Source organism: Gobio gobio (assembly GCF_949357685.1).
Source record: "Gobio gobio genome assembly, chromosome: 6".
Taxonomy (NCBI): Eukaryota; Metazoa; Chordata; class Actinopteri; order Cypriniformes; family Gobionidae; genus Gobio; species Gobio gobio.
In genome coordinates, this window is record NC_137102.1 from 51,194,618 (window position 1) to 51,254,722 (window position 60,105).

Sequence of the window (60,105 nt, forward strand, 5' to 3'; positions counted from 1 at the left end):
ATTAGTTTTATGGGAATTACATGTGTTTTTGTTTAAATTGAGATCAAATAAATTGATTGCGACCACTTACGATAACATTTTTTAGTAAATTCAACAAATTATTTTTTTTCAGTGTATATAAATCCTTTTATTATTTACCATGCTGTTAATTTCCTATAAGGTATTTGATTGGCTTAGAATTATAAACATTGTTCCACTCTTTTTCCAATTACACTGATTGCTGGCATGTCTATTTAATTGGTGGTTTGAAAGTTGGATTTAATGCAACAAACATGATCCCTGCACGATCTAATCTATAGTGTCTTATTAAGTCACTTTCATCCATTGTCTGCAACACATTTCTTCTCCCTCTTCGTCTTTCTGCCATTTTCTCCGCTGCTAAAGAAACTCTTAAGCCTCTTAAAAGTCCTCGCCCGTGCTCCTAACAAATTTGACCTTAAGACCTCTTTTAAGGGTTAAGATGCTTTCTGAATTACTTTTTTCTTTACTAAGATTTTTTAGTTAATTTTAAGAGTAAACGCCCACATTTCTAAGAATTTTCTCAGAATTTTGTCACTAGGAGCTACTCTTTGCATTAAGATTCTTTATGAATACGGGCCCAGGGGCCTGTACCATGATGATAGTTTAACAAACTCAGGGTTACAGGATTATTTTCGAGTTGACAAAACCAATCTATTCAGGCTTTGTTGGTCCCATGATGCTGATCATCAGCTTTCTCTGTCAACTCAGGCTTTGATCCTGAGTTTAGCTGTGACATCAGTAGTGAACAGCCAATCACATGCTGTGGATCAGTGAAACTGAGATTCATTTCTCTCTTCTGCAGAATATTACATGATTGAAAAATATTAAGAATTTAAACAAATAGACAGGAAGAAAAGAGCTGTCTATGAAAGAGGACAACTTAAAGAAATATCTTATAACTTAGGTGTCAGTCTGACGCTGAAGCCAGGAATGGTTGATGTACTACATTCAGCAGACAAACATTTTAACCCAAAGCGATTTGAAATTTGAATGCAAGTTAGTCTATATCAATTACATGAACTCTTTTTTAGGAACTCAGTAGTTCAACTGTAATATCCACCTGAGATTAAATCAGGAATATGAAGCTTGTATATTAATGTAATGTAATAAGTATTTACTTTACAGTCACAGGTGAATCGAATAGATCATCTCCTAACAAGGCCACATATAAAGTCTGGATAGACTAAATGGTAAGCAAACAACCAGTTCTCATAATCAATGTGTTGGTAGCAGAAGAAATGGGAAGATCTGAGTGACTTTGACAAGGGCTTTGACTGGGTCAGAGTAGGCCATCTCTGAAACGTCAAGGCTTGTGTGTTGCTCCCGTTCAGAAGTGGTGAATTTACCAACAGTGGTCCAAAGAGGGACAAACCACAAATATATAGGCTATATACAGCTCTGAAAAAACAACAACAGAGATTTCTCAATGTTATGTGGTCCCTTAATTTTTTCCAGAGCTGTTTACACACCGATCAGGCATAACATTATGAACACAGACAGGTGAAGTGAATAACATCTCTTCATCACAGCCCCTGTTAGTGGTTGGGATATATTAGACAACGAGTGAACATTTTGTCCTCAAAGTTGATGCGTTTGTGTAAGAAAAACATTTAAAACTTTATAAAGTACATACTTTACTTACAAAAAAGTATAACTGGCGCGACGTATGATTTCGGATGTAGTAGTAAGCGTTTTGAACTGCAAGAGGTGTTAGACTTTCTTCATAAGTTGAATACGGAAGGCGGTCTGCTAGATATTTTACTTTATAAAGTTTTAAATATGGATATTTTTTCTCACAAAACCCCACACTCAAAAAAAATGTTGCTATATATAGCACTAAAAGTGGTTCTTTGGCTCCTAATCATAAACCTTTAATAAGAAGGATCTAAATCTAGAAAAATAATAAGATGATGTATATCAGCATATTACACATACACAACACTAATCAAAGAAATGGATTAGCTACATTTAAATAAGTCTGAGAAATACTCACCAGTTGCATGTGGCATCAAAACGAAGAAGTTGAGAATAGCTGATTTCTTGCTCCAACATGTATAAAGCATTTGTGGTTTAGGGGCGTGAGAGTGGGAGAGTTTTCTATGCAAATAAAGTTGACTGGTAAAGTTGGATTTGTCTGAGCAGGTCTGGGTACGCTATCAGGAATCAGTCATCTTTATTTGAAACAGAAAACAAATCGTTTTTTTTTACTTGTAGCATTTTTTTTTTTTTTTTTACCAAAATACTGACAGTCATCGCCGGAAAACAGTGTGTGAGGGCCATCTGCTGGCAGATGCTTGGATCTACATTTACACAAACTGATAATAACAGCTTTCGCTTTCTCAACCCAGAACAAGGAAACGCTTCGGTATCAGATGAAGTGCAACTTAAGGACTTGTCCATTTGCGTACATGCAGTGTAAAGTTGAAAGTAGATACAGCTGTCTTTGTTATGCTTTGTCAGCTATCATGTTGTAGGCTAATAGTTGTTATGCTTATTGCAACACAGATGTTTTGGTTCTTATCAAAAGGTGAGTCGCACCTTACAAACACACCTGTTGTGCACACGTCTCAAGAGTGAAAACACCTCTCAGTTGAGAGAAACTGAAACTTAAGTGTTGTTCAGTATCTCTGTGTATGTGGAGTAAAATGGCAGAAGCCAGTATTTTGTGGGCTCAGGATCAGTTCAGCTGTTCGATCTGTCTGGATCTCCTGAAGGATCCAGTGACCATCCCCTGTGGACACAGTTACTGTATGAGCTGCATTACAGACTACTGGAATAAAGATGACCAGAAGAGAGTTTACAGCTGCCCTCAGTGCAGACAGACCTTCACTCCAAGACCTGCTTTAAACAAGAATGTGGTGTTTGCTGAAATGGTGGAGAAACTAAAGGAGACAAAAATCCAAACTGCTCGTCCTGCTCTCAGTTACGCTGGACCTGGAGATGTGGAGTGTGACGTCTGTATGGAAAAGAAACAGAAAGCTGTCAAGTCCTGTCTGGTGTGTTTAAACTCTTACTGTCAAAGTCACCTTGAACAACATGACAGTTTCTTTAAAGATAAGAGACATAATTTGATTAATGCCACTGGACAAATCCAGGAGATGATCTGCTCTCAACATGACAGACTTCTGGAGGTTTACTGCCACACTGACCAGAAGTGTATTTGTTGGATGTGTATGATGGACGAACACAAAAATCATCACACTATTTCAGCTAAAGCAGAGAGGGCCGAGAAACAGGTAAGAGAAGCACATAAACGAATGTTCATGATGCAGTACAAGTAAGAGCTTACAGAAAAATGCACGTCATATGAAGAGGAACAGTTCGGCAGAAAAAGCAGCAAAAACTTCAACGTACAGATTAAAGATGATCTGAAAATCTCTGGTAGAGCTGTAAAAGCATTAGTTTACACAAAAATGTGTTTATAACCTAATTCTATTAATCCTTAACTTCAAAAAGTATCAAAACGGTGGTCAATACAATCAATATATGTGCTGTGCCACAATCTTCTTGAGTCAGATGGTTTGTGTGTACAAAAAAAGGAGAAAAAGATTATAAGTAATTCATAACTTAATATCACACAGTTATTGTATGACATCAGGAGATTTTGTGTAATTTTGGGCAGAGAAATCACCATGGATTTCGTCCCTTTCACTTTATTATACGAAAAATAATTTCTAGGACATTTTTCAAAACATTTTGTGAAATAAAGTCATATAGGTTTGAAAGTAAATAATGACCAAATTTTCATTTTGGGTGAACTATTCCTCCAAGGAGGATTGCTGATGTTTACTGTTATCTGTTACAGAAACTCTTGGGTGACATTCAAAGAAAGTTCCAGAAGAGAATCCGGAAAAGAAAGAAGGAGCTTCAGGAGCTGAAAGAGGCTGTGAAGACACATACAGTAAGTTATAAGTTTTAATGAGACATGTTTCCAGTTCTGTCAGGACTTCAGTTATCATTACATCATTGAGGCCCAGTGCTGGGACACTTTCCAGTCCCACTGAAGCCCATGAGTGAACGTTTGATTGTGTGTGTGTCCTAACAGCGCTCTGCACAGGCGGCAGTGGAGGACAGTGAGAGGATCTTTACTGAACTGATCCGCTCTATTGAGAAAAGCCGATCTGAGGTGACACAGATGATCAGAGATCGAGAAAAGGTTGTAGTGAGTCGAGCTGAAGAACTGTTGAAGCAACTGGAGCAGGAGATTCATGATCTGAGGAGGAGAGACGCTGAGATGAAGAAGCTTTCACACACAGACAATCACATACATTTCCTACAGGTAACCACACCAGCACCTGCTCTTTTTCTTCCTTGAGAGAAATTGTAAATTATTTTTTACAATAAATGATAAATAATTTATTGTAAAAAAAAGAAATGTTGATATATATATATATATATATATATATATACCGATCAGGCATAACATTATGACAGGTGAAGTGAACAACACTGATTATCTCTTCATCACGGCACCTGTTAGTGGGTGGGATATATTAAGCAGCAAGTGAACAGTTTATCCTCAAAGTCGGTGTGTTAGAAGCAGGAAAAAGTGTAAGGATTTGACTGAGCTTGACAAGGGCTAAATTACGATGGCTAGACGACTGGGTCAGAGCAACTCCAAACTGCACAGTGCATTGCAGTTTGTTGCGTATGGGGCTGCGTAGCCGCAGACCAGTAAGAGTGCCCATGCTGACCCCTGTCCACCGCCGAAATAAAGTGGCAACAGTGGGCACGTAAGCATGAGAACTTGACCACGACGCAATGGAATAAGGTGGCTTGGTCTGATGAATCACGTTTTCTTTTACATCACGTGGATGGTCGGGTGCGTGTGCGTCGGTTACATGTGCCATCCATCTTAATTTGACACGTTTCAACTACCTAAGCGGACCATGTACACCCTTTCATGGAAACGGTATTCCCTGGTGGCTGTGGTGTCTTTTAGTAGGATAATGTGCCTCGCCACAAAGCAAACCGGTTCAGGAATGGTTTGAGGAGCACAACAACGAGTTTGAGGTGTTGACTTGGCCTCCAAATTCCCCAGGTCTCAATCCAATCAAGCATCTGTGGGATATATAAAGGCCCCACCTCACAACTTGCAGGACTTAAAGGATTTGCTGCTAACATCTTGGTGCCAGATACCACAGCACACCTTCAGGGGTCTAGTGGAGTCCATGCCTCGACGGGTCAGGGCTTGTTTTTGCAGCAAAATGGGGACCAACACAATATTAGGAAGGTGGTCATAATATTATGCCTGATCGGTGTATCATGGCCATACAGGCTAATGTACTGTACTTAATGGAGACACTACAGGTGAATACAGTAAAATTTGTTTCTAATAACATCATCACAATCGCCATACTGTTATGCAAATAAGGCGTCGCAGGCACTACGCTATTTTCAGCCCGACGTAGTTATTATTTTCACGTCCTGTGCAACGTTGTTTAAATAGCAAATGTATTTGCGCCCATTTGTGCGCCTATGGGCGTGCTTGTCTGAAACGAGTTGTGTTCAGGCACATTGTTGGCGTGTTGCTATTTGGAGGCAACTGAAAACGATTGAAAACTGAAACCTGGTCTAAAGTCAATGGGCCCTATTTTAACGATCTAAGTGCATAGTCTAAAGCGCATGGCGCAAGTGCACTTAGGGCACTTAGTACTGTGTCCGAATTCACTTTTGCTAGTTTAACGACAGGGAAAAATGGTCGCCGTGTCCGCTGCATGGTCTAAAAGAGTTGTCCCTACTCTCTTAATGAGTCATGGGTGTGTTTTGGCCGTAACATGCAATAAACCAAACAGAGTCTCATCTCCCATTCCCTTTAAAAGCCATTTGCGCTTGGACTACGGTGGATTCGCTATTTACATGGCGGAATTTGTTAAAACGTGAACTTGATGATATTATTGCAGGGAGGTCATTAGGTTTCAACCAACTAAAACATAACCTTTAAGACCCTAAACTGAAGCATAATTAGCTTTGACAGGAGGTGTGTTGTGTAGCCTATGTAATGAACTTTCTGAACAGAACAACCGTCAGCCTCTCATCTAAACAATTTGAATAAGTTCCTGAACACTGGAACGCTTTACTTACTAATTTCTGTTTTGATTTGTCCCTTTGTAGAGTTTCCAGTCTCTCTCTGTTCTTCCTGCATCCACAGACAGCATCAATGTCAGTTCTCTTCTCTCTTATGAAGATATAGGAAAATCTGTGTCTCTGCTAAGAGGGAAACTTGAGGACCTCTGCAATGAGGAGACACAAAATATGTCTGGTAGAGGTAAAGTACTAGGAATTTGTTCACTTGATGTGTCATATAATAATTACAAAACCAATACAGAGAGAGGATTACTGATTTAATATTGTGTTTACATGTGAATTACACTGTATATGTCTTTTGGTTTCATTAGTGACATACATTGAGATTGTTACCACCACTGAACCCAGGTCCAGAGATGAGTTCTTGCAATGTAAGTGCTACTAACAAAAAGCAAACACAAACTGTTAGACATTTATGAATTCTCAAGAAGTATAAATCAGTTGTTAGTCTGAATTCTAACATGTTTTTGTATTTGTTATTATCTGCACCTAATTTTCTAGCTTTACAATAGACTATTTAAAGGCCACACAACACCCCATTTTTTTTTGCCCCATTAGATTCAAACACTGCCCATAAATACCTCCGTCTGTCTGAAGACAACAGAGTGGCTACTTTTATTGGGGCTGACCAACAGTACCCTGTTCATCCGGACAGATTTCATGATTTTTCTCAGGTGTTGTGTAGAGAGAGTGTGTGTGGACGCTGTTACTGGGAGGTCGAGTGGAGTGGGACAGCTGGGGTGGGTATATCATTGTCACATAAGAGCATCAGCAGGAAAGGAAATGGTGATAATTCTGTCTTTGGATTTAATGATCACTCCTGGAGATTGTCCTGCTCTGACTCTAGGTATGCATTCAGACACAATAAGAAAGAAACTAAACTCCCTATACCATCCTGCTCCTCTAGAATAGGAGTGTATGTGGATCACAGTGCAGGGATTCTGTCCTTCTACAGCGTCTCTGACACAATGACCCTCATCCACAGTGTCCATACCACATTCACAAAGCCGCTCTATCCAGGGTTTGGGATCAATTTAGGATCAACACTGAAACTGTCATCTTAAGAGATTCTGTCATATTACTGGTTTAATCATGATAAAAGGGATGGGTATATGTTGTGAGCAGTGTCCTCTCTCCCATCATTCAAGGTATCGATCCCAAGTACGGTTGAATCCGGACACTGATTTACCACAAACTAAATCTGCATGTGTCTGAAATAAATAAATAAATAAACTGCTCTATAAAGCTCTATGGATCTATTGAAGGGTTCAGTTAACATCCCATGTGAACACGCCCATTATAGACTACTGTAGACCCTCAATTTTACATTATTATTATTATTAATAATGTATTATAAATGGATTGCTTTGCTGCTAGTATTCACACCTATATGTACTTCAAATCACTGAACTCTTAATTTTTAAATATCTGCAATTAACTCAACTGTCTTATGAATTTGTTAAATAAAATTTAAATGACTGCTTACAATAGACCTTGAAAATATTACTGTATTTTACAGAAGGCTTTGATGAGATTTGCAGACTTGCAAAATTACTTTGATACTAAGTTTTCATTAAAACGTTATTTTATAAATGCAGAGGTGGACAGTAACTAAGTACATTTACTTGAGTACTGTACTTAAGTACACTTTTTGAGTATCTGTACTTTACTGGAGTATTATTTTTTAGGGATACTTTTACTTTAACTTCACTACATTTGAAAGACAAATATCGTACTTTTTACTCCACTACATTTCTGTCAAGGTCCTCAAACTCGAAAGTCATTTTTGTAGCAGCTTTAAAGGGTTAGTTCACCCAAAAATGAAAATTCTGTCATTAATTACTTACCCTCATGTCGTTCGACACCCGTAAGACCTCCGTTCATCTTCGGAACAGAAATGAAGATATTTTAGTTGAAATCTGATGGCTCTGAAAGGCCTCCATTGGCACAATGGCACTTTACACTCTCAAGACCCTTAAAAGGTACTAAAGACGTCGTTACAAAGTCCATCTCACTACAGTGGTTCTAAAATAACTTTATGAATCGGCGAGAATAGTTTTTGTGCGCAAAAAAACCCCTAAATAACGAATTTATCATGATGACCGATTTCAAAACAAGGCATCATGAAGCTTCGAAGCGTTATGAATCAGTGAGCCGAATGATGATTCGGATCGCGTGTCAAACCGCCAAACTGCTGAAATTTGGCGATTCAAACTGCTGAATCGACTCTTTGATTCATAACGCTTCGAAGCTTCATGATGCCTTGTTTTGAAATCGTCATCACTATGTAAGTCGTTATTTAGGGTTTTTTTGCACACAAAAACTATTCTCACCGATTCATAGTTATTTTAGAACCACGTAGTGAGATGGACTTTGTAACGACGTCTTTAGTACCTTTTAAGGAGGCCTTTCAGAGACATCAGATTTCAACTAAAATATCTTAATTTCTGTTCCGAAGATGAACGGAGGTCTTACGGGTGTCGAACGACATGAGGGTAAGTTATTAATGACAGAATTTTCATTTTTGGGTGAACTAATCCTTTAAAAGTCAGTGGATTAATTTTTTCTTCTTTAAAAGTTTTTTTTTTTTTGCAGACAGCCTATCAGTAATAACTCTTGTATAGGGTCATGTGAAGTTTCCCAACATTTTTTTTAACACTGATCAGTTTACAGCAAAATGGAAGGAGACGGTTCCTTAGCACAGTGTGTGCACCCATGGCTAAAAAGTATGCTTCAGTTTTCTCAAAAGATTAAAGATTAGTTTAGTTGGCATACACTTTGATGCATGTCTCATAAAATGTTAAAAAATTTAAATGTCTGGGAGAAAGAGAAGAGTAAACAGTTGGGAGAATATTGGATGTGTATCAGTGTATAGGGTCCATGCATTCAGCCTTAAAGTGACAGCAGTTTTGTAAAGAGCTTTGTAACTTTTATACAAGAAATTGAACATTTCAATACTTGTATAAAAGTTACAACGCTCTATACAAATGTAAAGAAATGAGTTTAAGGTAGTCGTATGCTAGCATGTCGGATGGAGCATCACTGACTGGCTTAAACCACCTTGACATTGTGCATTTATACAACAATGCAACAATAATAAAATAATGCATTGACATAAAAAAGGAAATGTACTTTTGATACTTAAGTACTTTTAAAAACAAATACTTCTGTACTTTTACTTAAGTAAAAATCTGTTTTTAGAACTAACGGAGTAATATTTGACCAGTAGCTTTTACTTTTACTCAATAGAGTTGTGTACTTTGTCCACCTCTGTTAAATGTAGCACCAAAACGTTGCACAATGACGCAATAAAGTTTGCATGGTGATACAATAAAGCTAAAAAAAAATAAGCCTGATGTAGGCTACATAACTAATGATAAAAATAAGAATAAACACTTAAGGCCTAATAAAAATGTCAACACATTTGATGAATGTTGTAGGCTGTTTTTTTTGTTTGTTTAAAAAAAGAAAGATAAGATCATGAAGTTAGCCACAGTTAAATGGATCACAATTAACAATTTAGTTGTTTTAATGTATGGTTTTATATTCTATTACTACAATACTGACATTTCTTGAATACTGGCTTAACTACAGGCATTGAAAAACACTGCGTTTGAGCGCCATCTATTGTTCCATTCTGGCTATGTATTTTCACAAACTGGTGATACTTTTAATTTCTCAAACGCAGAACCAGGGTACGCTTCGGTATCAGATTGTTAGAAACCCACGGATTTATTGTGGGCTTTATATAATTTTGTATGCAGAGGAAAATTGGAAGTGAATATTCAAGGGGCTCGGGGTTCAGTTGTTTATGGATCAGCAAAATCTCGTAGGCTACTGTATTAAGTAGTTGCTACATAATTAGCCCTTAATAGTTATGCTAATTGAAACGCAATTGTATAATCTCAGAGAAGCCTAAAACTCCCGTGTATGTTCTTTATTATGATCTAAACACACCTGTTTTGCACACGTCTCGATAACACTTCTCAGTTGAGAGAAATCGAAACTCATGCTGTTCAGCTGTTGACTAGCTGTAGCCTTTGTTTGTGTTCGTGCAGTGAAATGGCAGAAGATCAGTTCTGCTGTTCGATCTGTCTGGATCTACTGAAGGATCCAGTGACCATCCCCTGTGGACACAGCTACTGTATGAGCTGCATTACAGACTACTGGAATAAAGAAGATCAGGAGAGAGATTACAGCTGCCCTCAGTGCAGACAGACCTTCACCCCAAGACCTGCTTTAAACAAGAATGTGATGCTGGCTGAAATGGTGGAAAATCAGAAGCAGACAAAAGTACGAAGAGCTCGCCCTGCTCTCGGTTACGCTGGACCTGGAGATGTGGAGTGCGACTTCTGTACTGGAAAGAAACGCAAAGCTGTGAAGTCTTGTCGGACGTGTCTGGAGTCTTACTGTCAAAATCACTTTAAGTGTCATGAACAATCACCTTTAAGGAAACGACACAAAGTGACCGACGCCACTGGACGAATCCATGAGATTATCTGCTCTAAACATGACAGACCGCTGGAGGTTTTTTGTCGCACTGACCAGCGATGTATTTGTTTGATGTGTATGATGGATGAACACAAAAATCACGATACTGCTCCAGCTGAAGCAGAGAGGACAGAGAAACAGGTATGAGCTGAACATCTATAAAACGTGTGTTTGCTGTTACATAAACCCAATAGCCTACATCTCACTTGCTGTCATTAAATTGCAGTATATCAGTATTTGTATCATGGGGTCATTCCATGTCAACTCAACCAGATGTTCCCAGCTCAAATTTTTTATTTTGTTAATATTTTTGTTTTCTGACATACATAAATAGTAATGAAAGCCAAATATTAAATGCCACAGATGTATTGCCTATATTTACTGAGTAATCCACTGTGTTGTAGAGGGACAATTTTCACCTGTGATTTGGAGCCAAATTAGAGGGGTGTAAAAATGACTTTAGAAAGATGGCAGCATCATTATTTTATTGGTAGGTCTATTAGTTAAATCTGTTGACTTTAGCAGTCTTTGTTGCATTATATGCCAATGGTGACGGTTTAACAATGGCAAAAAGCACTTGTGTTTACATGCACAAGTGCAAGTTTACATGCCTGCCTTGGCTCCAAATCTCAGGTGAAAATTGTAATTTTTACCACCCTCTACAAAACAGTGGATTACTCAGTAAATATACATCTGTGACATTTAATATTTTGGCTTTTATTTATGTTTGTCTTTGTACAGCACAAAACCACAAAACCAGGCAAAAAAACATGACACAGGAAACCAGACAGAGAGCGCTCAGAAATGCAGTGTGACACAGGGCTTACAGTTTATCATGAGTCTCTGTCTTCAAGTCCAAGACTAGTCAGTTGTTCACAAGTCCAAATCAAGTAATTTTTTTTTGTCACAGACTTGAGTTTCAATCTCTGTTAGTAGCCTATAGTATTTTATTAGCACTTTAGTTCCTTATAGAAACTGAAGTCTTCAAACGTTAACAATTACTTGTTCATCCTCTCAGAAACGGGTTGGAGAAACTGTAATAATATTACAGAAGAGAATTCTAGAGAGGCAAACAAAGCTCCAGGAGCTCAGAGAATCTGTGCAGACTCACAAGGTGAGCTTTGAAAAGAGGAGAAAAATAACTGTCAGATTGAACGGACTGATTCTAGTAATTCTCTGTGTGTGTGTCCTAACAGCGCTCTGCACAGGCGACAGTGGAGGACAGTGAGAAGATCTTTACTAAACTGATCCGCTCCATTAAGAGAAGCCGATCTGAGGTGACACAGATGATCAGAGATCAGGAAAAGGCTGAAGTGAGTCGAGTTGAAGAACGACTTGAGCGACTGGAACAGGAGATTGAAGATCTGAGGAGGAGAGAAGCTGAGCTGGAGCAGCTTTCACACCTAGAGGATCACATCCATTTCCTACAGGTTTAGAATGATTTTATTATTACGGCTTATTTACTGACATTTGATTTGAGACCCAAATGAAGTTGACTGTTAAATGAAATTCTGATCAGTGTGAATGATGTCAAGGTTGTATTAGATCAGGTATTCCCAAACTTTTCTGTCAGCTGAACTTGTAACCTAAAATATTGGCTTGAATATTGAAGTTAGTATTTCAATAATTAAACATCATAATCACATGTTCATGGATGGTCACATGACATGCAGGTAAGCAAAAAAAAAGTTTCATCTTTACACTGTGATTCATATTTACCATATGTCTGTTTGTTTTTTGTATATGTAGAGTTTCCAGTCGGTTTCTGTCCCTCCTGCATCTACAGACAACACCACTGTCCATTCTGTCTTGACTTATGATGATGTGAGAAGATCTGTAGCTGAGTTAAGAAGTACATTTGAGAATTTCTGCAAAGAGGAGATGGGAAAGTTATCTGGTAAAGTACCAACTCATCTTATTAAAACACACTACTACAAAATGTACTTATAAACATTGTGTGGATGTCAATACAAATAATAATTATTAACAATGAATTATTGTTACCATAATAATAATTCATAAATACATATTATGGATACTTTTATCAGCACAAATCACACTTTAAATATCTTGTTTGTTTCTGTAGCGAAAAACATTGAAATCAGCATCACTGAACCCAGAACAAGGGAGGACTTCTTACACTGTAAGTGTAAAAGATAATAATACAAATAAAGCAAACACAGACCAATATACATACTTATAGGTGTAGTGTTTAATTCCTGTGTCACTATCAGCATCGAACAGAATTGCAGTGATCTGACATAGCAGCTTGAGTTTGAGGTTTGGATTATAGCTTCTCCAAAGAACGGCAGACGGGGAGTGTTTGACATTTTTTATGAAAACAGTCATTATTTTGCCATTCTGTCTCACTAGTGGCCAAAAAATACAATGTACATAGGCTTATAACTAAACTTCTAATCAAATAATTTAACTTGAAAACTTGTGGAATAGATCAGTGATATTGTTGCTACCTTTATATCTTTCATTGTTGCCTCACTTAATGTGTTTAATCTCCATCAGTTTCCCAGCAGTTTACTCTGGATTCAGAGTCAGCCCATAAAAACCTCCGTCTGTCTGAGGGGAACAGAGTGGCTACTTGCACTGCCACTATCCAAATGTATCCTGATCATCCGGACAGATTTGATGTGTGGCCTCAGGTGTTGTGTAAAGAGAGTGTGTGTGGACGCTGTTACTGGGAGGTGGAGTTAAGCGGGACTCGTGGTGTGGGAATGTCAGTGTCATATAAGACTATCAGCAAGAATGGCAGGGGTAATGAGTGTAAATTTGGAAGTAATGATCAGTCCTGGAGATTGTTTTGCTCTCCCTCTGGATACTTATTTAGTCACAATAACAAAAAATCTGATGAACTCCCTGTCGTCTCCAGCTCCTGTAGAATAGGAGTGTATGTGGATCACGGTGCAGGAATTCTGTCCTTCTACAGCGTCTCTGACACAATGACCCTCATCCACAGTGTCCAGACCATATTCACTCAGCCGCTCTATCCGGGGTTTGGCATAAATCAGGACTCATCAGTGAAACTGTGTCATCTAGAAGTATAGATGATACAGAACTTCTACAAATCATTACAATCATATCACTGTTAAGGCCCTATTTAAACAATCTGATCGCATGGTCTAAAGCACACGGCGCAGGTGCACTTAGAGCGTGTCCGAATCCACTTTTGCTAGTTTAATGACTGGAAAACCGGTCAGCGCGGCAGGCGCATGGTCTAAAAGGGTTGTCCCTCGTCTTTTAATGAGTCATGGGGCATTTTGGTAGTTACGTGCAATAAACCAGTCTCATCTCCCATTCCCTTTAAAAGCCAGTTGAGCTTGCACCATGGCGGATTCGTTATTTACATAGCGGAGCGGAATTTGCAAGCGGAAAGACTGAGCGCTTTTCCAGGGAGGAATCCTTTTATTTGTAATATTTCAAAATGTTTGTGTGTTGCTGCGCGTCCCTGTGTGTGTAATAAGCAGAGTGTACGCACATTGTGCACCCGCCTATAGGCACATATTACCGACACACTTTTTAAAAAACAATAAAAAATATTGTGCCCTTGACTTTAGACTAGTTTTCAGTTGGTCAATGGCGCAGTCGTTTTCAGTTGCCTCGAAAAAAACAAAAATGCGGCAACAACGCGCCTGAGCACACCCATGGGCGAACAGATGGGCGCGAGTGCATTGGATGTGAAAATGATAACTGCATCGGGCAGAAACTGGCAAAAAAAACACTTGTGACATTTCTCTGCCTTGATTTACAATTATTGTTTGTGTATCACATGTTGTTACGTTACCTGTGGATTCTCTGAGTTTTTTTTATTAAACACCTTTAGTTTTTAATTCATCTTTGTCTGATGTTCTCCTGTGGACCTTATTCCCTTCCTTCATGACAATATCCGTACCTGCTGTATCATTTTGCATTTTTATTTTAACATTAAATATCACAAGTAACTTAAGTCTCCATTTCACCTCAGCCTTATGAAAGATTTTACTTTCTGATATTACAATATTAAATATTACATGAACCGTTTTGATTTAGGGTATTTTTAACCTCTCAGTTTGAGTTTACACATTAATTCATAGTGATTTCAAGTATGACAATCTACAGTTCAGACCTCTTTGATATGATTGTGGTTTGTAAATTAAATAGAATGTGTCGTACTTTGATATTGTTGAAATGGTTGATATATTTATCAACCATATTTCATATATTTTAACCATATCAACCATTTTATCAACCATATTTAATATATTTTATTCAATTTTAATACTGATTCTTCTTACCGAAGAAGGGTACTGTGAGCGCCCTTGAGCAGCCAATGTTGACTTTGCAGTTTCACAAAATACGTTTCAGTTTCTTAAATGCAGAACCAGGAAAGTCAGGTAAAGAGTTGTTTTATTTCTATCTTTATGATGGAAAATCTGTTTGACTGTCTGTCTATCTCTCTTTCTAATCTTTTTAATTCTAAAGATTTTAAAGGGTTAGTTCACCCAAAAATGAAAATAAAGTAATTTATTACTCACCCTCATGCCGTTCCACACCCGTAGACCTCCATTCATCTTCGGAACACAAATTAAGATATTTTTGTTGAAATCTGAAGGCTCAGTGAGGCCTGCATAGCCAGCAATGTATTAGGCTACACTCTCAAGATCCATTATTGTACTAAAAACATATTTTAATCAGTTCTTATGAGTACAGTGGTATAATATTAATATTATAAAGCAAAGAGAATAATTTTTGTGCGGCAAAAAAATGAAATAACGACATATATAGTGATAACTGATTTCAAAACAATGCTTCATGAAGCTTTGGAGCGGAAATTAATCAGCGAGTCGAATCCTGATTTGGATCGCGTGTCAAACCGCCAAACTGCTGAAAGCGCGTGACTTTGGCGCTCCGAACCACTGAAGCTCTGAAGCTTCGTGAAGCAGTGTTTTGAAATCGGTTATCACTACATAAGTCGTTATTTAGTTTTCGGTTCGGAGCGCCAAAGTCACGTGATTTCAGCAGATTTCAACACAAATATCTTCATTTGTGTTCCGAAGATGAACGTGGGATTACGGGTGTGGAATGGCATGAGGGTGAGTAATAAATTACATTATTTGAATTTTTGGGTGAACTAACCCTTTAAGCACGGCCAAACAAGGCTGGGCTGTGTCCCTATTTACAAATCGCCCCTTATTCCATCATTCCATATTACTCGACCGCTAATATAGTTCACTTGAGGAAGTGAATGAATACGAGTAAGTGAATTCGGACACTGAGTGCGCCGGAAGGGATGCAGCTTTTGCTAGGCTTGCTGTTTAATAATCATTTAAAACTTAGCAAACTGGCAGCTCCTGTAGTAGACTAATGAAAGGATTTATCTTGAACTCTGTCATGGAATCTAGAATGTAAACCTTTAGGCCTACTAAATAATTTAATATATCAATTAAAAAGGAATTTGTGCCAGCACTGACAGGCTATCGTGGATGAATTTAAACAATAACGTTTTACATTGAGAGAGCATGCTACTCCCCCTGTAAAATATTGAATGTCCAATAAAATAAGAGAGGTAGGCCTACACTTTATATAGATGTGCCGAACGAAGCTTCTGAAGCAGTGAGGCTTTTACAACAAGCTGCGTTAATGCTTCGAAGCTTTTGACACAGTGCTCAACTTTGCCATATGGTGGTCAATAAAAATTCCTACACCAACTGTGTGAGCTTTAGAAAATATTCGTTCACACAGAACAGATGTGACTGTAATGACTATTGGCTTGATATTTACTGGCCAAAGCATAGATAGGGGTAGGCCTACACTTTATGGTCCTCACCAGTGTTGCCAACTCTCGCAAGACAAATAAGCAACCGCAGCTTCAAAAACAAGCCCGATATTATTATATTTTATATTATCATCAATATTATTTATAATAAATATTTTTTTTATCAATAAATGAGCCTGCACCATATTAAACTGAAACCTCTCAGAGTTTAAAAAACAAAAACAGATGTGATTTTACAAAAATCATCAAATTGCAATAAAGCACATGCAATATCCTCCGATCAGCTGTGAACAGAAGAGGTATGGAGAAAAAAAAGAAAAGAAAAAAGTGACATGAAGGCCAATTATGGTAACAGTCGAAATTAGTGCACACATATTAGGGGCAGTGAGTAGTGAACACACACACAACAAACCTTGAAAAAGATAAGCCCTACATCTCAATGTGCTCACTATCTGCACTAAATAGTATTGAAAATGACTGTCATATACTATTTAGGATGGATAGTATGCACATTGGGACACAGGCAAGCACTAAGGGAGCGCTGCAATAGAGCCACATATTTATAATAAAATAAATTCGAACCATACCTACTGTTAGGCTATTAATTAGTAGGCCTACTTGTTTTTTATAATAGCCTGTCATTTTAAATACATTACAAAAATATTTTTAAAATGAAATTAGGTGCCTCTCCTCCCTGTTTCTTCTCCATCTCTGTACATCTCTGCTGGTGGCATTGTTTGTAAAAATGTATACGTCTATTTAAGTCTTCTATCATTACGTGCATTTATAATGTCACATACCTGCACGTGGAACGTCTCGGTTACGGATGTTACCCTCAGGGAACGGAGACGTAACGTTAGTGACTAACAAATGGGGGTTTCGCTTAACCTATCATCTTCGAGAATTCAACAGCGCCCAATGGCAGTACTAATGCCATGGGTATGCGAAATTTGCATACGTAACTCCGCCCCACCGTGTGGGAATATAAGGAAGTACCTGGCAATATCGCATTACGTTGTCCTGCTGAGGAGCCAAGACTGAACTCCCGGTCGTTCCAGCAGCACAGCGGAGTATGCCCCGGTAGCCACCACCTGAGGTGGTAGGGTACTCAAACCTGCCACGTCCCGTCCAGGAGCCACACGTGGAGGTTCCAAAGAGCGGGACGCGGGTGCCAGAAGGTGCCCCGTCTCTGAGTAAGGAGGTCCTTCCTCAGAGGGATAGGCCAGGGAGGGGCTGTTGCAAGGAGTAAGAGTTCTGAAAACCAGGTCTGGCCGTGCCAGTATGGGGTGACCAACATGACCTGCTCCTTGTCCTCCCTGATCTTGCATAAAACTCGTGCGAGAAGGCTCACTGGGGGGAACGCATATTTGCGTAGGCCCTGCGGCCAGCTGTGCGCCAGTGCATCCCTCGGACAGGGAATAGAACAGGCTGCAGTGGGAAGAGTCGCGGGAGGCAAACAGATCTATCTGTGCGTCGCCAAACTGTTCCCAAATCAGCTGGACCATCTGGGGATGGAGTCGCCATTCTCCCGGAAGAAGCTGAAACCGTGAGTGCTCGTCGGCTGCACGTTCAGTTCTCCCGGAATATGGACCGCACGAAGGGACCTCAGATGCTTCTGACTCCATAGAACGAGATGGCGGGCGAGTTGAGACATACGGCGGGAGCGTAGAGCGTAGCTGCTTGTCCATTGCACATGGCACCCCAGCCCGTGGTAGAGGCATCTGTCAATACGACAACATGCCTGGAAACTCGTTCTAAGGGCACACCGGCCCGTAGAAAACTGTGGTTCGACCACGGGCTGAGCGTCTGCAAGCAGGCCTGAGTCACTTGGATCCGGAGCGTGCCAGACTGCCATGCCCATCTCGGGACTCGATCGTGAAGCCAGTGCTGAAGCGGTCTCATATGAAGCAATCTGAGCGGCGTTACCGTGGCTGCAGATGCCATATGCCCCAGGAGCCTCTGAAATAACTTCAGTGGAACCGCACTCTTGCTCTCGATTTGACGGAGGTAAGTCAGCAGTGACTGTGCGCGCTCGCTCGAAAGCTGCGCGTACATGGCGACCGAGTCGATGTCCATACCGAGAAAAGAGATCCTCTGCGCTGCGCAGAGTTTGCTCTTCTCCCAGTTGACCCGAAGGCCCAGACGGGCTAAGTGTTGGAGCACTAAATCTCTGTGTTCGCACACCTGAGCTTGAGAGTGGCCCAGTTTGAGCCAGTCATCGAGGTAATTCAGGATGCGAACCCCGTGCTGCCTGAGTGGTGCAAGGGCTGCCTCGACAATCTTGGTAAAGACGCGAGGGGACAGAGATAGCCCGAATGGGAGGACTGCGTACTGATATGCCCGCCCCTCGAAAGCAAACCGTAGGAACGGCCTGTGTCGAGGAAGGATGGAGACATGGAAGTAGGCGTCCTTCAGGTCGATCACTGCAAACCAATCGGCTGGACGAACGCATTCGAAAAGGCGTTTCGCTGTCAACATCCTGAACGGAAGCCTGTGAAGGGATCGGTTCAGGACGCGCAGGTCCAGGATCGGTCGTAACCCACCGGTTATCTTGGGTACAATGAAGTAGGGGCTGTAGAAGCCGGACTTCATCTCGGCCGGAGGGACAGGCTCGATCGCACCCTTCCCCAGCAGGTTGGCAACCTCCGCACGCATGACGGGGGCGTTGGCCCCCGTCCATGGTATGGCGGACTCCCCTGAAGCGGGGAGGAGCCTGTGCGAACTGAATCGTGTAGCCTAGCCTGATGGTCTTCGCGGCCCAGCGGGACAGTCCCGGAAGCTGAAGCCAGGCTCCCAGGAACTGCACCAGCGGGGTCATTCGGACCACAGACATACCCAGGGTGGGGCAGCGAGGTAGCGTTACTGGCCCGGACGTGGGAGGCGTAGCGTCCCGGTGTGGGGGCGCGGTTAACTGCTGCGTCCTGACAGAGCTCCAGGGAAGGACGTGCGTTCCACTGGGGTCTGCTCTGAGAGGAGGCTGGCAACAGAGAGGGATGCGAGTGGCGGGACCCGGGGGTGGCGCACACTGTCATCGCCGGTCTCTGGCTGTCAGTTCTTTCTTTAACCCTCTCGAGTCGGCAATCACGCCGGCGTGATTGGCTTGCTATTTTTCTTATCAGTGCCAAAGAGACTCAAATAACTCTGTCGTTTTTTATCATTCAGGCAAGTGTTATACATCATTATAATCTGTTAAGTTTCTATTTTTTTTAGTACAGTCACAATAAAAAACAATTGTTGTGCTTTTTGCAAAATAAACATGATGCGCGATCTGCAGCCTCTCTGTCAAAGACGTTCATTCAGATAGTCTTCCGAAAATGACCTCTAGCTTATTAAAAACTAGTCTCACAAACATGAGCCATATGTCTAAAGAAACGCTGAAATGTCAGGTTTTAAACACTGTAAACCAAATCAAAAACACATAGTCTGTGTTTATGTAATCCGTTTGAAAGCAGAGCGATGCTAGTCATTCCTGAGCAGCTCATTATAGACTAATGTGACCACGCCCACTAAGCACGCGCTCTATTGAGATTCAAATACTGAGGTGACGCCCACAAACACATCAGCTCAAACAAACACATCGTGCAACAAGGTTGCTTTCTTTGTTTAAATAGCTCAAAATTACTGTCAGATGTAAGTAATTACCTTGACAAACTATACATCATTTAAAAGACCTAAGACTCAAGCTTCTATTTTTGACCTCTGATTTATTCTCAAAGACATATAGTGACCGTAATTTGTTAATATGTGTCAGGAGTTATAAATATGAAAACCGTGTCTGTACCTTCTAAAGATTGTAATACGAGCGCCAGCTGCTCTCATTCATAAAAAACTCTTCATATTTCATACTGGCAGCCAGAGGGCGCTCCGTGCACATGTAGTCCATATATAGCACGCATGAAAAAGATACCATGTGACATTGACATAAACAGCTTCCAGAAATCGCTCTAACATTCAGGCAGACAGGTTTGAAGATAATAAACACACAATCGCGACAATATATGGCTTATCTGTGGTATTTATACCATGTTGGGTGTTTTCACAATAGATTATATTTATAATGCAATGCTACTCGAGCTTTTATAATTATGCAGAATATTGTAAAATATATTTTCTGTCAGATTTTTTGATCCAAAGCCAAATGAGATAACATAAGGTTATTTAAAACATTTGACTTGTGATATAAAGTAAGTTTGGAGTAAAAACATGGTTTTAATCTCATTAGCTAATTGTTGTGTTTTAATAAATTGGTGTAATAAATCATAAATTATAGTTTAACCCTTTGACTGTCACCCCCCTTTTTGAGAATACACATGAAAATGCACTATCCAAACTTAAAGGGCTGTAATTCAAGAATGCTTTGGAATATAGACCAAAGTTTGGTCTCGTTTTAAAGACGACATTCTGCAGATTATTGCTGAAGTGAAAGCAATTCAAAATATGAAAGTATGAAATAGTTATGGAAGTTTAAATGTACTGTAAATGAAAAATACTGTACTAAATATTTTTTATTTCATATAAAATATATATTTTACAAAAAAGAATTTACTCTAAAATTACTATAAAATCAAAGCCATATGTCTAACCAATTTGTGTTCCAAATTTGAAGTTGATATCACAAAAATTGAAGTCCCCATGAGATTTTGTTTAGGGTGCTGTACCAAAAATAGCCACCGGGTGTCATTCAAATTCCATTTATTGTTGTTTTGATGCATTTTCCTGTAAATTTCTGTCCAAATATTACTTCCATCACAAAACAGTCACCAAATATGGACCCTTGAGACTCAGACCTTTCCGACAATATGCGTTTTGTCAAGATTGGAAAAGATTTTGAATATAAAGTAGTTAAAATAATTGTTGTAATATGAAACATGACGGCGCCCACTAGGGGAGGAGCCCACTAGAATAATTTAGAGTAACGTTTCCATGGCAACACAATGTCCGATTTCAAAACGGTTTTCACAGGATGAATTTTGAGTTTGTAAGCTTTCAAATGATACCTAATTTGTGATAATTACTTAAATATATGATATGAAAAAAGGCGATCAAAAAAAAGAGCACCAGGCGTCCCACCTGTGGGAACCACAGTGAACCGGGTCCACTCACCGTCACGCATATCGGCCAGGGTGAGCCATAGATGTCTCTCCTGGACCACAGCTGTGGACATCACCTGGCTCAGGGAGCGCGCGGTCACCTTCAGCGCCCGGAGAGCGAGGTCGGTGGCGGCACGCAACTCATCTCTGAGTCCTGGGTCAGCTCCACCCTTGTGCATGTCGCACAGCAACTTGGCCTGGTAGGCCTGAAGAGTTGCCATGGCATGCAAAGAAGCGGCGGCCTGCCCCGCAGATCTATAGGTCTTCGCCACCAGAGACGACGAAAACCTACAGGCTTTGGAGGGGTGCTTTGGGTCACCGTGCCAGGTGACCCCAAGAACCCCTGGTGAACCCCAGTGTACCCTTTAACCGCCGCCCCATCGAGGGCGGAGAAGGCGGAGGAGGTCGCGGGAAGACAACGGGTTCTTCCAGGACCGCGCAACCTCCTCATGCACTTCCGGGAAGAAAGGAATTGGAGGGGTGGCCGGACCGCGAGCGCTCAGGTCGGGGCGGAGGTTTTTCCTCTCCAACCCAAGCGTCGCGGCTGCCCGGGAGAGCATGGCTGTCAATTCTGGGTCCGACTCGGGCAATGCTGGCACACCCGAAGGTGGCAGCACAGCCGAATCATCATCCTCAGATGACTCCAGCCCACCTTGAGATGCGGCGATCGACATCTCTTCGTCTTCCGCGGCGCCAAACGAGACGGTCGGGACAGCAGGAGCCGGCCCTGATGTACTCGCCTGAACGCACGGCGGGTTCGGTGCATGAGAGGGGGGTGTGGGCCGAGGCATGAGCGTCGGAGCTTGATTCCACACCATCACCCTCAGATCACCCTGGCCACCAGCCAAAGTGCCGCCTCTCGTGGAGACCGCAGATTGGGGTGTGGCAGAGGGTACTCTCGCTCCGGCATCCGCACGAAGTTCACGGAGTCTCGATCGTAACACCGAGATGGCCATGTTCCCGCAGTGGGAACACGAGTCATCCACGAGCGCTGCCTGAGCGTGCTGAAAGCCCAAACACGTCAAACAGCGCTTGTGCCCATCAGAAGGCGGAAGAGACCGACCGCAGAAGTACCCAGAAGTACACGGGCGAGACATCCTGAAAAGGACGCGCCACGTGTAAGCTCTTTTATGAGAGGAAACCTCGCAGTCGATGCCAAAGCGCCCAGGGAAACACACACCAGCTGGATACAGATCACTGCACAGATCAGTAGGCAGGAAGTATGCGATCACTGGAACGTGCCGTCACACCAACACCGACTGGAAGGCTGCTCGTCTCGAAGAAGCTGACAGAGTCTCAGAAGGCTTGTGAGGAGTGAAGAGGTAGGTACTCTTGGCTCTGAAGCAGAAACGTAATGCGATATTGCCACGTATTTCCTTATATTCCCACGCGGTGGGGCGGAGTTACGAATGCAAATTCGGCATGCCCATGGCATTGGCACTGCCATTGGGCGCTGTTGAATTCTCGAAGATGATAGGCTTCTAAACGAAACCCCCATTCGTTAGTCACTAACGTTACATCGTAGTGACTGAACGAAAGGGAACGCGATTTTTCTTCAGTGAGGGGGAGAAGGAGGCGGGAAATATGAGGACGGATTACTACAGCGCTTGTATTGTTGCACTGAATGGCTATTAGCTGCGAGAAAACAGTGTCAGTCAATGTATTGGACAAAACAGTGACCATAAATGTAAAGAAACGAAGTTGCTTATTATATTTACCTAACAAGCAACCACATTTTTTTAAATAAGCCCAAAAAACCGCAACACACGACTTGCCAAAAAAAAGAAGCCCAGAGTCGCGTGTTATAAGCGGACTTGCCAGTTGCCAAGTCCGCGTATAACACGCGACTTTGGGCTTCTTTTTTTTGGTAATGGTCCTCACTTCGAGGAAGGTATGTATCATTGATGTATCTATTTTGCTCTATGGTGCTCTATGGTGGCATCAGCATTAAAGCTATGATGCTTTTGTTTCTCACTGACCCGGCTATCCACGAGCTCCCACAGATCATCTCAGGATAGTGGATTCTACGCTGCCTGAGATGATGATGCCTCTGCTTGTGAAGCATGCTCACTGGTTAGCCCGACCATTGAAGCACATTCACCCGTCAACAGCCGCTCAGCTTCACGGGCATTATCCTGGTTGCCAAACCCAAGGGTCTTAAATCTTGGGTCTCGCAATGTGGCCAGTGCAAGCACACAGATGGATTCAACATTACTGCACCGCTTGTTGATGTACTGCTGAAGAGCCATTCCTAAGGATGAAGCAGATGCATTTCTTGCATGGGCTGTTTTTTCTGCCACCTTGTGCTGAATCATCCTAATGATGGGGATGATCTTTGAAGCTGACACTCTCTTCTTCCCAGAGAGCTCTTTAGTGGCATACTTGAAGGGTGCCAGTACTTTCAGTAAGGCTTTCAGAAATTATGTTAAAATCAGCACTTGAAAGTGGCATGATGTCACTTGACAAACTAGCCAAAGCAGCACCAACAGGCTTTCTGAGGTCAATGGGTCTTTGCAGCATATCATGCGTGCTGTTCCACCTGGTGTCAACTTCCTGGAGAAGCTTCAGGGGCTGCCTGCCCATCCTTAATTGGGCAAGGATTAGCTTTTCAGTGGCATTAGTGCTGCTCCTGAAAAAAGACACCACTCTCCTAGCTCTTCTACGGAAGTCTGTCAACACCTCATGTTCTTCAATGGCCCTCTTAACAATGAGGTTGATGGTATGAGCAAAGCAATGGAGATGGCGTAGTCCCAGCTTCTGAATTCCTGACATAATATTGGCCGCATTTTCTGTCACCAAGGCAGCAACTGAACTAGTGAGTCCCCAGTCAGATATCAGATCTGACAAAGCCTCTTTGATTTTGTCAGCTGTATGTGATTTTGGGAACTTTGATACTCCCAGCATCACTGAGCCATAGTGAGGGAGGTCCACATATCAGCTGTGAGGCAGACAGATGGGATGTTCTGCAGATGTGCCATAGCCTTTTGCTTCTCCTCTTTGTATTCCTCTCTGACCGTTGTCTTAACAGTTTTCCGGGTTGGCAGAACATAGGTGGGGGTCCAACTTCACAAATGCTCTAAATCCCTCGTCTTCCACGATGGATCAAGGCTGCAAGTCCTTCACAACCATGTCGACAAGGGCCTCATCAAGCTCCTTCTTCCTTCCTAATAATACACAGTACAATTACCGTTCATTCATATTGGCAATTTGGCAGTGTAATTCAAAGGAACAAAGTAAGTAATTCAAAGTAAGCCCATGCAGTGTTTAACCAAGTAACAATAAATGTAATATTTTAATAAAGGTGCATTGGCAATACAAAATCTGTACACCCCATGGAGTTCAGATGGTTACAATATAGTGTAGATAGACACAATTCAAAAGTGTTTGTTTGGAGTTGGCCTGAAATCCAACATAGCCTATATGTATGCAATAAATATAATATAACAACCCACCCAACTAATAGATACTAAAATACAGAGGTGGGCAAAGGACCCAGATTTCATAAACAGAGGCTATATGAGACAAAACGTTGGATTTAAAAAGTAACAAGTGTATAAAGGTCATTGTGAAAGACATGAATATGAGAAATAGGCTTGGTTGACTTCTTCATATGCTAATCTGGTTGTTCTAGCAAATGGCTTTGAAACTTTGGCTATGCTATAGTGATTTTTTAATATATTTGTGATACTCAGTGTTCTTACACATGAAGAAATGAAATAGAATATGAAAACTTTAACTCCAAAAGGGTGACTTTTCTTGCATTTGAATTACTTTGTCATTCATTCTTTGTGGGGAGTAGCCTACATAATCTTTTTTGTCCCAAAGGAAATTTCTTTCATTATTAATATAAATTTTACCTTTTTCAGTTGGTGCAGACTGGTGGTGCTCTGTTGCTCTGGAGTCTCGTTGGCCAGAGCATTTGGATGTTTGGAGCGTAGATGCCGAAGCATTGACAGGGTACCCGCGGGATCTTAAAAAGTCTTAAATGTCTTTAAATTCAAAATCAAAATTTTAAGGCCTTAAAAAGTCTTAAATAATTTTAAACGGGTCTTAATTTTCCTATGTCCATGTAACGCCACCTCTTGCTCATTGAAATGCTCCCGCAGCGTTTTAGAGTGTGTGTCTGTGTGTGTGTTGTAGTTCGTTTTTTCCGCTAGTGAGAGACCAACATGCATCTTATATTGCAGCCAATCAGCTTTCATGTTATTGGCGCAAGGCTCTCTCGGATTGGACCACAGACACATCAAACGGATTTTATTCTTCAGTTGACAGTTATTCCAGTTCCGCGATCGTGAAAGCAAAGGCGAATCTTTCTTACCTGCCATCTCGCATAATGACCAAATAAAAGTATGATATGCCCGATAGCACTAAAAAAAGAGTTTAAAAAGCGATGTAAACCCCGAATTCATTCGCTACTGACACACGGACTGATGTCAGAATGGCCGTGGATTCTGTGCACGCGTTTGCCGCCTGTCAGCGCTCGCGTGAGTGTACCAAATCTAGGCTCATTACTGTAGGTCTTATGGTGCGTTCACACCGGACGCGATTCGCGCGAGTGATTTACATGTTAAGTCAATGCAGAGACGCGAAATGGCATTCTGCGGCGCGATTCGCGTGAATGAGGCGGCGAGATTCGCGCGATTCGCGCGATTGAGGCGGCGAGAAGGACGCGACTTGAGCGTTTTGAACGCGCGATTCGCGCGAATCGCGTGAATCGCGTGAATCGCGCGAAACGCTCAAGTTGAAAAATCTGAACTTTGGCGGATATTTCGCGCCGCGTTAACCAATCAGGAGCTTGCTCTAGTAGTGACAACAATGAAGAGAAAATCTGTATATTGATATCTGGTTCAGACAATATGATTATCACTGTGATAACATTAAATTACATGAAACACAACCCAGTCTCTTTTTGTTAAATGCAAGTTTATGTATGATCAATAATACAAAAGTATCAGTAATGTATAACAAGCTATACATGAAACAAAGCAACAATGCAGTCAAACATTCAAAGTCAGTGCTAGTAGGCTAACGTTACAACTGCAACGTACAGTTATAGCCTAAAAATATAAAGTAATGAAACTTATCTTTGCCCTCAGCCTAAACGATTTGCCAGGGAACAAATTATAGATCCATGAGACCAAAGATCGGCCGTTACAAGACGAATTATAGCTCGAGACACACCACAGAGACATCAGAGCCAGCGGGAGACGGCAGAAGGACTGGCCGAGGAAAGGTTGCCCTCGCCGGCTTTCACGTGCGCTGAGCGCGCTGTCCGCTGGAGCTCACAGCTCCGACAACGGCAGATAAAATGTTCAAATAGGCACTGTTTATGTAAATAAACCACAGATTTGAGCTTTAAACAACTACATTATCGACTGAAAAAGTCTTAAAACTACGTTTTGTCACACATTAACAGTAGATATGAACAAAAAAAAAGACATGTAAACACAGCCCATGTCAGCCATTTCTCAACGAGACGAGCTGCTGGCGGAAGCCCCGCCCATGACGCGAATTCGCATCTGTTGTGCAGTGAATGTCACACGGGGCGCGATTCGCGCGAGTAAACTCAAAATGTACACGCGTCCACCTTCGCGCGATTAGCGCGAATTATTCGCTCGAATCGCGTCCGGTGTGAACGCCACATAAAGTGAAAGCTACCCAATATAGCCTAGCCTATACCCCCTCCTGCCTGTGTCGTTAATATTAATCAAACAACAACAACGGGGAAAAACAAACAGTAGCCTACCTAAACTTAAAGCACTGTTTGTATCTGTAGTCTATATTTAAGTTGTATTTATTTGTCCTATTGTCAAACAAGATTCATGCATTTTGTTTGTTTTATTGCCATGTGTGACTATTGTGCATCTACCATAATGATATGGTAAATGTGGCATCCTAAAAAAATGCACATTTCTGAAAATGACCACCACAAAATCAGTAATTTTGATCTCACAAAAAATGTATATACATACACACACACACACACACAGGTGTTTTTGTGAAATGTGGGGACATTCCATAGGCGTAATGGTTTTTATTCTGTACAAACCGTATTTTCTATCCCCTTACACTGCCCCTGCCCCTAAACCTAGCCCTCACAGGAGACTGTGCAGTTCACTTTCTGTGAAAAAAAACTTGTTCTGTGTGATTTATAAGCATTTTGAAAAGTGAGGACATGGGGAACGTCCTCATATTTCACCCTCTTTTTGTAATACCTGTGTCATACCCATGTCATTATACACATTTGTGTCCTGATATTTCATGAAAACATGCCCACACACACACACACACACACACACACACTACCGGTCAAACGTTTGAGAACGGTAAGATTTTTAAAATGTTTTTAAAGAAGTCTCTTCTGCTCACCAAGGCTGCATTTATTTGATCCAAAATACAGCAAAAACAGTATTATTGTGAATTTCTTTTTTTCAATTTAAAATAACTATTTTATATTTCAATATATATTTTAAAATGCAATTTATTTCTGTTATTCAAAGCTGAATTTTCAGCATCATTACTCACATAATCCTTAAGAATCCTTTTTTAAAATTTCTATTTCAGATAAATGCTGTTCTTTAGAAATTTCTATCCATCAAAGAATCCTAAAAAAAATGTTTTACACAACTGTGTTCAACACTGATAATAATCATAAATGTTTGTTGATCATCAGATCCTCAAATGAGAATGATTAGTGAAGGATCATGTGACACTGAAGACTGGAGTAATGATGATAAATTCAGCTTTGATCACAGGAATAAATTAGACCTACACTTTACTATATATTCACATAGAGAACAGTCACAACAGAACTGTCACACAATATTACAGCTTTTTTGTATTTTTAATAACATAAATGCAGCATTGGTGAGCAGAATGTAAAAACATAAAAAAATATTACCGTTCTTAAACTTTTGACCGGTAGTGTGTTTGTATATTAATCCTGGTGGGATTGAGCTATGAGGAGGTGCAAGTTTACTAATACTTTGTTCAATTTGAATAAATGAATTTGCTTAGCAAGTAATTTTGTGATTCTGCATTTCCTTTTGTACGTTTTTTTTTTTAAATTGCGTGATATGTCTTAAATTTAATTCATAATGGTCTTGAAAAGGTCTTAAAAAGTCTTAAATTTGACTTGGTGAAACCTGCAGATACCCTGATTGAGGATGTGTTATTAGAATAAGATAAAGTTTGGTCACATATCATGCATGATACTTTGTTAGGAGTGTCGAGACTGAAGTGTTCCCACACTTGAGAACGTGGTCTCTTGCGTACATTCTCCATATCGAAATAAACACAACAATGTGAGCTGCTAACAACTGAGGACAGCGTTTACAAGCAGAAAACAAGTTTGTGGTTGAGGAAGGACTTTTATTAAATGTTTTTTGGGAACAGTGGTTGAGCTTGCAAGGTGTTTTAATTTACATTCAGACAACAGACATTCACACGTCATTGTTTTTAATAGTAGTACTTTAATTAACAACAATACACCAAGTTAAAAAAGCTATATACATATAGCTGTGACCGATATAATTATAATATTGCACTAAATGGATATCAGGTATGGGACAGCACAATGCTCCGGAACACTGTTTCGAAGCACTTTTATCTGCAGTATTAAGTGCTCGCCTCATCCCTTCACCCCCTGACATAAGAAGCCTGTAATAATTTGTATTAATATTCAACATGCAATAATTCAATTACAACCCCAAATCAGAAAAAGTTGGGACAGTATGGAAAACGCAAATAAATAAAAAAAGAAGTGATTTCTAAATTTACTTTGACTTGTATTTCATTGCAGACAATATGAACAAAATATTTCACGTTTTGTCTGGTCAACATCATGTAATTTGCAAATATGCATCCTTTCCTGTCATTCAGACCTGCAACACATTTAAAAAAAAGTTGGGACAGGAGCAATTTAGGGCTAGTAATGAGGTAAAATGGTTAAATAATGATGTGATTTGAAACAGGTCATGTCAACAGGTGATTGTAATTATGATTTGGTACGAAAGCAGCATCCAAGAAAGGTCTAATCCTTTAGGAGCAAAGATGGGCCGAGGATCGCCAGTTTGCCAACAAATGCGTGAGAAAATTATTGAAATGTTTAAAAACAATGTTCCTCAAAGAAAGATAGGAAGAGATTTGGATATTTCACATTCAACAGTGCATAACAAAATTGATTCAAGAAATCTGGAGGAATTTCAGTGCGTAAAGGACAAGGGCGCAAGCCTAAGCTGAACAACCGGAATCTCCGATCCCTCAGGCGGCACTGCATCAAGAATCGTCATTTATCTATAAGCGATATCACCACATGGGCTCAGGACTACTTTGGCAAACCTTTGTCAAGTACCACAATACGTAGTTACATCCACAAATGCCAGTTAAAACTGTACTGTGCCAAAAGGAAGCCCTATGTTAACAGTGTCCAGAAGCGCCGTCGACTTCTCTGGGCTCGGAGGCATCTGGGATGGACCATCACACAGTGGAAACGTGTACTGTGGTCAGATGAATCAGTATTTCAGGTATTTTTTGGGAGGAATGGATGCTGTGTGCTCCGGACCAAAGAAGAAAAGGATCATCCAGACTGTTACCAGCGACAAGTCCAAAAGCCAGGGTCTGTCATGGTATGGGGTTGTGTCAGTGCCCTTGGCAAAGGTAACTTGCACTTCTGTGAAGGCACCATTAATGCTGAAAAGTACATAGAGATTTTGGAGCATAATATGCTGCCTTCAAGAAGACATCTTTTCCAGGGACGTCCATGCATATTTCAACAAGACAATGCAAAACCACATTCTGCACACATTACAAAGTCCTGGCTGCGGAGGAAGAGGGTGCGGGTACTTGACTGGCCTGCCTGCTAGAGGTGGGCAGATTGATACTAATATCGATAATATCGATACCAACGTTGGTATCGGTATTGATTGATACCAACGTGAAAATATCGATACTTAGGTTTCAGTTTCTCACGTTTTGCGACCTGGCCGTGTTTGTCAAAATGCTGCTGCTGTCACAGAGCAGAGCAAGCTCTCAAGAGTGCTGCTCGTGCTCGACACTGCTCTCCTCCCCCTCTCCTGTGTTGTACCATCACGTGACTCACCACTAGCGCTACCACCAGCAGTCAGGCGCGTGCGCCGCTCAGCCGCGCATTTCTAACAGCAGTCAGTCAGAGGCGGAGAATGGCAGCAGAGAGAAAGAGGAGCGTTGTATGTAAAACTTTGTCACTTTGTTTATTTAAGAAAAAAATCCTGAAAAGAAATGCACTAAAGAGGAGAAACATTTTTTGTTAACATGCTACTTGAAAAGAGAATTTGTTTTTACATTTTTTATATTTGTGAAGTAATCATTTTGTAACTTTGTTTATTTAAATAAAACAGAAGTAACCAAAAGTTGTTTCTGAACAAAAGCTTTTGTAGTACTGATTAATAACCCAAAATGCAAATCACAAAAACTAATTAAAAGTCATGAAAATTCATTTAGATTTAGGTTGAAGACGCATCCACCTTAATTATTAAAAAGTATCGATATTGGTATCGGTATCGGCGATACTGGCCCTGTATTTACTTGGTATCGGATCGATACCAAATCTAGCGGTATCGCACACCTCTACTGCCTGCAGTCCCGACCTGTCTCCAATAGAGAATGTGTGGCGCATTTTGAAGCGCAAAATGCGACAACGAAGACCCCGTACTGTTGCCCACCTTAAGACTTGTTTGCAGGAAGAATGGGACAAAATTACACCTGAAACACTTCATCACTTGGTGTCTTCAGTCCCTAAACGTCTTTTAAGTGTTGTGAAAAGAAATGGCAACATTACAAAGTGGTAAATGCTTTACTGTCCCAACTTTTTTTTAAATGTGTTGCAGGTGTGAATGACAGGAAAGGACGCATATTTACAAATGACATGAAGTTGACCAGACAAAACATGAAATATTTTGTGTTCATATTGTCTGCAATGAAATACAAGTCAAAGTAAATTTAGAAATCACTTTTTTTTTTTTTGCGTTTTCCATACTGTCCCAACTTTTTCTGATTTGGGTTTGTAAATAATTATGAAGAAAATAAATAATTTCACTATCGACAAATATGACAACATTATTTGTAAAATCCCTATTGACACACTTTCACTGTTGTGTTCTGACCTACCCAAAACCCAGGACAGAGCGGCTGAGTAAATGTGGTCTGGACTCTGTGGATGAGGGTCATTGTGTCAGAGACGCTGTAGAAGGACAGAATCCCTGCACTGTGATCCACATACACTCCTATTCTACAGGAGCTGGAGACTACAGGGAGTTCAGTCTTTATCTTATTGTGACAGAATGTGTAATGGGATTTAGAGCAGAACAATCTCCAGGACAGATCATTTAATCCAAAGGAGCAATCTCCACCCCGTCCCTTTCTTCTGATGATCTTATATGACACTGATATAGTCACCTCGCCACTCCACTCGACCTCCCAGTAACAGCGTCCACACACACCCTTTCCACACAATACCTGAGGCCAACAAGCAAATCTGTCTGGATGATCAGGATACGGCTGCTCTGTGTGAGAGTAAGTAGCCACTGTTTTGTCCTCAGACAGATGAATATGTTTATTCACTGTGTTTATATCCAGAGTGAACTGACGGGAATCTGATGAAGATTAAAACACAAAATCATTTAATTTAAATCTGTTTCTCAGTTTGTACATGCATTGTATGAGTTCAGTTCATTATATAGTGTGTAAAAACTATATGAAATGTATATTTATTTTCTCTTTCATTGATTTAATTTGTTGCTAAAACTGCAACATTATTACAATCTAATATAACCTTTTCATGAAAGTATGTTGTCTTCTTATTCAAAAGTATTCAATATTCAAAATACTGAATATTGTTTTGTATATTATTAAGATGTATGATACTCCATGACAAACAGCACATTGTGTCTCAAATTTAGCAGACTGAAAGTGAAGCTCTATAGCAGAGGTGCCTTTAAAAAATAATTAAAAAAATAATAATAATAATAAAAAAATAATAATAATTAAAAAAAAATATATATATATATATATGCAAAAATAAGGCAAAATCCTTAACTAAAACCGACAGTCATGATGTGTTTAACTTTGCTAAAACTATATATGAAGTTAGTATTGTGAATACATATCTTGGTTTAATAATCTGATTCTGAATTTAATTATGTATATTATCACATTCTGTGTGTGTTAGTGACTTACACTGTAAGAACTCCTCCCTAGTCTTGGGTTCATTATTGGGAATAATGTTTATGTATGTTACTAGGAAAATAAACAGAATTAATAAGAACAATTCTAATAATTATACAAAAAAGTAGGTCATATTTTAGAATACTGTGCTGTCATTAATGAATAACTACACAGGAACAAATAAGTAATGGTATATTAACATTCAAACTAATATTAACTACTGATTAATAACTTACTAATAGTGCTCAGTTGATGGTGGTAGTTCACTATTAGCTAATCAATAACTAAAAATTTTTTCCATACCTCCCAGAGGACTACTAAGAAATACTATATACAGGTACATAATTGATGTGAATAATGTATACAATAATTCTAAAGTGAAGATCATGGTAACCCACTAGTAAGGACTCAAGTGTTAGTACATCATTCTAATCATTTGGATTGTCATTGCAAGCTTTTCATTTTTTTGTAAGGTTTTGTATAGTCATTCCTTCTGATGGATTTGTAACACTTGAGTCATTACTAGTGGGCTTCCTTAATAATTCCTTTAGAAGGATGTAGTAACACTTGAGTCATTACTATCCAAAAACCTGAAAAGCTCAGAATGACTTTAAAGACGTCACACTCCACATCTCCAGGTCCAGCGTAACTGAGAGCAGGACGAGCTGTTTGGACTTTTGTCTTTTTCAGTTTCTCCACCACCTCAGACAGCATAGTATTTTTACCTAAAGCAGGTCTTGAAGTGAAGGTCTGTCTGCACTGAGGGCAGCTGTAAACTCTCTTCTGATCTTCTTGATTCCAGCAGTCTGTAATGCAGCTCATGCAGTAACTGTGTCCACAGGGGATGGTCACTGGATCCTTCAGTAGATCCAGACAGACCGAACAGCTGAACTGATCCCGAGCCACTGAAATGCTGGCTTCTGCCATTTTACTGCACACAGATCCATACAGCAGCTTATCTACACTTAGGTTTCGTTTTCCCTGAAATAGTGTCCAGGTGTTTAAGAGAAACATGCAAAACAGGTATGCCTGGTATGACTCATTTGTATTTTAGTGTAGATAATAAAGAACATCCATAGGTATCAGTCTGATGCTGAAGCCAGGACTGGAGTAGACTTTGCTAAGAGCCTCGTCATTAACAGACATTTAATAAGCCAAAGCAATTTTTAAATTTACTGTTAGAGTACATTATTAAGTTATATAAATTAGAGGAACAGTAACACTTTTTTTATAGTAGCTCCTTGGTTGTTGCCCATATTCTGGATTTATCTGCTTGCCTGTGTGTGTGATAGTATATTTTATTAATAAACTGTGTTTCTAAACTTTTGAGGGCACTATTTTAATGCATGTTAAAGTATCATGATACCCTGTTTTAGCCTGGTTGTTCACACCTCAGAGTTAGAAAAAGCTCAAGAGATGGGCATGTAAAGGTGTGGAAAAGTGGGAGTGTAGAGGGGGGAAGAGGGTAGCAGGTCTGTGTTTTATTGGTTGTTGTCTAACCAATAAAACACAGACCTGCTACACACTCATACAGACACGTAGATGTAGAGGGTATGCACGTGACCGGAGAGATTGTGGTTACGCTCACTGAGTGGCAGAAAGGTAGCCTGGGAAAACCCAGACAACTTCCGGCAAATTTAGATTTGCTCTGCAAGTCGTCTGGCAAAGACCCCATTCAAACCCATTTCTAATCCCTAGAAATCGCGGCACCAATCAGAAACGTTGGGGCGGGCTTTAGACGATGACGACAGCGCAGCGACATTGAAGCAGATTTGCCGCGTCTGTTTTAAGCGATTTAAACTTTTCTTTTTCGTTAAAACCCGAGCAAAGAACAACACTTGAAGCCTTCGTATCTAAAAAACATGTTATCGCTGTCTTACCGACTGGATTCGGCAAAAGTCTGATACCAGCTTGGCCCTTTGGTGGCTAAACAAATGGGTCTTAGCGAGAGCCCTCTGGTAGTGTTAATGTTTTACAAAATAGTTTTAAGTCCTTTTCAGGCGAGAATGTAGTTGTTTAAAGCTCAAATATGTGGTTTATTTATAAAGAGAGCGCCTTTTTTTTTTTATTTGATCTGCCGTTTTCGTTTCCAGTGGTTCAGCGGCGCACAATCGATCATTGAGCCCGCCGAGAGGCGCCTTTCCTCTGCCAGTCCTTCTGCCGTCTGCCGCTGGCTCTGATTTCTCTGTAGTGGTTAAATATAAGATATGATTCGTCTCGTCTTGTGTAGATCTAACGGCTGATCGTTGCTCTCATTAATCTATAATTTTTTCCCAGACAGATCGTTTTGTCTGAGGGCAAAGTGAAGTTTCATAACTTTATATTTTTACGATATTAAACTTTACCGTTGTAGTCTCCTAGCGCTGACTTTGACTGAATTGCTTTATTTATTGTATAGCTTCTTATACCTTTTACTTATACTTTTATAATTGCTATTGATGATCACACATAAACTGACATTTAACAAAAAGAGACTGGGTTGTGTTTTATGTCATATTTAATGTATTACAGTGATAATCATATATGTGTGTGTTTTTTAAAATGTAAACGAAAAGAGGCTGGGTTTTTTTATATTTCGTTTAGTTATAAACATGCATTGAAGATAATATGCATTTCCTGCACTACATATACAAATATATACAGAGTGATACTGTCAAGAGCATTGTAGGCGGACTAGTGTCCTCCCGTCCTCGGGAGTTCGTTCTCCGGAGTCAAACTTGGTAAGTCACGGACGCAAGTCAGAAGTTCGCGTACGAAATATGTCATAAAACACCCCTGCCTTATTTCATAAAAATAAAAAAAAATCTTAAACATAATAGCCACACGAATGTGTTTCAGACAACGCGTAGCTAGGCCTACATTGATTATATATATTTATAATAAAACGAAGTATAAACACCCTGCATGCCTCTTTTCGTTTACATTTTAAAAATAATATATTAAACATTAATATGTGGTTTAGGTAAGGTGACCAGATTTCTGAAATGGAAACCGGGGACATTTCCTATTTGAGAACACAAGTACAGACAAGAACGAATATTGAGAGACGCCAGAGTTTCTCCGTCGCTCTGCATACGTCATCTCCCTCATCGCTCTGATTGGTTTGAGGTCTATCCAATTGCGCCGAGAGCCATTTGAGCGACGCCCGTTGGTGACGCCCCTTTGGAAATGATTTGTCTATGAAGCTTTGCCAGACCATAACTCAGTTACTACTGAGAATGGTCTGGTTTTAACCAGGCTAGCAGAAAGGCTGAGCGGCTATGGCAAGCCGTTTTAGCATATAAAACTATGGTTTGACTATCCATAAATATATTTTGTATAGTCATAAATGTATTTTGACGAGTCATAATTATAATTTGACTAGTCAGATTGATATTTAGAGATATCTGCAATTATAATTGCACTATATATCTCTAAATACATACAAATGTCACACTCAAAGGTAATTAGAGATTATTCAGTTTCCACTAGTCAGAACTATATTCTAAGATATCTGAATTGTACCTGCTCCTAGTCAATTAAAAAGAGCAACAAAAATAACCTGTATACACAGGATGCTCGAGGAGCAAATGCAGTTCAACAGCTCTTAAAGGGGCCATAATTAATTAGAAACTGGACTCCAGTCAGCGAAATGTGGATTTGCAGTTATCCTTTTGTGTCAATATGTTGAAATTTGTGGTTAACTACCCAATATAATGTTAAATATTGTACTGATAACTCAAATGTACATCTTAGATTCTGCATTATTGGATGTTTTTAAATAAACACGGACAAAAACTATACAAGTTTTAGGGCTAGACGAGTCGATATGATGATATAACATTGATATAAGTGGTTACCCGGATTTATACCTTACGTATATTGTATTTATTTAAAGCATTCACAGGCAAATTTTTCCCGCCGTGTCAGACAGTCACCGTGATTTTGCCAAGTAAGATGTGTTCAACATCCTCTGATCCTGGATCAACATTTAATCAACCAATCAGAAGCCTCTGATGTCATCAGCGTGTGCTGACCAAATGCCATCAGTCCATTTTAAACGTTCTCTCCACCCTTACCTCGACTGACTGACAAAAGGTAAGTTATTTTTTCTGTACTCTTTATTTAACTGTCTCGTATGGAGATAGATTTGTGTCTTTATTACATGCGATAAAATAAATGATCCGAGAGAAAAAAAAAAGTTTGAGAGAAAAAGTTATCACAATGATAGCAAAAAAGCATTTCATGAGAGAAAAAAAAATATTTGAGAGAAAAGGTTTTCATACCAATAGCAAAAAATAATATTTGAGAAAAAAAAAAGTTTTGAGAGAAAGTATTTTCTCATAGAACATTAAAAAAAATACATTTGAATTTTTTTTTACTATTTCTGAGAAAAAAAAATCTCTCTCAAAATACTTTGAAAAAACTCTCACATATATATATTTTTGCTATCAGTGTGAAAACATTTTCTCATTTTCTCTCGAAACGCTTTTCTTTGCTCTCGATGCAATTTCTTGCTCTCGTTGATTTCACTGTGAGAATTGTGTCATGGGCGGGGCCACGTTCCTATTGGCCAGTCGGGTGAGCATCGTCTTGTCTTGGGAGTCGAACTGAATCATTACACCATTGTTCGGTTCACCTGCATGATACCGCCTCCGCCTTATTATATTATAGCCATCATGCTAGGTAAACTTGCAAACTCACCTGGTTTATATACTATTTTTAAATCAAATGCCAAATGAATGTTTTGATTTAGATAGTTTCACTGTAAGTGAAGTTTTCACTTGTTTCGTAACGTTAGTTCACTGACAACCGGGGCAATTGCCCCTTCATTATCACAGACGTATAGCCTGCGATAATTAATGCAATATGGCTCAGCTTGTCAGTGAACTTATGGTAGTAAATCATCTGAAAGCAGGTGATGGCGATTTACTACTAATCAAGGAACCGGCTTTACTGATGAGATGAAAATAACAATGTCCTCCAATATTTCGTAGGCTAAACATTTACATTTCCTCTATTTATGGGTACCATTTAGTCCCAGATCTGCCATTTTGAGGACCCACAGGTGTTTCTAATGAATTGATTGCATTGTCTTTGAAGTCTATGAAGTAGATCAGACAAATGAAACAGCTGTGTGGGTATTCGAAATGATGAGACTACATGAAAAATAAACCCATGAATTGAAGTCATGTAAAGATCTTTTGAACTCTAAGGTGTTTGCCATTAACGTTGGTTATAATTATAATGTAACTATGTAAGCAGTGTTTCCCTCAGAACTTTTAGAGACGATGGTTGGACCTCAGTTCAGGGGAACGCAACGAGGGTCCTGGGGTATGCACCCCGGCCGGAAATTTGTACGTTTAAATCAAATGCATCATTCTGGTGCACTCTGAGAGCAACATTAAGAGGTTAAATTTATGCTGCTATGTTTATAGCATATATTTCACATATGCATAGCCTTCATGTCAACTTGAACTTGGCTGAGCCATATCGCATTAGCTAATTATCGCAGGCTATACGTCTGTGATAATGAAGGGGAAATTGCCCCGGTTGTCAGTGAACTAACGTTACGAAACAAGTGAAAACTTCACTTACAGTGAAACTATCTAAATCAAAACATTCATTTGGCATTTGATTTAAAAATAGTATATAAACCAGGTGAGTTTGCAAGTTTACCTAGCATGATGGCTATAATATAATACACACTCATTCCTGAATATGAGTGCTATTTTTTAACGTTTAATCTTCAGTGATGCTGAACTTGCTAAGCCAGCTGTGTGTCATCATCTTACCCAAACATTGGAGTGTCCGTGCTCAACACTGCTAGCCATAAGGCGGTGGCGGTATCATGCAGGTGAACCGAACAATGGTGTAATGATTCAGTTCGACTCCCAAGACAAGACGATGCTCACCCGACTGGCCACAATTCTCACAGTGAAATCAAAATCTGACACGAGAGCAAGAAATTGCATCGAGAGCAAAGAAAAGCGTTTCGAGAGATTTTTTAGAGAAAATGTTTTCACACTGATAGCAAAAATATATATATTTGAGAGTTTTTTTCAAAGTATTTTGAGAGAGATTTTTTTTTCTCAGAAATAATAAAAAAAAATTCAAATGTATTTTTTTTTATGTTCTATGAGAAAATACTTTCTCTCAAAACTTTTTTTTTTCTCAAATATTATTATTTTTTGCTATTGGTATGAAAACCTTTTCTCTCAAATATTTTTTTTTCTCTCATGAAATGCTTTTTTGCTATCATTGTGATAACTTTTTCTCTCAAACTTTTTTTTTTCTCTCGGATCATTTATTTTATCGCATGTAATAAAGACACAAATCTATCTCCATATTCTCTGCAGCCAAAAATATGGCAATGTAAATGTATTTATTCACTAAAAAAGTCCTGAAATTGAACACTTAAATGGCATAATGTGATGCAACCCTGAACATACACCCAACAGCCATGTGCTGTTTAGCTAATCAAGTCAAGTCAACTTTATTTATATAGCGCTTTTTACAGTGCAGATTGTTTCAAAGCAGCTTCACAGTGTTAAACAGGAAAATAATGCAACAGAATTTTATTCAGCCGTATAGCCGTTCCGGGGAAAACGGTGATGTCATCGGTTCATTTCAATTATCATACAGTGACAATCTGGGCTTATATCAGTAATTAGATCAGTAATTTAGTTTACTAATTAGATTTATTTGGATATTTAGTTGAAAAATATTGTCCCCAACTGGGCAAGCCAAGCCAAAGGCGACAGTGGCAAGGAAACCAAAACCCCATCAGGTGACCTAATGGAGAAAAAAGCCGCGTTTCCACCGCAGGAACTTTACCCCGGAACCAGGAACTTTGGGGGGGAACTCGGTGTGTTTCGACCGCAGGAACCAGGGTCTAAATGAAGTTCCGGGTAAATATTTCCCCCTCCAAACGGCCCTGCTTGCGAGGTGGGACTTTTCAAAAGTTCCCGAACTTTCGGGGGTGGGACTTGGGCGCTGAACATGCTGATTGGTTGAGCTCTCGCAGCTATTTTTTTTTCCAATGCCATATTTACAAGTCTTTTGCGAGTGGGTTCCGTGGGTTTTGCGTTCAGTAAATATTTTTTTTGCAACAATGGAGTTCAACAAAAAATTCGACCGATGGACCGACGACGAGGTTCAGGCTTTATTGAGCATATATGCGGAGGAGGACATCCAGCGGGAACTGGAAACGGCGACCCGCAATGAAAAGGTATACCTGAAGATATCGACTCGGTTCCAGTCACACTGGAAAACAGTGCAGAGAGAAGTTGAAGAAATTAGACAAGATTACAAGAAATTAAAGGATCATAACAACCGGAGCGGTTCCGACCGGCGTATCAACAAGTGGCATGACCGCCTGGACGTGTTGCTGGGACACAGACCGTCCTTTTCTAGGGCAGCGGTAACGAAAGACTCGGCTAGTGCGTTGTTGGAAACCATCCAGGAATCCGAGTGGGTTGAAGGTAAGTTAAATATATCATCTTGGTATCATCTGTTAAACTCGTTGCAGTGTTTAAACACGTTGCAGTAACTTTTTTCAACGTGCTTTTCCAGGTGTAACGAGTGGCCCTGATGAATCGCAGGCAACGGAGACCAGCGTGTTTTCCCCCGCGGTCACCAGTACGTTATAAAGCTGACAAAAATGTGTATATATTTAAAAACTGATGTGTAATCCTTAATGGTTTTGTTGTTTTTAATTGTAAACTTAAATTGCCCATGATAAAAATTGCACACTGGGCATTGTTCAAGCTGGGCAAACAATTGTTCATTATTTGTAGTGAAAACACTTTAAATAATTAATTGATGGTTTCTATTGTTTCATGGTTGCCTTGTGTATTAATTTCCATGTGTTTCTGTGCAATTTTTCTACTTAGAGAAAAGGAAAAGGGACTGTGACTTTCTTGATGCACTGAGGGACATGGAGGATGCTAACCCTGCAGCATGGACAAGAACTGACCAATATATTCAGCTGTTACTGGAGAGCCAGGCCGAGGAGAGATGAGGAGGCAAGAGCTGGCATTCCACCAGTCAGAAGCGGAAGAAAGCAGATGGCAGCAGAGGGACTTTCAGACCGGGTTTCTGTCTGTTCTTGGACAGTTTATCCAGTCGTTCAAGAAATAGCCACAATGACCAGCCGCTTGAATGAAGCATTTGCACTACCACATTTGTACTTTATATATTGTACGTGTTGGCACAGCTCTTGGACAGGTTACTGAAAAATACACTTTTTTTATATTGTTGTTTTCACATTTTATATTTTCATTTTATTGTTCTAGTAATTTATTTGTCTTTGCACACTTTTATTTTAATTTTGTAAGAACTAATCTGTCTAAAATAAAGTAAAATGTGTAAAATGTCACTGTGTCTTTAATTTCCACATTCTAACTATATAACCACATTCTAATTGTATTCATATAGTGTAGGAAGCAAATAAAAGGGCTGCTGCTCGCAAGTCTTTCTGAATATGCACATAAACATATCTAGAAAACCCAAATATTATATTTTTAAATGTATAACTATGTGAATGTAGTATAATAACTTATAACCACAACTTAAGTGAAGCCATAAGTGTGGTCCTGCTTCATTTCAAATTTGAGGAAGAAGTCTCTAATATTATGCATTTAATGAAGCATATTGTAATACTAGTCATGTGATTTTTGTTTTGTTTTGTGAATGTTAAGAGATGTTATTGTGATAAAAAATAAAATACTTGCAGTCTAGTACCTAATCTTTCAACCGCTTAATTCAGTCTATTGTTTTCATTCAATTAACTTTTCACACATCTGTCATGAATGACTGAAACCTCATTATCCTTTTATAGAAAATGTTTTGTTTTGGAATTGAACAACACATTCAGATTTTGGATTGCCCATCATCCCATTTTGCATTAAAATGGTCAAACCAGGTGAAAGTGCACGTTTAAATAAGCAGTGTTGGTAATGTGTGTACATAATCAGCAAAAGCAGCGCTGCTTGCATCACCTACACTTGTTATTGTTGCAGACAGTATCGCGCAAAAGTGATTACTGTCCGTCGGTGACTGGGAGAAGCAGTCGCGCGCATTCCCACGTCACCGGACTAATTTGCCTAATCTCCCCGGTACTTTAGACCGCGGTGGAAACGCAGATTGTAGCAGGTCTGGGGGAGAAAAAGTTCCTGGGAAAAAAGTTCCTGGTACAAATAGTTCCGGGTAATTTCGGTGGAAACGCGGCTAAATATACCTTGGGAGAAACCAGGCTCAGTCGGGGTGCCAGTTGCTCTGGCCAATAGCTAAGCTTACTTTACTCCAATCCCCTAATGGCATTCCTTCTCTCTTACATTTGCACACAAATACACATTTCATATTCAGTTTTAACAACTTTATATTATTTTTTTTATAAAGGTCATTAATTCCTGATCTTTAAAACAGACTGCTATGATTTTGGTCAGAATAAAGTGTGCCAAAAAGTATATGACATTTTAAAAAAAATTGTAGAATCATTGCTTTTTAATCTGATTGTAAACAATATTTTGACAATTGCTTTTCAATACAGGGTAGATTAATTAATAAATGTTGATCCAGGACCATCATAATCAGTTTAATATGGGGTAGATTCACTAATGTTGATCCAGGACCATCATAATCAGTTTAATATGGGGTAGATTCACTAATGTTGATCCAGGACCATCATAATCAGTTCAATATGGGATAGATTCGCTAATGTTGATCCAGGACCATCATAATCAGTTCAATATGGGATAGATTCGCTAATGTTGATCCAGGACCATCATAATCAGTTCAATATGGTGTAGATTCGCTAATGTTGATCCAGGAGCATCATAATCAGTTCAATATGGGGTAGATTCGCTAATGTTGATCCAGGAGCATCATAATCAGTTCAATATGGGGTAGATTCGCTAATGTTGATCCACGACCATCATAATCAGTTCAATACGGGGTAGATTCACTAATGTTGATCCACGACCATCATAATCAGTTCAATATGGGGTAGATTCACTAATGTTGATCCAGGAGCATCATAATCAGTTCAATATGGGGTAGATTCACTAATGTTGATCCAGGACCATCATAATCAGTTCAATATGGGGTAGATTCGCTAATGTTGATCCAGGACCATCATAATCAGTTCAATATGGGGTAGATTCACTAATGTTGATTCAGGACCATCATAATCAGTTCAATATGGGGTAGATTCACTAATGTTGATCCACGACCATCATAATCAGTTCAATATGGGGTAGATTCACTAATGTTGATCCAGGAGCATCATAATCAGTTCAATATGGGGTAGATTCACTAATGTTGATCCACGACCATCATAATCAGTTCAATATGGGGTAGATTCACTAATGTTGATTCAGGACCATCATAATCAGTTCAATATGGGGTAGATTCACTAATGTTGATCCAGGACCATCATAATCAGTTCAATATGGGGTAGATTCGCTAATGTTGATCCACGACCATCATAATCAGTTCAATTTGGGGTAGATTCGCTAATGTTGATCCACGACCATCATAATCAGTTCAATTTGGGGTAGATTCGCTAATGTTGATCCACGACCATCATAATCAGTTCAATTTGGGGAATATTCACTAATGTTGACCAACACAATATCAGTCCGCTTCAGATATGTGTCTACATGAGGTCAATGTGGAGTAGCATATCAAATTAATTAAATTATAAACCCTTTAATTTAAACATACTCATGTGAACAGATTTTATATACAGTAGTTCTGTTATGTTTGTTTCGAGAATAGACATGACTTTGTTTTCCTCACTGGAATTCCTACATAACTTGTAATATTCTAAAACATCATTCGGACGCAATAAATACATGAAGGCAATCCTAAAATGGCATTCTATGCATTTGTCGTGTGTAATAAAGTCTGTCAGTCATCTTTTAGAGCGCCATCCTCAGGCTGAATAATGCAAGAACATTAGAATTCTGTCAAAATTGTGTCTGCTGTGTTCAGCGATTACAATATAAAGCTTACAAATTGGTTATCATAAACTAGCGCTAAGACCCAGAAACTGCCCTACCTAAATTTATGTCCAGGAGCCGCTACTGGCTCTGACCAATTAGATATCTTTGTCTTTGGTTCAGTTGTGGCTGTTTCTCCTCCTCTCACATAAATTACATGTTATCTGATGTTATCCTTTGAATAAAAGGTCTTTATGAAGAAGAAGGTCTGTTTTGTATCTCTGGTGTTATCTTTGTGCAAGTCACAATGTCTTGTACTTTTGACCGTTAGTCTTTGGTTAACTGCCTATTGTTGACAAAGTTTTTCCTTGCAAGCTTGCATGGCCTTACAAGTACCTAGTTGGGGTTTTCTAGACTGAATGGCGTCCCAAATGGAAGATCATCTGATTTAGGGTCCTGTGTGTTGATTCGGAATCCAGCTCTTTGGTCACAGTATGAAAGAATCACTCTGATCGGAATCGCTACATTCAATGCAGAATGCTAAAAAGAAAAGCCAAACATTAGTTTACAAATACAAATATATTGTTTAAATGGTTACTGCCTTGAGTTATTATTTTGGAATAAATGTAAAAAACTCTATCTTGATTAAATGTATACTTGGTTTTAATAAATAGAACATTACATAGTGTAAAAATACCAAATAGAATTGTAGTTGGTTTCTCTTTTTTATGTAATGTTTATTTAACCAGGAAAATTAAAGGGGTGGTAAAACACATTGTTTTGAAGGCTTGATTGTGTTTGTGGGGTGCACTGTAACATGTGTTAATGCTTCGTTTTTTTAAAAAAATCATTATTTTTCATATATTTGACATTTATTCTACACTGCTCTGTCCCTCCTTGTAAAACGGTCTGATGCTTTCCGGGTTGTATGAAGCCAGTCCCTCAAAAATACGCAATGGGCTGAGATTGGTTAGCTGGCCCAGTGTGTTGTGATTCGCTAACCGCAGTGTATGTTTGTCGGAAACGTCACGCCCCTTACCTTACCGGTAGACTTTGCTTTGGTCAATATTAGAAACGATGGCGTCAATAAAACCACACCAATCTGAGCCCGAATCAGACCCAGAACATTTTAGTGAAGATGATCGAGCAGAACCTGTTCAGTCCTAATGAGTAAAGACTGCAGATCTATAGTGATCGCTACTGAATGGCACTGTTACTTTTGTATTTTTAGAACGATTATAGCCAAATATCTGTCGCAAGAACTATTAACCCAAAACACTAAGCACTGGCTTTACTATAGTAGCCAAATCACACACAGAACCATGTTTAGCATGCCTGTAGATACATAATACATAAAAGCTCTAATCAAAGAATCATTTACACTAATGCCAAGTTCGCTGTTGAGATTTTAACGTTAGTGTTTGTAACGTTAGGTGTTCGTCGGATAACGTTAAGTATGAATGAGCATTTAACAGACTGGTTTGCAGAACAGCTTTGTCATCTGTTTACTTCCTTGCTACAACCTATTACAGGAAAACACATCGATGAAAAATAAATCAGACTTACAGGTTGTGGCCCGTAAACAGCTTCTGTTTGTAAATCCAGCTTTCAGGTCAAGCCGTTGTGCATATCCTGCATTGAACTCGCGAACATTGTGAAAGTTTTCCTCCGTGAAATGTGCTGCGGGAGCCCCGCGCGCGTCGTGCATTCACACACTGGCTGTCTTATGCAGCTGACGTTGTGCAAATCCGGTGTTGAACTCGCGAACATTGTGAAAGTTTTCCTCCGTGAAAAACTGCTGCGGGAGGGAGCCCCGCACGCGTCGTGCATTCACACACTGGCAGTGTTTGTCTTATGCAGCTGACGTTGTGCAAATCCGGTGTTGAACTCGCTAACATTATGAAAGTTTCCCTCCGTGAGATGTGCTGCGGGAGCCCCGCAAGTGCCTGTTCCCTTCTGTCTCAAACACACGTGCATATAACATGCTGTATGTTAAACGCTCTGCAACGCACCCCTGTCCCTATGAAGGCTGAACAAAGCAAGTACCCCAGACCTGCAATCCGGATGAATATAACAGCGTTTCCTCTGCATCGCGGCAACAACACTCCAGCCTAACTATACCACAACAGCGCCGCGATACAAAATGGCCTCACCCCCCCTATTTAATATTCTTGGAGGAGGGGTTTATGTAAATATTGAGCCTGGTGATGTCACCAACCCTGGAGGAATGTGTGTAGTCCCTACCGGCCGTTTGCTGTAGTTCTTAGAAACTGATTTCTTTAAAAGCAAATATCTCCCTTTGCTTTAAACTTTGAACGTTGTAACTTTGCAGATGTTGTTTATGCTAAAGCAGCAACATTACACGCTAGCTTAAGTTAGAATAGTGAAATCGTGGTTTACCACCCCTTTAAGTGTAAAATAAATTGTATATAAATAAAAAATGTGAGGACTTTACCTCCTCATATATACCTCATATATTATAGAAGGGCTAAACATCTAACTTGATTAAGGGCTGTGGGCCAAAAGTATATGTTGCATTGTATTCAATCATATATATATATATATATATAATATACACACACACACACACACACACACACACCATACAGGCATAACATTATGACCACTGATAAGTGAAGTGAATAACATTGATTATCTCTTCATCACTGCACCTGTTAGTGGGTGGGATATATTAGGCAGCAAGAGAACATTTTGTCCTCAAAGTTGATGTGTTAGAAGCAGGAAAAATGGGCAAGTGTAAGGATATCAGCAAGTTTGACAAGGGCCAAATTGTGATGGCTAGACGACTAGGTCAGACCTATGGGTCAGACTCTGAGCATCTCCAAAACTGCAGCTCTTGTGGGGTGTTCCCGGTCTGCAGTGGTCAGTATCTATCAAAAGTGCTCCAAGGAAGAGACAGTGGTGAACCGGCGACAGGGTCATAGGCGGCCAATGCTCATTGATGCACGTGGGAAGCGAAGGCTGGCCTGTGTGGTCCAATTAAACAGACGAGCGACTGTAGCTCAAATTGCTCAAGAAGTTAATGCTGGTTCTGATAGAAGTAGGGTTGGGTACCGAAACCCGGTGCCAATATAATAATAATATGTACCGGACCGAATCAGAACGCAGATTTCGGTTCCTCATTTCGGTGCTTAAATTCAAACGTGCTTTCACGCTTTGGCTGGCACTGAGCCAGAGACAGACGCTCAGCGCTCGTCACATCACAACTCATGACAAATAGTGTTTTCAACCACATCAGGTTTATTTCAGGTTTCAGACATTTAAATGCTCATAAGTACTAGCAAAATACACACACTGATGTCAATGAAAGCGGCTATGACAATCCTTTCAGACGGTTATAATTTGACTAACGTACGTGTTGTTTTATTCACATCAGATACATGCACATTATATAGTAACTATAGTTTACTCTATTCTTCTTCCAGTTCACTGGTCACTTACTTTCATGTATTTCGTGAGACGAGAATGAACTCAAGTGTTGTAAATCTGACAGATCCGATTCTGAGGCGCAAACTAACATGGCGCCGCCCATTGCGCTTTATAGATCAACTAACACACATTCACTCACACATTTGAACATCAGATAGTTCGTGACACAGTTAAGAAGTTTGTGAATATTTTGAATAAAAAGAAAAAAACGAAATAAACCCGATACAGCTGAGCTGTCAGCCCTATTGCGGCTGCTGTGTGTCATATGAGAAGCATGACGTGTCGCCATGGAAACATTAAGGCGATGCAGGGACGGATTGGTAATCTGTGCGTTCTGGAAAAGTCCAGAACGGCCGTCCAACTGAGGGCCGTCGCCCGTCGCCTCGTCGGCAAAAAAAATAAAAATAAAATAAAAAAGTCTATGGCTATTAGAAAACGTAAGGAGAAAAGTGGATGGGAAAAAGTTTCCAAGTCTCTCGAGACTACTGGCTTTTTGGTTGCAGTGCAACTGCCAGCACACTACATCGCTTAGCCACACTGAGACTGTAGAGGACCAGCAAGTGGAAGCTGAGCCTGAGCTTCCACAGCCTGGTCATGATGAGGAGGGACAGACAGAGTTAACTTCACACCAGCAAGAGGTCCTGGTAAGTGCCAGTAGTAGCAGGACACATTATAATAGGCTGCCTTATCCCTATCTTAGTGAATTGCATAGTCAGCTACCTAAATTATTGTGTGTGTGTGTGTGTGTGTGTGTGTGTGTGTGTGTGTGTGTGTGTGTGTGTGTGTGTGTGTGTGTGTGTGTGTGTGTGTGAGAGAGAGGTGCGGGCGCGATGCCGCGATCGAACAGTGGAAACATAAAAACAATACATAGGCTACTCCGTCATTTTGTTCATACAGGACATCATTCAAACTGCAAAGTATATTTGTGTACACTCACAATAAAACAAAACATTGTGCTTTTGTCAAAATGAACTCTTGTCAAGCTGTAACCTACTGTCATCTAACCAAAATCTCTCACTCACTCACCTAAGGTATTGAATTAAACGGGAAATCATCAGGCATGCATTGCTACCACTCTAAACGTGCTAACATACAAGGAAGGGGGATAGATAATTGACTACATTTTTGTTTAACCAAAAAATCCTAGCTTGCACTTTCTGTCTGTCTTCCATCAGAGTGCAGTTTTTCCTTGTCTTTGGAATTGGCACAATGTGGTGGTTGTTTGTGAAAGCTTCACAGACAAAATTAATAGGGCCTAGCCATTTTCATCATTTCACAGCCTTAATATAAATCAAAGTTTATTATCATCATTGGTTTTGAGATGTTACTTGTTGTGAATACCTTGTCTGATAGTCTGACAGTATTGTGGCATAGTACATCCTGGCTAGTGTCTGTTGCGCACGGCTAAGGGCGAATGGCCGGATGATGGGCCTAATTGGGAGAAAGTCCAGGGCTGTTTTTTAGCCCCAGTCCGTCCCTGCGGCGATGCGTTCTAAAATATTTAGCCAGAGAATATGATAATATTTCAAAATAAAGCTGAAGCTCGAAGCTGGTTTGTAGCACACCAAGAACACAGACTACTTTGCTGTTATTACTGTAACTGTTATTTATATTAGGCTTGTTGTAGGTGGCTTAGGTTGTACTGTGAATTTGTAAATAAGTCAATAATAATCTGTAAATAAGTAAATTGTGTTTTGTATTTATTTATATTCATACATTTAAGTATACATTACACTTTTAATAAATGGTTCAATTTAAATAAAGAATGAATTAATAAATAAAAAGCCATTTAATGTCATCCACCTCTTTTTTTGGCCTTTTTTTTTTAAAGTATCGGTTCAGGCACCGTTTCACCGGTACCGTTTTAAAAGTATCGGTTTGGCACCGGAATCGAAAAAACCCCTAACGATACCCAACCCTAGATAGGTGTCAGAATACACAGTGCATCTCAGTTTGTTGCACATGGGGCTGCATAGCCGCAGACCAGTCAGGGAGCGCTATTGTTGCAGCTGTCTGTCATGTGAGAAGCATGACGCGTCGCCATGGAAACAATAAGGTGATGCCTTCTAGAATATGTAGCCAGAGAATATGGTCATATTTCTGCTAAATAAAGCTGAAGCTTGAAGCTGGTTTGTAGCATACCAAGAATACAGACGACTGCTGTTATTACTGTAACTGTTATTTAGTGTTAAATTAGGCCTATTATAGTTGGGTCAGGTGGCTTTGGTTTTACTGTGAATTTGTTAAGTAAATTGTGTTTTGTATTTATTTATATTTATATATTTAAGTATACTTTAAACTTGTAATAAATTGTTTAATTTAAATAATTTAAAAAATAAAAAATAAAAAGCCATTCTTTAATCTCGTCCACCTCATTTTGTGGCTCTTTTTTTATTTTTTAAGTTTCGGTTCAGGCACCTTTTAGGCACCGGTACCGTTTAATAAATATCGGTCTGGCACCGGTATCGAAAAAAACCCAAATGATACCCAACCCTAATGACACCCCATGAGAGACAGCACTGAATGCGTCTCTCGTGTCTCGAATTTTGAAAAAACTGACAATAGTCAGGATTTTTTTTTTGTCTGGGTTAAAATAAGATGGCATATTTATTCCGAAACCCCTGGACATTATATGTTTAAATTTGCTGAAACACTATAGAAACTAATAATCTGCAAATGATCTGCCTCATAACCTGATTAAAAAAACGTGTGTGTGTGTGTGTGTGTGTATGTGTTTTCATAGTGACTTACATGGTGGAATCCAAGACTTGGCTTCAATGCTGGAAATGATGTTGATGTTTTTTACTAAGAAAGTAAACACGTAATTAGAATAGTTATAAAACGTACTACTTCAGACTTATGTGCCATCCAGAAGCTTGCATTCTGCAAGTGAAGCAAGCAAGCTTGTGGTGCCATCCCAAAGAGGCACAAAATCACTTTCATGGACCTGTTCCCTGCTGGTGGAATAACCAGCGTAACTTAACCCGAGTCTTTAGCCATTTTTAAGACACAACCAAATACTTTTTCGTCATAACTTGACCCGTTAATGCTAACATTTAGATAATCTATTTTATTTCTATTTTTTTCTTCTTTTTTTTTACTTGCTATGTGTACTCTGCTAGACTAACTGGGACTTGTCACAGGACTTACATGTTGGATAAAATCATCTGCTAAATGATTTAAATGTAAACATTTATTTTTAACATGCTCAAGCTTCTTGTCCCTTGTTACATAATGTTATTAATTTCTGAAGTAACTGTTACTGTCACTTTACCTCGACCAGATATTTTTTTCTTCTCTTCTTTACAGAACTTCTCCAGTTTTTCTTTCAGTTGAGAGACAGGTTGTCTCACATCTTCATAAGAGAGGGCCGAACTGACAGTAACTCTGGATACATCTGTGGATTCCAGAGGTTCAGAAAGAGACTGGAAGCTCTGGAGAGAATAAAAAAACAGAACACAAACCCACTTTACATATCAAAAAATGTGTCTGTAGAAAATCACCTATTGCACCTTTAAAGTTGGAGTATGCAGTTTCTGCACTATTAGTGTCACTAAGCGGAACTGCAAAAATAAAGCATGTTGTCAAATAACCTTTGCAAACAACCCTTTCGAGCATCACACACAGCTCTTAATGGTCTGTAAAAGTGAAGGCATGTCTCAACAGGTAAAAGAAGGCTACTTTCAGTAAAAGGTGCAACATATTAGGAATACTTTTAATTAGAAGTTTACCTTACCTGTCAATGTAAACTGACTATTAGTATTAAGAATTGCATTCTTACTAGTAAAAATGTAATTGTTAAGCTCTCTATTAAGCGCTACTACCTCATTATGATAATCGCGCCTCATGCATATTCACACAGAATGGGTGACTGCACTTCCGGGTTGTTCAGTCAAGCCTTTTTTTCCCCTTTTTAAAAAAAAAGATGAATAACAGTTCTGAGGCTCTAATCTGTTAAAGTAAAACTATTTGTTAGTGTTGATTAAATTGAAATTGACATTATAAATGGATTATGCTTTATAGAGAACAAATATAGTTAGACCACATACTTTAAAATGAACCCAAAAATGAAAATTCTGTCATTAATTACTTACCCTCATGTCGTTCGACACCCGTAAGACCTCTGTTCATCTTCGGAACAAAAATTAAGATATTTTAGTTGAAATCTGATGGCTCTGAAAGGCCTCCATTGGCACAATGCACGGTTCACTCTCAAGACCCTTAAAAGGTACTAAAGACGTCGTTACAAAGTCCATCTCACTACAGTGGTTCTACAATAACTTTATAAAGCGACGAGAATAGTTTTTGTGCGCAAAAAAAACTAAATAACGACTTATATAGTGATGACCGATTTCAAAATAATGCATCATGAAGCTTCAAAGCGTTATGAATCATGTGTCAAACCGCCAAACTGCTGAAATCAGTTGACTATGGCGATTCAAACCGCTGAATCGACTCACTGATTCATAACGCTTCGAAGCTTCATGATGCCTTGTTTTGAAATCGGTCATCATGATATAAGTCGTTATTTAGGGTTTTTTGCGCACAAAAACTATTCTTGTCACTTTATAAAGTTATTGTAGAACCACTGTAGTGAGATGGACTTTGTAACGACGTCTTTAGTACCTTTTATGGGTCTTGAGAGTGTAAAGTGCATTGTGCCAATGGAGGCCTTTCTGAGTGATCGGATTTCAACTAAAATATCTTCATTTGTGTTCCGAAGATGAACGGAGGTCTTAAGGGTGTCGAACGACATGAGGGTAAGTAATTAATGACAGAATTTTCATTTTTGGGTGAACTAACCCTTTAAGTTCTTTTTAAATGTGAATTCACACTCGCACAGAAAAGATGCATACAGGGCCTAAAACTAACTTTTTTCCACACCTGCCAATGGCTGGTGCCTTAAAAATGTATAGGCCATTACCAGCCATGAAACAAACAAACAAACAAAACAAAAACGGGCAGTTCTGATGACCAAATTTTTTAGATAGTCTACCAGTGAATTTTCAGGTACAGAAATTTAATCAAATGAAAAATAACACATAGTCTTCAATGTATAGATTAAACATAGATTGATCCTTATTAAAGTTTAAAAAGTTCAGTCAAGGGCAGTGAGTGAATAATTATTACATTTTTTTTGATCAGGGCCGGAGCTAAGGGGGGAATTCGTGGGCCATGCCCCCCCAAACGAGTTACGGTGCCCTCCCTAACTCCCTCCCTCCCCACTGAACGAAGAGAGGTGGTTTTAACATTAAGTGACATGGCATCTGATGCACAGGAGCCAATGGCACATGTCGCTTTGCTTAGTGACACATCCGATGGCACATCCGGTCTTCAATGACATGTGTCACTTAAAACTTGTGACGTGTGCCAGTGGATAGTGACATGTGTCACTGAAATTGTTGCGAAACACTGACACTGAGTCGCGGAACATGTAGCCGTATGTTGTGACACCTCCAGTAGTGACTGACAGATGAGTTGAGCAGCTATACTGACGTAATTGTAACACAAAATCCTAAATAAATAGCCTAATTTAGTGATATTTTAACACTGGCCAGCACAATAACCGAGTTTCTTGAAAATCATTTCTTACGTGTCCAAAAAGGATTACATGCTGAGATACTTGCAATCGTCTTTATTTATACAAGTGCAAAAAAGTGCTCTGTGCATTTCAGTCACGTGGGACCTTCCTCAGTATAGCTTTAATTTTTCAAAAAATGCTTTTATGGAATTATGTAATAAATAAAATCCATTTGTACAAATTAACTCCACAATGTAATAAATCATGTTTGACAGCAAAAAGCTAAGTGTTCCGCGACAATGTCAGTGGGACATGATGCAATCCATTGGCACGTGTGTCACTACAACTGACATGTCTCTTTCTGTTGTGGCACCTCCAGTATTGCACCCACAGCTGTCTGCCGGAGTATAATGCAGATTATATATGCACTTAATTGCAGAACGATATATTTAATTAATACATTGCTGCCAAACGTATGATTTATTATATCACACTCACAGTGTTATTGGATGGTAAAAATATGGTAGTAACTGGTATCAGACAAAACGTGAACTGGTTTTGATTTTGACTAACAGACAAAACAGATATCTTCTGACAGAATCTGGTAAAGCAATTGAATCTAACAGATGCTATTATTTTATTAGCTTAGATAATAGTTATCACAGTGAAATTAGGAGGGTTGTTGCTTATGACAACAGTCCAGTTACTCAGATCTCAGTTACCTGCAGGTAATGCATGTGATCGTCTGTGTGTGAAAGCTGCTCCAGGTCAGCGTCTCTCCTCCTCAGATCTTCAATCTCCTGCTCCAGTAGCTTCAAGTGTCCTTCAGCTCGACTCACTGCAGCCTTTTCCTGATCTCTGATCATCTGTGTCACCTCAGATCGGCTTCTCTTAATGGAGCGGATCAGTTTAGTAAAGATCTTCTCACTGTCCTCCACTGCCGCCTGTGCAGAGCGCTGTTAGGACACACACACATAATCAGATGGTTCAGTGGGATGGGAAAGTAGCCTAGCACTGCGCTCCTTAGTGAAAAAACATCTCACCTTGTGAGTCTCCACAGCCTCTCTGAGCTCCTGAAGCTCTTTCTGTCTCTCTTGGACTCTCTGCTGGAATTTTTCTTGTATCTCTTCAACCTGTTTCTAGAGGAGGAAAAATCAGTTTGTTTGAATTGTTTCTGGATATTGCAACTATTTTAATATTCATTTCAACAATACACTCTAAAAAATTGTTTCTCTATGGAACTAAAAGTGGTTCTTTGGCTCGTAATCATAGGGGAACCACTTTAAGTGCTGTATAGCATCAAATCTTGGTTCTTCAGCAGTTTTTTAAATTACTGAGGTGCTATAGCACCGCTACCATATACATTACCCTTTAAGATATGGTGCTATATAGCACCAAAAGTGGTTCCCCTACACTCTAAAAAAAAAGGCTCGTAATCATAGGGGAACCTTTTTTAGTGCTATATAGCACCAATTTTGGTGCTTCAGTGGTTCTTCAGCGGTTCTTCAGAGGTGCTATATAGCACCTTAGTCAAAGAATCGGTGAAGAACCTCTGAAGAACCGCTGAAGAACCTCTGAAGAACCACTGAAGCACCAAAATTGGTGCTATATAGCACTAAAAAAGGTTCCCCTATGATTACGAGCCAAGAACCATTTTTGGTGCAATATAGAACCTTTTTTTTTTTAGAGTGTATGATTACGAGCCAAGCCCCACTTTTAGTGCCATATAGCACCATTTTTTTGAGTGTAATATTATTGTGTGATAAATAATGTCATCATTAACAGCATAATGACTGCAAGAATCAGCATAGTTTATTTATATGTGCTTTCAGTTACCTGTTTCTCGGTCCTCTCTGCTTCAGCTGGAACAGTATCGTGATTTTTGTGTTCATCCAACACACACATCAAGCAAATACATCGCTGGTCAGTGCGACAGTAAGCCTCCAGCGGTCTGTCATGTTGAGGGCAGATCATCTCCTGGATTCGTCCAGAGGCATCAGTCACTTTGTGTCGTTTCCTTAAAGGTGATTCTTCATGACACATAAAGTGATTTTGACAGTAAGACTCCAGACACGTCCGACAGGACTTCACAGCTTTGCGTTTCCTTCCCGTACAGAAGTCACACTCCACATCTCCAGGTCCAGCGTAACTGAGAGCAGGAGTTTGGCGTTTTGTCTTCCCTTTCTCAACAATTTCAGCAAACATCACATTCTTGTTTAAAGCAGGTCTTGGAGTGAAGGTCTGTCTGCACTGAGGGCAGCTGTAAACTCTCTTCTGATCTTCTTTATTCCAGCAGTCTGTAATGCAGCTCATGCAGTAACTGTGTCCACAGGGGATGGTCACTGGATCCTTCAGGAGATCCAGACAGATCGAACAGCTGAACTGATCCCGAGCCACTGAAATGCTGGCTTCTGCCATTTTACTGCACACAGATCCATACAGCAGCTTATCTACACTTAGGTTTCGTTTTCCCTGAAATAAAGAGCTGAAATAGTGTCCAGGTGTTTAAAAGAAACATGCAAAACAGGTATGCCTGGTATGACTCAATTGTATTTTAGTGTAGATAATAAAGAACATCCATAGGTATCAGTCTGATGCTGAAGCCAGGACTGGAGTAGACTTTGCTAAGAGCCTCGTCATTAACAGACATTTAATAAGCCAAAGCAATTTTTAAATTTACAGTTAGAGTACATTATTAAGTTAGGCCTATATAAATTAGAGGAACACTTTTTTTTATAGTAGCTCCTTGGTTGTTGCCCATATTCTTGATTTATCTGCTTTATCTGTGTGATAGTATATTTTATAAATAAACTGTTTCTAAACTTTTGTTATCACTATTTTAATGCATGTTAAAGTATCATGATACCCTGTTTTAGCCTGGTTGTTCACACCTCAGAGTTAGAAAAAGCTCAAGAGATGGGCATGTAAAGGTGTGGAAAAGTGGGAGTGTAGAGGGTGAAGAGGGTAGCAGGTCTGTGTTTTATTGGTTGTTGTCTAACCAATAAAACACAGACCTGCTACACACTCATACAGACACTTAGATGTAGAGGGTATGCACATGACCGGAGAGATTGCGGCAGAGATTGAGTGGCAGAAAGGCTGAGCGGCTATGGCAAGCCGTTTTAGCATATAAAACTATGGTTTGACTATCCATAAATATATTTTGTATAGTCATAAATGTATTTTGACGAGTCATAATTATAATTTGACTAGTCAGAATGATATTTAGAGATATCTGCAATTGTAATTGCACTAGTAAGAATATGGAGTCAGAATAGACTCATTAATAATTCACGCAAAAAACAAGATGCACACATGTGTAACCAATTTCACATGCATGAAACCAAATTCACGTGCACAAAAAACAATTCACGTGCGCAAAATAAAATTATATATTCATAAAATACATTTCACAAATGCAAAACACAATTCGTAGATTTACAACTGTGCACAAAAACTTTTGAATGTTTAAAATGTACACATTCATCCTGTAATGCGAATGTGCAAATCGTCATTCACGTGTGTGAATTGCCTTGGATGTGTGTGTGTGTTTTTGACACTTTCCTGGCAGCGCAATCCTCCCTACACAGAGGAGTCGTACTCTTTAGCCAATCAGATTTAAGCTCATCAATCGGCCAATCATAACCGCGTGAGGGCGGGCCCACCTGAATGTTACGTCATCAGCGTTCGACCGCAGTTAGAGATCATGGCTAAGCAGCAGAGGTATGTATGTGAAGTTTGATCGGTTCATTTCTGTGTTTAATGAAACTAAGAACTTAGCAGTTAAGAAACTATCACTTCAACTGATCTCTGTGTGAAAATAAACATTTAGTAGTATTGATGGATTCTTATGTTTACTTCATAAAGAATTCTGCATATGCACACCATACAAATGTAGGATTTTAGATTCATAAACTCCATAGAAAGCATAACAATGGTTTGAATGATGAGAGAAAGTGTATATAAATAGACGAATTAGATAAATAGATATTTTTCACGTGGTCTTTTATTTAACTATTATTTAATTAGGAAAGAGCAGTCACAACAGTGTGTTTGTACCTGCATGTCATGTCCACCACACATTCAACTGATAATAATTTATGTAATGAAGTGCATACATTGGAGACCATTTATATTTAATATATGCTTTGTTTTAACTTTAAGCTGCACATATATGCAGTTTTATTGTTTCAGATTTCCCAGACAGATGATGTATGAAGTTGCAGAGACCAGTACCGTTACCTTACCATTCCTACTGTAATTCTTTCAAAACACTCATGTTGCATCCCTTCATTTTGACTGTTGTTTCAACAAGAGGCTGAAAGTCATGCATTGTTACTGTATTAATGTACACACTCAAGGAATAAAGCCCTGCTATGCATTATTAAATGTTCTTGTTTTATGTCAGAATTAAAAGATTCAAAGAGATTTGCTACAGTTGATGTATACGGTTTATTAATTTGAAAGTTTCTGAATCCTTTGGGAATAAAACCTATATGAAATGACTTTATTTAAGATTAAAGAGAGTTCACCCAAAACATTTTTTTTTATTCATTTACTCACCCTCAAGTTGTTCCAAACCTATTTGAATTTCTGTTCTGCTGAACACAAAGGAAGATATTTGTAAGAATGTTTGTAACAAAGCACATCTCTGCAGCCATTGACTAACATAGCAGGGAGAAAAATACTATGTTAGTCAGTGGCTGCAGAGATTTGCTTTGTTACATTCTTCTAAATAACTTCCTTTGTGTTCAGCAGAACAAACAAAACTCAGTACAGGTTTGGAACAACTTGAGGGTGAGTAAATGATGAAGAAGCACAACATGTAGTACAGAGCAATATAATATATATATATATATATATATATATATATATATATATATATATATATATATATATATATATATATATATATATATATATATATATATATATATATATATATATAAAACATTGTATATAAATATATTCTGTAGTTGTGAGATTGGCTGATTAACAGTTTGAAGCTGGGTTAGTTCTTCAGTCACGGGGCACTGGAAACACAATGTCATTGCATGGCTGGTCAGGGATGTTGGTAGTGTTCCAGTAAGTGTCTTTTCTTTTAAAGTAGATAAATGTTTATCGCCAAATGATACATTTAAGTGCAATACATCAGGTGAAAGTTAACAAATGAAATGTGTTCAATCTAGCCGCCACTAGCCCTTTCTCTGTCAGAACACATCAGATTTTGGTTTGATATTTAAAGCAGTCAGCACGCAGTACAAGAGCTGCAGACAGAGGAAGAGCAGGAAGCAGGACATGAAGTGATGGTAATATAATTGAATATAGTGTACGGAGTAATCTTAGTAGTATGATGTTAATTGCATCTTTGTCTGATCAGCATAAAAACGCTTTTTTGCCAGGCAAAGTAAAATGAATGCTTCACAACATTGTCCTGTGACATTAAAAATCTTGATGACAATACAGCACAGAACATGTAAGTACATGTGTACTGAATAGATTAAGACATAAATACAAATTATAAACAAATTATAAAAGAGAATAAGGAAACATGAATTTAGATGTTTGTGACTGCTATCCAGATGTCACGCCAAAGGTGTACAGGAACAATACGTGTAATAACAATTTAACACTGTATACTGTTGCACAAATGGCAAAATATCTTCATCACTAAACAATGAGTGCTCATAAAAAAAATTGTACATAGTGAAAAAATATCTTGATGAGGCCAGTGCTAAATGGGAGCTATTGTCCACCCAGATTATTGTTTTACAATCATTTGTGTGATTGTAACTGAGAGAGATGTCTGTCTCTGTACCTGCAGCTAAAATACAAAACAAGCATCATTTCCTCTTCATATGGGACATCTGATTACCACAGCAGTTGCTTACATCTGTTAATATTGAATAAACTCACTTCAACTGATCTCTAAGTTCTTAGTTTCATTAAACACAGAAATGAACCGATCAAACTTCACATACATACCTCTGCTGCTTAGCCATGATCTCTAACTGCGGTCGAACGCTGATGACGTAACATTCAGGTGGGCCCGCCCTCACGCGGTTATGATTGGCCGATTGATGAGCTTAAATCTGATTGGCTAAAGAGTACGACTCCTCTGTGTAGGGAGGATTGCGCTGCCAGGAAAGTCTCAAAAACACACACACACATCCAAGGCAATTCACACACGCGAATGACGATTTGCACATTCGCATTACAGGATGAATGTGTACATTTTAAACATTCAAAAGTTTTTGTGCACAGTTGTAAATCTACGAATTGTGTTTTGCATTTGTGAAATGTATTTTATGAATATATAATTTTATTTTGCGCACGTGAATTGTTTTTTGTGCACGTGAATTTGGTTTCATGCATGTGAAATTGGTTACACATGTGTGCATCTTGTTTTTTGCGTGAATTATTAATGAGTCTATTCTGACTCCATATTAGAAATCTTATTATATATCTCTAAATACATACAAATGTCACACTCAAAGGTAATTAGAGATATCGCTTATTCAGTTTCGACTAGTCACAACTATATTCTAAGATATCTGAATTGTACCTGCTCCTAGTCGATTAAAAAGAGCAACAGAAAGACAAAAATAACCTGTATACACAGGATGCTTGAGGAGCAAATGCAGACAGTTCAACAGCTCTTAAAGGGGCTATAATTAATTAGAAACTGGACTCCAGTCAGCGAAATGTGGATTTGCAGTTATCATTTTGTGTCAATATGTTGAAATTTGTGGTAAAATCATACCCAATATATTGTTAAATATTGTACTGATAACTCAAATTTACATCTTAGATTCTGCATTATTGGATGTTTTTAAATAAACACTGACAAAAACTATACAAGTTTTAGGGCTTGACGAGTCGATATGATGATATAACATTGATATAAGTGGTTACCCGGACCTACGCTTATTGTATTTATTTAAAGCATTCACAGGCAAATTTTTCCCGCCATGTCAGACGGTCACCGTGATTTTGCCAAGTATGGGTCCTGCACACTGTGCGATTTTTCAAAATCCTCTGCGAATGTTGCTTGTCAGACTGTATGAACATGATCCCCGATGTAATACATGTCACACTGTAGGATCTCAGTTGTCATTATGTCAGACTGTACGACAGTCAGACGCGAAAAACGGACGCAAGCAAGAGACTCGTACGGACTGAGTTTTACGCCATCAATCCGTGACACGTTCGGTAACGGCGAGCTGCATTCACAGACACAATGGTAGCGTTCAGCAAACAACAAAAACAAGCTGTGGCATTTTTCATTCACCTGACTCTTTTCGACATGTTCCCTGTTGTGATTTGATGTTGTCGCACGAAATGCGTCATCAGGTTCTGCGTTCCTATTGGTTCTTGATTTGACGGTCGTCCTAGTAGAAGTCACACTGCAGGATTGCACCTCAAATCTTCTGACACTGCCAGAATTTTTTCCGAGGTAAAATTTTATCGCAACGGTCATTAATCGGTTATTGGTGCACATGTCAAACTAAGGATCAAAGACTTCAGATTTTAGCCTAGGATCAGAGAAAT

General features: G+C 39.4%; 4 protein-coding genes across 6 annotated transcripts; 2 read left to right on the top strand and 2 right to left on the bottom strand.

Annotated features, from left to right (window-relative positions):
* Window positions 1-2,147: 2,147 nt before the first annotated feature.
* Window positions 2,148-10,255, top strand: LOC307128241 (tripartite motif-containing protein 16-like). Of its 2 annotated transcripts, none has more exons than XM_079819944.1 (6): window positions 2,148-3,257; window positions 3,827-3,922; window positions 4,067-4,300; window positions 6,136-6,289; window positions 6,420-6,479; window positions 6,667-7,594. In XM_079819944.1, the coding sequence occupies exons 1-6, from the start codon at window positions 2,655-2,657 to the stop codon at window positions 7,170-7,172; spliced, it is 1,653 nt and encodes a 550-aa protein (XP_079676070.1). In that variant the 5' UTR covers window positions 2,148-2,654; the 3' UTR covers window positions 7,173-7,594. The 2 variants fall into 2 exon arrangements, with proteins under 2 accessions (XP_079676070.1, XP_079676071.1); XM_079819945.1 differs by lacking the exon at window positions 6,667-7,594 and adding an exon at window positions 10,167-10,255 and having other exon boundaries at window positions 2,368-3,257.
* LOC307128239 (tripartite motif-containing protein 16-like) lies at window positions 9,737-14,549 on the top strand. The gene is made up of 6 exons (XM_079819943.1): window positions 9,737-10,740; window positions 11,618-11,713; window positions 11,796-12,029; window positions 12,349-12,496; window positions 12,686-12,742; window positions 13,120-14,549. Exons 1-6 carry the CDS (start codon window positions 10,171-10,173, stop codon window positions 13,656-13,658), a joined length of 1,644 nt encoding a protein of 547 aa, XP_079676069.1. The 5' UTR covers window positions 9,737-10,170; the 3' UTR covers window positions 13,659-14,549.
* Window positions 14,550-24,558: 10,009 nt separating this feature from the next.
* LOC307128571 (tripartite motif-containing protein 16-like) lies at window positions 24,559-33,585 on the bottom strand (the record flags this gene model as incomplete). The annotated part of the gene is made up of 4 exons (XM_079820482.1): window positions 24,559-24,620; window positions 31,599-32,087; window positions 32,671-32,730; window positions 33,249-33,585. The coding sequence occupies 4 exons, from the start codon at window positions 33,583-33,585 to the stop codon at window positions 24,559-24,561; spliced, it is 948 nt and encodes a 315-aa protein (XP_079676608.1).
* A 7,742-nt stretch (window positions 33,586-41,327) lies between these two features.
* LOC307128244 (E3 ubiquitin-protein ligase TRIM8-like) lies at window positions 41,328-55,022 on the bottom strand. 2 transcript variants are annotated; one of them, XR_013816755.1, is made up of 7 exons: window positions 54,391-55,022; window positions 53,598-53,693; window positions 53,277-53,510; window positions 50,308-50,467; window positions 49,785-49,838; window positions 42,606-44,123; window positions 41,328-42,504 (listed from the first exon to the last, which is right to left on the bottom strand). XR_013816755.1 is itself a non-coding variant. In XM_079819948.1 (6 exons), exons 1-6 carry the CDS (start codon window positions 54,970-54,972, stop codon window positions 44,071-44,073), a joined length of 1,179 nt encoding a protein of 392 aa, XP_079676074.1. In that variant the 5' UTR covers window positions 54,973-55,022; the 3' UTR covers window positions 42,131-44,070. The 2 variants fall into 2 exon arrangements, 1 of the variants encoding a protein (XP_079676074.1); XM_079819948.1 differs by having other exon boundaries at window positions 42,131-44,123.
* Between the last annotated feature and the right edge of the window lie 5,083 nt (window positions 55,023-60,105).

Coding starts and splice junctions, on each gene's coding strand:
- LOC307128239 (XM_079819943.1), top strand. CDS start 10,171: ATGGCAGAAGATCAGTTCTGCTGTTCGATCTGTCTGGATCTACTGAAG. Junction 10,741..11,617: donor CAGAGAGGACAGAGAAACAG/GTATGAGCTGAA, acceptor TCATCCTCTCAG/AAACGGGTTGGAGAAACTGT. Junction 12,030..12,348: donor ATCACATCCATTTCCTACAG/GTTTAGAATGAT, acceptor TTGTATATGTAG/AGTTTCCAGTCGGTTTCTGT.
- LOC307128241 (XM_079819944.1), top strand. CDS start 2,655: ATGTGGAGTAAAATGGCAGAAGCCAGTATTTTGTGGGCTCAGGATCAG. Junction 3,923..4,066: donor AGGCTGTGAAGACACATACA/GTAAGTTATAAG, acceptor GTGTCCTAACAG/CGCTCTGCACAGGCGGCAGT. Junction 6,480..6,666: donor CAGAGATGAGTTCTTGCAAT/GTAAGTGCTACT, acceptor TTGCCCCATTAG/ATTCAAACACTGCCCATAAA.
- LOC307128244 (XM_079819948.1), bottom strand. CDS start 54,972: ATGGCAGAAGCCAGCATTTCAGTGGCTCGGGATCAGTTCAGCTGTTCG. Junction 53,511..53,597: donor AGGCTGTGGAGACTCACAAG/GTGAGATGTTTT, acceptor GTGTCCTAACAG/CGCTCTGCACAGGCGGCAGT. Junction 44,124..49,784: donor CAAGTCTTGGATTCCACCAT/GTAAGTCACTAT, acceptor TTTTCTTTTTAG/CATTCTGCATTGAATGTAGC.